The sequence below is a fragment of the Cervus canadensis genome, chromosome 1 (assembly GCF_019320065.1).
Source record: "Cervus canadensis isolate Bull #8, Minnesota chromosome 1, ASM1932006v1, whole genome shotgun sequence".
NCBI classification, from domain to species: domain Eukaryota; kingdom Metazoa; phylum Chordata; class Mammalia; order Artiodactyla; family Cervidae; genus Cervus; species Cervus canadensis.
Window position 1 is genome coordinate 87,951,032 of NC_057386.1, and position 72,089 is coordinate 88,023,120.

The following is a 72,089-nucleotide window of genomic DNA, read 5'->3' on the forward strand; positions in this document are numbered from 1 at the left end:
ATATTGTAAACATCACTGTTTTTCTCCATGAGTAAACAGCAGGTTTTATTATTGTTCCTCTTATCCAAATTATCTAGGCTATTTTTAATCTTCCACTTTAATCTTCTAGGGCGGACATGGTAGTATAGGAGGTATACATACACACTGCCAATTGAATATTCAAGCTTTATTCTCTTGCCAAGATGTGATTTGTAACAAACCTGCTGATATGATTTTACATTCTCTGCAGAAATCACTTTGTGGTAAACCAGGTTTTTTGGCCACAGCAGTATCCCCTGCTAAGAGCTAAACAAGCCATAGTATTGAGAAGCCAGGCTGGAATTCAGCTGTTTAATCATTTTCATGTGTTTGCATTAGAATGGGTATGAACCCTAACAAGTCAGCTGTATAGAGGTTGGAGTTGGAATCCAGGCCTTGTTCTCAAAGAGCTAAAGCTAAAACACTCCCTTAGTTAGCTTGTCTTAGCACTCTCTGTTTCTCAGGAAATAAATTCTATTTGGAGGGAAAGCAAAGTTATTTTAAGGAAAGATCCTCTCTCTAGTCCAGTTACACTTCCACTTCCTCTTTTCTGTTGGCATTTCTTAGAACCCTGCAATTATCTGAGTAAATAAAGCTAAACCTTTACTACCAAAAAATAACTTCCAGACTGCTCGTGGATCATGCACTGTATAGCCTTGTATAGATTCCTCAAATCTACTTTCTGAGGCAGGTATGTTATACCATCAACTGTTTTTAAGAACAGCATCATTGAGGTATAATTAATATACAAAGAACTGTACAAACTTAATGCATACAATTTGATGGATTTGGACATACCCAAACACCTGTGAAACTGTTAATACAATCAAAGTAGTAAAGGCTCAGAGAGAAGGAATCTGCTGAAGATTCCAGAGGTAATACATGAACTATTAATTGCAGGGATTTGAACACTGTCTTTCTGATTCCAAAATCAATGCTCTTCCCAAATCAAACCTTCCACATTTTATTTTCACTTGGATTAATGTTGGTGTGTTGGTATTGGACTGTCAAAAAAATCTGGAGTGTATTCAATTCCAGAGAAGTTCACTTAAGTCAGAAAGAAAGACAGAGGTATTCACACTGTCTGATTATATCTGTTCTTCAGTTGTAGAAGCAAATGGGATGTTGTGTGGATAGCTGAGGTGGATAGCTGCTTCCCCAAACTGCTACAGAATCACAAACTACACTTTGTGTGATGGATGGGTCCCTCTTTCTAGGGGATACAATATCATTTTATTAATACCTCTTTAAAGCAGGAGTGAGTTATGTACATGTGCATATATGGTATTAGATGTTTTAAAATGCTTATTAAATTTTATTTTCATATATTTATCTTTCTCTTAATTATGTGTCTATGGTATTATACACTGACATATGGAGGTGCTGGAATCACTGAAAACATAATCATTCTTAAGTTTACAGCATGTAATATACCATGCAAGGGGATGAAGTTAAATTGCAAGAGTTTTGACTCTTTTCCAGTAGTAAAAGTAAAAATTTGCACTGGATGATTTGGTCAATGTAAAAAACATTTAGAAAAAAATAAAAATAATTTTAATTCCCCTGTTGATCAGATATGATTCTTGTTGTTATTTGGTGAATTGATAAAGTTATTTAAAAGAAACAGTTATTATTATTATTTTTTAGGCTTATTTTCTTTTTTTTTTTTAAATTTTTATTTATTTATTTTTTTGTCATACATTGATATGAATCAGCCATAGATTTACACGTATTCCGCATCCCGATCCCCCCTCCCACCTCCCTCTCCACCCGATTCCTCTGGGTCTTCCCAGTGCACCAGGCCCGAGCATTTGTCTCATGCATCCCACCTGGCCTGGGGATCTGTTTCACCATAGATAGTATACATTCTGTTCTTTTGAAATATCCCACCCTCACCTTCTCCCACAGAGTCCAAAAGTCTGTTCTGTATTTGTGTCTCTTTTTCTGTTTTGCACATAGGGTTATCGTTACCTTCTTTCTAAATTCCATATATATGTGTTAGTATGCTGTAATGTTCTTTATCTTTCTGGCTTACTTCACTCTGTATAAGGGGCTCCAGTTTCATCCATCTCATTAGGACTGGTTCAAATGAATTCTTTTTAACGGCTGAGTAATATTCCATGGTGTATATGTACCACAGCTTCCTTATCCATTCATCTGCTGATGGGCATCTAGGTTGCTTCCATGTCCTGGCTATTATAAACAGTGCTGCGATGAACATTGGGGTGCACGTGTCTCTTTCAGATCTGGTTTCCTCAGTGTGTATGCCCAGAAGTGGGATTGCTGGGTCATATGGCAGTTCTATTTCCAGTTTTTTAAGAAATCTCCACACTGTTCTCCATAGCGGCTGTACTAGTTTGCATTCCCACCAACAGTGTAAGAGGGTTCCCTTTTCTCCACACCCTCTCCAGCATTTATTGCTTGTAGACTTTTGGATAGCAGCCATCCTGACTGGCGTGTAATGGTACCTCATTGTGGTTTTGATTTGCATTTCTCTAATAATGAGTGATGTTGAGCATCTTTTCATGTGTTTGTTAGCCATCTGTATGTCTTCTTTGGAGAAATGTCTGTTTAGTTCTTTGGCCCATTTTTTGATTGGGTCATTTATTTTTCTGGAATTGAGCTGCAGGAGTTGCTTGTATATTTTTGAGATTAATCCTTTGTCTGTTTCTTCATTTGCTATTATTTTCTCCCAATCTGAGGGCTGTCTTTTCACCTTACTTATAGTTTCCTTTGTAGTGCAAAAGCTTTTAAGTTTCATTAGGTCCCATTTGTTTAGTTTTGCTTTTATTTCCAATATTCTGGGAGGTGGGTCATAGAGGATCTTGCTGTGATTTATGTCGGAGAGTGTTTTGCCTATGTTCTCCTCTAGGAGTTTTATAGTTTCTGGTCTTACATTTAGATCTTTAATCCATTTTGAGTTTATTTTTGTGTATGGTGTTAGAAAGTGTTCTAGTTTCATTCTTTTACAAGTGGTTGACCAGTTTTCCCAGCACCACTTGTTAAAGAGGTTGTCTTTTTTCCATTGTATATCCTTGCCTCCTTTGTCAAAGATAAGGTGTCCATAGGTTCGTGGATTTATCTCTGGGCTTTCTATTCTGTTCCATTGATCTATATTTCTGTCTTTGTGCCAGTACCATACTGTCTTGATGACTGTGGCTTTGTAGTAGAGTCTGAAGTCAGGCAGGTTGATTCCTCCAGTTCCATTCTTCTTTCTCAAGATTACTTTGGCTATTCGAGGTTTTTTGTATTTCCATACAAATTGTGAAATTATTTGTTCTAGTTCTGTGAAAAATACCGTTGGTAGCTTGATAGGGATTGCATTGAATCTATAGATTGCTTTGGGTAGAATAGCCATTTTGACAATATTGATTCTTCCAATCCATGAACACGGTATGTTTCTCCATCTGTTTGTGTCCTCTTTGATTTCTTTCATCAGTGTTTTATAGTTTTCTATGTATAGGTCTTTTGTTTCTTTAGGTAGATATACTCCTAAGTATTTTATTCTTTTTGTTGCAATGGTGAATGGTATTGTTTCCTTAATTTCTCTTTCTGTTTTTTCATTGTTAGTATATAGGAATGCAAGGGATTTCTGTGTGTTAATTTTATATCCTGCAACTTTACTATATTCATTGATTAGCTCTAGTAATTTTCTGGTAGAGTCTTTAGGGTTTTCTATGTAGAGGATCATGTCATCTGCAAACAGTGAGAGTTTCACTTCTTCTTTTCCTATCTGGATTCCTTTTACTTCTTTTTCTGCTCTGATTGCTGTGGCCAAAACTTCCAACACTATGTTGAATAGTAGTGGTGAGAGTGGGCACCCTTGTCTTGTTCCTGATTTCAGGGGAAATGCTTTCAATTTTTCACCATTGAGGGTGATGCTTGCTGTGGGTTTGTCATATATAGCTTTTATTATGTTGAGGTATGTTCCTTCTATTCCTGCTTTTTGGAGAGTTTTAATCATAAATGAGTGTTGAATTTTGTCAAAGGCTTTCTCTGCATCTATTGAGATAATCATATGGTTTTTATCTTTCAATTTGTTAATGTGGTGTATTACATTGATTGATTTGCGGATATTAAAGAATCCTTGCATTCCTGGGATAAAGCCCACTTGGTCATGGTGTATGATTTTTTTAATATGTTGTTGGATTCTGTTTGCTAGAATTTTGTTAAGGATTTTTGCATCTATGTTCATCAGTGATATTGGCCTGTAGTTTTCTTTTTTTGTGGCATCTTTGTCTGGTTTTGGAATTAGGGTGATGGTGGCCTCATAGAATGAGTTTGGAAGCTTACCTTCATCTGCAATTTTCTGGAAGAGTTTGAGTAAGATAGGTGTTAGCTCTTCTCTAAATTTTTGGTAGAATTCAGCTGTGAAGCCATCTGGTCCTGGGCTTTTGTTTGCTGGAAGATTTTTGATTACAGTTTCGATTTCCTTGCTTGTGATGGGTCTGTTAAGATCTTCTATTTCTTCCTGGTTCAGTTTTGGAAAGTTATACTTTTCTAAGAATTTGTCCATTTCATCCAAGTTGTCCATTTTATTGGCATAGAGCTGCTGGTAGTAGTCTCTTATGATCCTTTGTATTTCAGTGTTGTCTGTTGTGATCTCTCCATTTTCATTTCTAATTTTGTTAATTTGGTTCTTCTCTCTTTGTTTCTTAATGAGTCTTGCTAATGGTTTGTCAATTTTGTTTATTTTTTCAAAAAACCAGCTTTTAGCTTTGTTGATTTTTGCTATGGTCTCTTTAGTTTCTTTTGCATTTATTTCTGCCCTGATTTTTAAGATTTCTTTCCTTCTGCTAACCCTGGGGTTCTTCATTTCTTCCTTCTCTAATTGCTTTAGGTGTAGAGTTAGGTTATTTATTTGGTTTTTTTCTTGTTTCTTGATGTAAGCCTGTAATGCTATGAACCTTCCCCTTAGCACTGCTTTTACAGTGTCCCATAGGTTTTGGGTTGTTGTGTTTTCATTTTCATTCATTTCTATACATATTTTGATTTCTTTTTTGATTTCTTCTATGATTTGTTGGTTATTCAGAAGCGTGTTATTTAGCCTCCATATGTTTGAATTTTTAACAATTTTTTTCCTGTAATTGAGATCTAATCTTACTGCACTGTGGTCAGAAAAGATGACTGGAATGATTTCAATTTTTTTGAATTTTCCAAGACCAGATTTATGGCCCAGGATGTGATCTATTCTGGAGAAGGTTCCGTGTGCACTTGAGAAAAAGGTGAAGTTGATTGTTTTGGGGTGAAATGTCCTATAGATATCAATTAGGTCTAGCTGGTCCATTGTGTCATTTAAGGTTTGTGTTTCCTTGTTAATTTTCTGTTTAGTTGATCTATCCATAGTTGTGAGTGGGGTATTAAAGTCTCCCACTATTATTGTGTTACTATTAATTTCCTCTTTCATACTCGTTAGTGTTTGCCGTACATATTGCGGTGCTCCTATGTTGGGTGCATATATATTTATAATTGTTATATCTTCTTCTTGGATTGATCCTTTGATCATTATATAGTGTCCTTCTTTGTCTCTTTTCACATCCTTTATTTGAAAGTCTATTTTATCTGATATGAGTATTGCGACTCCTGCTTTCTTTTGGTCTCCGTTTGCATGAAATATTTTTTTCCAGCCCTTCACTTTCAGTCTGTATGTGTCTCTTGTTTTGAGGTGGGTCTCTTGTAGACAGCATATATAGGGGTCTTGTTTTTGTATCCATTCAGCCAATCTTTGTCTTTTGCTTGGGGCATTCAACCCATTTACATTTAGGGTAATTATTGATAGGTGTGGTCCCGTTGCCATTTACTTTGTTGTTTTGGGTTCACGTTTATACAACCTTTCTGCATTTCCTGTCTAGAGGAGATCCTTTAGCATTTGTTGAAGAGCTGGTTTGGTGGTGCTGAATTCTCTCAGCTTTTGCTTATCTGTAAAGCTTTTGAATTCTCCTTCATATCTGAATGAGATTCTTGCTGGATACAGTAATCTAGGTTGTAGGTTATTCTCTTTCATTACTTTCAGTACGTCCTGCCATTCCCTTCTGGCCTGGAGGGTTTCTATTGATAGATCAGCTGTTATCCTTATTGGGATCCCTTTGTGTGTTATTTGTTGTTTCTTCCCTTGTTGCTTTTAATATTTGTTCTTTGTGTTTGATCTTTGTTAATTTGATTAATATGTGTCTTGGGGTGTTTCGCCTTGGGTTTATCCTGTTTGGGACTCTCTGGGATTCTTGGACTTGGGTGGCTATTTCCTTCCCCATTTTAGGGAAGTTTTCAGCTATTATCTCCTCGAGTATTTTCTCAAGGCCTTTCTTTTTGTCTTCTTCTTCTGGAACTCCTATGATTCGAATGTTGGGGCGTTTCACAGTGTCCCAGAGGTCCCTGAGGTTGTCCTCATTTCTTTTGATCCTTTTTTCTTTTTTCCTCTCTGCTTCATTTATTTCCACCATTTTATCTTCTACCTCACTTATCCTATCTTCTGCCTCCGTTATTCTACTCTTGGTTCCCTCCAAAGTGTTTTTGATCTCATTCATTGCATTATTCATTTTTAATTGACTCTTTTTTATTTCTTCTAGGTCTTTATTAAACATTTCTTGTATCTTTTCAATTTTTGTTTCCTCTATTTTGTTTTCAAGATTTTGGATCATTTTTATTATCATTATTCTAAATTCTTTTTCAGGTAGATTCCCTATCTCCTCCTCTTTTGTTTGACTTGGTGGGCATTTTTCATGTTCCTTTACCTGTTGGGTATTTCTCTGCCTTTTCATCTTGTTTAGATTGCTGTGTCTGGAGTGGGCTTTCTGTATTCTGGAGGTCTGTGGTTCCTTTTTATTGTGGAGGATTTACCCAGTGGGTGGGGTTAGACGATTGGCTTGTCAAGGTTTCCTGGTTAGGGAAGCTTGCGTCAGTGTTCTGGTGCGTGGAATTTGATTTCTTCTCTTTGGAGAGCAATGGAGTGCCCAGGAATGAGTTTTGAGATGGGTCTATGTGTTAGGTGTGACCTTGGGCAGCCTGTATGTTGACGTTCAGGGCTATGTTCCTGCGTTGCTGGAGAATTTGTGTGGTATGTCTTGCCCTAAAACTTATTGGCTCTTGGGTGGTGGTTGGTTTCAGTGTAGGTATGGAGGCTTTTGGACGGTCACTTATTACTTAAAGTTCCATGTAGTCAGGAGTTTTCTGGTGTTCTCAGGTTTTGGGCTTAAGTCTCCTGCCTCTGGATTTCAGTTTTATTCTTCCTGTAGTCTCAGGACTTCTCCAGCTATACAGCACTGATAAGAAAACTTCTAGGTTAATGGCGAAAAGATTCTCCCCTGTTAGGCATACCCAGAGAGGTTCACAGAGTTACATGAAGAAGAGGAGAGGGAGGAGGGAGATAGAGATGAGCAGGAGGAGAAAAAGGGGGACTCAAGAGGAGAGAGACAGATCTACGCAGCTGTCTGTTCCCAGAGTGTTCTCCGTAGCCCAGTCACCTACAAAGATTCACAGAATTGGATTGGGAAGAGAAGGGGAAAGGAGGAAATAGAGGTGTTCTGAGGTAGAAAACAGAGAGTCAAGATTGGGAGAGAATAATCTTCGGTTTAAAAATAGGGCTTCTCTTCTTTTTTTTTTTTTTGTAAGGTTATAGTGTGTTGAAAATGAAAATTAAGGAGTAGTAGAGGAGTACTAGAGGACTTTAAAAGAAATAAGAGGAAAAGAAAAATAGAAAATAGAAGAGAAAAAGGAAAGAAAAAGAAAAAAAAAGAAGAAAAAAGAAAAAAAAGAAAAAGAAAAAGAAAGAAAGAAAAAAAAAATTTTTTTTCCCCTAATTAAAAAAATCATAAAAATCTATGGAAATGAAAGTTAAGGAGTAATGGGGGAGTAATAGGGGATTTTAAAGGAAAATAAAAGAGAAAAAATAAAAAAGAAAAAAAAAAAAAAAAAGAGAAAAAAGTAAAATTATATCTAGGAGTTTCTCTAGAGCTGTTGCGGTCAGTGTGGGTTCGGCTCAGTTTCAGATAGCTCCTCGTTCCAGCTTACACTTCTCGGTATCTACAGGCCCCTTACGGTGTAGTCGGTGTTTTCTAGAGGGATTTTAATCTGTTGCACCAGTCCCTTCTGAAGCTGTTCCCTTTGTTTATTTGACTTCTGTTTGCCGGTCTCTTCAGAGCCTCATTTCCGCCCTGACACAGGCGGGCGGAGGTGGACTCTCATTCAGTTAGCTAGTTCCGTCGCTCTGCGGGGAGGGGCTGACGCTGGGGGGATGGGCTGGCGCTGCGGGGCGGGGCTGACGCTGCGGGGAGGGGCTGGCCCTGCGGGGGCGGGCTGGCGCCGACGGGAGGGGCTGACGCTGCTTTCTCCGTCTGCGCTGCTCAGGCTCCCGGCTGCTCTATATGGAGCGCGCCCCGCGCTGCGCTAGGTTCCAGCCCTCGGGTGTTACACAAAAACGCGGAAGGAAAAGCTGCGCCTGCTCTCTGTGCCTTCCCCGTCAGAGCGGTCCAGGCAGCGAGGGGCTTGATGGGCGCACTATCCCCAGGTGTGGCGCACTCACTCCCTTCCGCGGACCCAGTCTCAGTTTCCGCTTTCGCCAGTCGGGTGCGCGCGCCTTCCGCCCTCCGCGTCCCCAGCCCCAGTCCCCGCCCGTGCCGGTCGGGTACCTGCGCCCTGTGTCTCGCCGCGACCTTCCCTTCCCCCTGCCTCCTGCCTCCGGCGGGGCTGGGCCGGTCCGCAGCCTGCGAGCTCTTCTCTTGACTTTCTCGGTCTCTTTGTTCTGCGAACGGCCGGCAGTGTGTTCGGGCTGGTTAATGTACTCTCTCTCTTTTGGTCTCCCACAGTTCAAGTTGGCACCTCACAGAAGCTCCCTCCGATTGTCCTCAGGGCTCTCAGGCCCGGACCCTACCCCAAGCAATGCCGCCCAAGACTCCCTTCCCGGGACGAATCTCTGTCCTCAGCTCTTTTGTCTCACTTTTTATCTTTTATATTTTGTCCTACCTCCTTTCGAAGACAATGGGCTGCTTTTCTGGGCGCCTGATGACCTCAGCTAGCGATCAGAAGTTGTTCTGTGAAGTTTGCTCTGCGTTCAGTTATTCTTTCAATGAATTTGTAGGAGAGAAAGTGGTCTCCCCGTCCTACTCCTCCGCCATCTTGGCTCCTCCTCCCTCCATTGCATATTTTTAACTCCTTTGTTATAAATTAATTGACCCTAAATGTGAGGGTTTATTTCTGGGCTCTCTATTCTGTTCCATGTACTTTCCATGTACTTTCTATCTTCCAACATTTAGTTGACGTCTCTCTTTTCTATTTTATTCTCTTCCATTCTATTTGCTCTGAAGATTTGGAACTTAAAAAATATCCTTTCAATGTAATTTAAATAAATTCTTAGGGGCAACCAGAGATTAAGGAATGGTTGTTAAGGAATGGTTGAGATATGGTCTCTTTTGTTTTGTTTTTAACTGTGAAATGTAACAAATGTAGAGAAAAGTATACAAAAAAAATAGGTTCACTGATTTTCACAAAGTAACCAGTCAGGTTATGAAGTAAGCATTGCCAATCCATCAGAATCCTCTCCCATGCTTGAAAAATTCATGGTGCAAGAATCTTTATTCCATCACAATAAGTACAGTTTCAATGCACCTCAAATATTCTAAAACTTACTGTATGGTCTCCAGAGTGTGTCACTTGATAAATAATCTGAACTAAATCCATATTTTCTATATCTTCCTGCTGTCTATTTTTTTGAGAAAATGTTCCTTGTAACAGATAAATATTTAGTGCTGATGTAAAGCAAGATATAACAAATCTTGCTGAGTAAGCTTTATCTTAGCTAATAAGTTCCAATGTTTTAAGGAATATCTGTGTTCAGGTAAAATCTGATTTTGTATAAAAGAAACCTCATCTGACACAGTAAACTGTTCCTCCCTTGAGATATTCTTCTGTAAGACTAACCTAATTTTCCAAAGTGATTTTTTTTTTCTGTGATTTTAGAAGGTCTGGGAGAAACACTGAAGTTAGACTGTGATATAGAGCCAGTATAAAATAAGTTGAAAAGTAATACTTCTCTGTAATATCATTTATTCTCTATTTCCTAGAAGCCCAACACCCTTCCTGTACAAAGGCCATAGTTTTCTGTGAACCAGAAAAGCTATAAGTTTTACCAGCTGGTTTTAACTGAAAAGAAATATCAAAAAATTCCTCCTGTGGGCTCTATAAATGCTCAGATAGTAGACTGACACACATGAAATATAATAACTGCAGTTATTCATGCCTTTTCCCCCTCTCAGACATGTCTTAATGATTTGTTATTCTACTCCGTTTATAAATAGCCATGAAACAGAGTCTCACTAAGTGAGAGGCCTGCTGTCTTTTCTTAAGTGTCAGGTGAGTTGAATATTTTGGGGCACATAAATCTTTGTTTGGTACCTAAGCTGAGAACAAGTTAATGATTTAGCATATGGAAGGTAAATTGGTTATCAAATTTTGCCTACATTTAGTTTCTTTGTTTCTCCTTCAGGAATTAAGTTGAAATTGATACCCTTTTTTGAATTTTACTATCAGTAATCTAAAGAAAAAGGTAGGAAGATAAACACTACCCTCAATCTTCCTTCCCATGAATGTGCAACACCTGGAAATTTCTGTAATGCATGCTGCATTCCTCTCCATGAGAAACAGGATGCTGGATGCAATCTCTAAAACCTTCTAGCTCTAGTACTTGCATTGTCACATTTCATCTCCAGCAGTTTTGTGTTGCTTTTTTCCCCAGTAAGACTTTTAGATTAGCTATTGAAATGGAACACCCCAAATGTAACCTCAGGGAAAACAATTTGAGTACACATTATACTGGAGAATTTTAAAATTTGTTTAACATTAGAGTCCTGGACAGTTTGTTGAACAGATTCCTGGGTCCTGCTCCCAGAGAGTCTGACTTTTCAGCCATTTTTGTTAAAGCTTTTGGTTTCTACTTCTGTAACAGGGCAGTGCGGGCGTGCTCAGGTGTGTCCGACTCTTTGTGACCGCATGGACTAGAGCCCACCAGGCTCCTCTGTCCATGGGATTATTCCAGGCAAGAAAACTGGAGTGGGTTGTCATTTCCTTCTCTAGGGGATCTTCTTGACCCAGGGAATGAACCTGCGTCTCCTGCATTGGCGGGCAGAGCCTTTACCACTGAGCCACTTGGGAAGCCCACAGTGTAGTGAAGAGGCCCTTTCAATGCAGCTTCCCACATTCTGAAGTTTAAAGACCATTTCATTACATTGCTTCTTTGTTCCATAGAGTAGCAATTTTCAAGCATTCACATTCTCTCAAGTCCCAGGAATAGGGATAGCTAACATGGGGCCATGAGCGGGCAGGCTGGAGAACATGGAATCCTCTGATTTATTTATGATTTCTCAGCAGCCACAGGGAAGGTGGAGGGCACCTCTGAAAAAACTTTCTGCTTTCTAACCATTTCCTCACTAAGCGCACATGTATGTAGTCACCCATCCCTCATCACAGCCAGCTGTGTGAGTGATTCTGCTCAAACAGCTGGAAGCAACCCCAATACTCCATCAGTGTGGCGGCTCAGTATTCTCCTGAGGTCAGCTCTGTGGGACACAGGTTAACTCCAAATCCATGGAGTTAATTCATGACTCAAGGAAGCATTTGAAAATATGCTGCTGAGGAGAGCACACCTGAAATGGGAGTCAGGAGACAAAAGTTCTAGTCCTGTTGTTTATTACCAAAGCAACTTCCTTAATATCCCTGGACATTAGCTTTTTGTTTACTTGAGGAAGATTGCATTAGATGATTACTTGGGTCTCATTTAGCTCTCATTATTCTGAGAAGGCTGAGTCTGAGGCAGGTTTTTAATAAAGGTTCTGGTGCCTGCTGTTGTCAAGTAACTCTTGCTTAAACTGTTTTGATGAGCTTCCTTCTCTTTGGGAGAAATCAATATTTTTGCTGACTTTGGCAACACTGTTTATTTCTACTTATTGTTGCGTATTGGAACACCTTCTGTTTTTATGCACAGTAGATCAGTCTCTTTATGTTGCAGAATCTAAAATTAAAGAGGCAGGGACCTGGAAACCTGATAGGAGCTACCAACTAATCACTAAACTCTTTACTTATTTGAAAATTGGGCAGTTGAACAATTTTCTGAGGAAGTCTCAAGATTTTGTTTTAGTCCCTTTTAACAGTGTAGTTATTAATACTATTAGTATTCTAATTCATAGACTAATAAACAAAATCTTTTCTTTTCAGGAATAACTAATTGCTCAAACTCAACTTGCTCTAAATAAGCTGATCTTCCACTAAAATGTGCTTCATTTCCTATGCTCCCTAACATTTTTAAAAGAGGTATCTTTGTAATCATCTCTAATCCCTCCTTCTCCTGCACCCTCCACGTTTTAATCAACAATTTTACTTCCCCCCGCCCTTGGTTCCACCTCTGAAGTGTCATTAGTTATATTAACCTTGCTGCCATTGACTCATTACTCGTCCCTTTTACTGCCACAGTAACCTTCTCTCTATCCTTAGTTGTTCTCCACACCAATTTGTTTATTGTCACCAGGATAATCTTTCTAATGCACCATTCTGACCATTTCCCTCCTTTGTTTAAAAAACATAAATGCTTTGGAATTATATGTAGGATGGAATCTAGATTTTCTAGTGGAACTTGAAATTTCTTCTTGCTTGGACATGCCCAATATTCATACACAAATGTGATCCCCTACTTTTGTTTATGTTACTCCTGTACTATTAAATGTTGTCTCCCCAACCCCATCTCTGTCTGGCCAAGTCCTACTCATCCTTCAAGGACAAGCTGCAAAGTGACTTCCATCATGAATCCTTTTCTGAGCATTTTACACCTAAATAAATGCTCCTTGGTCTTAGCTCTTAAAGCAGTATTTATTGCTTTAATATTATGCTACTTTGTATTATCTTCATATCTATTTTCCTTCAACATTAAGGATTCTTAATAAGCATTAGGTAGTCTTCAACCCTTCAAATGGATGTAAATTTTATAGGTATATTTGTATTTCTGGTAAGAGCATCTGGATCTTTTATCAGATTTTCAAAAGATTCAATAACTCCAAATGATTGAGAAACAGAAGATAATATTGTAAACTCTTAGATAGAAGAAATGCATTTTGCCAATTTATCTTCAACATATCTTCAATAATAATCTCAATTATTATTTAGAAATAATTTCTCAATTGAATAATACATGAATATTGCATTTAAATACAGTTTAATTGAAGAATCCTCTAAATTTGTATTCAGAATTATGTATTGGATTGTTGTTAAAACTTGTTGGTGTTCCTAAATATCTAGGGTAAAGAAGTTTGATATAGGTAGTTTCTGTTTTATGAGGTTTTCCTTTTATCTTTTTTTTTGTTTGCGATGCTTTTGTTTTTGACTAAGATCCCATGGGATTTGAAGTTAACTAGGATTTATCAGGTTTATTGGAATATGATTAGAAATCCTTTCAGTTCCAGGGAAAATTTTTTTAGACCCTGAATTGGGAGATAATCCAGATTAATCTTCAGGTGGGGACCTAAGCAAATTTAAATCTGTCTGCCTGCTACATGACTTTGGGCTGAAACTAGTCTTGGCCCTCTACTTTGCCCCTGCACTCACTCAATACCATCCTGTGAATTAATGTTTAGATACACTTTCTTTTCTCACCATCAAACACATGAGAAGGCGCCCTCACCAGATGTGAGCATCCTTACTCTTGGCAGCAGCTTCTGGACTTTTCTCCAGCCCTCTTTGCAGGGGAATTTGGGAAATAACTAGGCCTGATGAACCTATGTGGAATCAAAACATGGCTGGCAGTTTACCTGTTGCTTTGGCTGCTTTTTCTTGTTTTTGAAATTAGGGAGCAGGAATTATTTACAGATTTAGGGAGGGTTTGCCAAGGACAGTGGGGAGTGATTACAGATGTGGGAGAAAGTGCTGGCAACCTGAGAGGGCTTCCACATACTCTGACTTAAAGTTTCTTTAAGTAGAGAGGGCTGCCTCTGGTGTACAGTAAGCATACGTGATTACAGAGACAATAACTTGAAAAATGCCTTTTCTTCTTTGTAGAATATTGCTTGATTTGAAATATTTACTTACAACAAAGTTAGACAATTCTAAAGATTTATAGTCTATTTAGAAATAAAATAGATATCTGAAGAGGAGGCCATTTATAATTTGTAGTTGTACATACTTTTTTATATATTATCTCTTTTAACCCTGACAATAATTCTGTGAGGTATGAAAGTCAAATATTATTCTCATTAAAAAAAAAAAACACACCAGAAACTCATCAGAATAAATAACTTATCCAGGAATCAGAACTCAAAATTCCCCAGTCCTATGATCTTTCCAGCACATCACGTGACAGTGATAATTACTCCTAACTCAGTTATAGCAGTTTGTAACCTCTGGGTAATTTGGGGCAAAGAAAAAAAATTCCTACAAAATAAATGGCACAGGCATTTTACACTCGCTGACCAGAAATATTTGTGTGTCAGTTGACAGTATGAAAATAAATATTACTATAAAGTGCATGTATTTGCGCTCAGTCGCTTCAGTTGTGTATCACTCTTTGAGGCCCTATGGAACTGTAGCCTGCCAGGCTCCTCTGTCCATGGGATTCTCCAGGCAAGATTACTGGAGTGGGTTTGCTATTTCCTTCTCCAGGGGATCTTCCCGATCCAGGGGTCGAACCTGTGTTTCTTGTATCTCCTGCATCGGCAAGTGGATTCTTTACGACAAGTGCTACCTGGGAAGCCCATTACTATAAAGCACTCCCATTTAAAATTAATAAAAAATTCCACATGTCTCTACACTAAAAGTCATTATTTGGAGTGAAGCAGGCAAGCAACAACTTACCCTCTAGGGATAGTTGTATGTAGTTTGGGGGTACCTCTCAAATTTTTGAGGTAGTACAACTAATGTTGAGAACCAGCGGCGGAAAGGCAAGGTTGGAAGCAATCAGGGCAGGATGCCAAAGACCTGGACCATGGCAGCGGCAGAGAAAATGAGAAGCATTTCTAAGAAATATCTAAAGGAATGTTGATCAGTTGAGTTATGGAAAGAAGGAGAGAGGTTGATGTTGACTCTATAGTTTCCAATCTGCTAACAAAAGTGGCTAATCTTGGCAGTAAATTAGTGTGATGGGATGGGAGTAGGATAGAAAGACAATGATAAGCCTCGTTTGGGGTATAAGATGGTAGTAGAGATATAGTTAACCATGTAAGAGTAGAATAAGTCTGAGTGATTTGTTCTAAATCTTCTGTTAGATCAACAATTACAATAATGACAGTTTTTAAAATAAATTAATATTTGACAGTTAGATATATACTTATAAATATTCACTGAAGTCCATTAAATATTCTAAATTGAGTAAATTGCCAACTACCCTCTTCCTTCTCCACCCAGGGTGGATTTAAACTAAGTAGAGCTGAGGGGAGCAGAGGTAACCTTGAATGGTTTCTAGCCTAGAACATATCACAGGGCACCTGTTCACCTTTCTACTCTGAAGGAACTGTTTCTTTGGCCATAATTATATTGGCTTTTGTGCACAGGTAGTGTAGATACTATTTTTATGTGTACAATGGCCTCATTATGGGATTTTTAAAACTTATTTTTGTTCTTTTTGGGGGGCACAGGGTTAAATTCAGGCTGGGTGGGACCCTATGCGTATATTTTGTGGCTACAGACAAAGCAGTATAAGGCGTTTCCTTCTGTTCAGTTTCCAGGGTATTTCTGGGAAATCAAACCATGAAGTTTGCCCTAGGAAACTGTTTCTTTGTGGCCAACACCAGTGTTTACACATTCTCATTGGGGGAATCTTTAATAAGCTGTTCCATTTGCACACAAATTGCCCAGAGAAGGTATTTTTACCCTCTTTTCTAAAACCTTGCCATTATAAGAATGTATTAAAACAGTGGTGCAATTGTGAGAGGTTATCCAGAACTAAAGGTTTGCAGTTCCTATTTAAGAATGCTGTACATTTAAGAATCTAAAATGACTTAATCCTGTAGACGTCATGTCTTCCCTTCATTGGAAGGATGATTTTTATCTTTATCCCTTTTTATCTCTGGAGGAAAAAAAGTAATAAAATGTTTTATAATTTTCCAGTGTTTTCTTTGGGTTCTAAAATACTTCTTGAATGAAGTATAGGAAGATAATTTAGCTTCCTTTTACCTACGAGAAAGCCATGGCCTTGATCTGGAAAGGTTAAAATACATTCTCAAGGCTCCACAGGAAGTTAGTTGTCCAGCTGAAATTAGGACCGTGAAGAATCTTTGGCTACTTTTATCCCTTTACATAAAGAATGCTAGACTTGTAGAAGTTTAACACCCATCTTGAAAAGGTCTACTAATATTTCAACAGATTTGGAATGGATGTGAAAAATAAGGAAGAAAAAAATCAAATCCCTCTTTGTGCCAGAAGCAGGAAAATTACCTTATCCACTCAAGGGAGAAGACTTGAATGTCCTGGCTACAGTGACTTTCTTTCTGTTTTGCCTTTGCTTCCACTAGTTGTTTCACTAATTGCTTTTCTCACATTTTTTCTTTTCTAAACTATTTTATGGCCCATTGTAGCATTTACTTAAGATCTTCCAAGTATATGGCTATATACCATAGGATGATAGGGATAAGATAAAGATGAGATAGACACAACATTTCTCACTAGAGGTTGTTACATGGCAAGAGAGTATGGCAATGGAGAAGACATTATGTTAGACCAAAGTACATCAGTAGTGTTGGGAAAAGTTTTCTCTTTCAAGTAAAGTTTGGACTGGGACATTTCCTCTCTCTCTCCTGAGTTGATGAGAACTACGTGGTCCATAAAAATCTAATTTTCTCCTCCTTGAAGTGTCTTCTGACTCCAAATGTCCATAGCTACTGGGGAGGTTGGGTCCTGTTATGAATAACATATACTGTTCATCATGGTGATAATTTTGTTGGCAACATTTCTTATTCCATTTTTTTGTTGTTGTCAAAAAGATTTTCAGGAGTTCAGTGATAACTTCGTCATCTACATAATGATCTCATTCTTTTTCACTGGCATCTACAGTAAGAAAGCCAGGAGAATGTCAGCTATTAAGTTAAGCTGTTTACCTGGGACCTCACTGAAAGGACTGATGTTGAAGCTGAAACTCCAATACTTTGGCCACCTCATGCGAAGAGTTGACTCATTGGAAAAGACCCTAATGCTGGGAAGGATTGCAGGCAGGAGGAGAAGGGGACGACAGAGGATGAGATGTCTGGATGGAATCACTGACTCGATGGACATGGATTTGGGTAGACTCCGGGAGTTGGTGATGGACAGGGAGGCCTGGTGTGCTGTGATTCATGGGGTTGCAAAGAGTCGGACACGACTGAGTGACTGAACTGAACTGAACTGAAGGATAGGATATGATATTCATATCTGCAACCAATGTTTCTGGGTTTCCTTATAGAAATGAATTTTTCCCAATATTTCTTTTCTTTACCATAGAATGAAAGATTAACAAGCTCTGTCTTTCTCCTAGACTGACATAAATAGATATCATAGTAGGATATTGGACATAAATGATGATTTTCATCCTCCTGGTTGTATGTTACTAATGAAATTTCTGCCTGTGCTGTGCTGTGACAAGGGCAGGTAGTTCACTGATGGTTCAGTGATTTTTATTCATTCTCATGTCTCCTTTCCTTCTTGTCTTCTTTTATCAACTGTTCATTGAACACAAACCATCATCTAGTCATCTGAAATGCTTGAGCATACAACCCAACACGCACACACTTTATTTGCATCATAAAGTATATATAGACAAATAGAACTTAAAATGGAGAATATAAAATTAAATATAAATAGATGTTCTAATGACTTCTTATATACATAAAGCACAAGAATACAAGAGTAATGAGGCTCAAAAAATAGTCCTTGGTATCCTACTGAAATCCAAAAAGAGCCTGGGTTATGTGCATACTTTTGCTAATGAAAATATTACCCATTGTAGGCCCCCCAACTTACTGATATAATTTCCATCAAGGCTCAAGGCAGTTTTATGTACACATTTATAAGGGGAGACTCTTAAATACTACTACTGTTCTATATCTAAGGGGCTAAAGTACTTTCAAGAAAGACTATTTAATCTTCTTGTGTTTGAAAAACATAAAATGAGGTGATGACTGGCAAATGAGAGCAAGCCTGTTTAATATTAAGATTATGATGTAAATTGACAAAAGCCTAGGCATTCCAAGTCCAAGTTGCTAGGCACCTTCTTCTTGCTTCCATCTGAGTATAATGATGTATTGTCAGCCTTAGCTGAAGTACAAAAGGGTTATTAGACCTTGGAGTCCATCTGTTACCCGTGCAAAGGAAACAATTGAACTAACACTGCTCTTTTCCTTGGTCTCTTGCCACCTTAATTATAGTTCATTTGGGCTCTGTGTGTACTTGCTGCCTTGAGTAGAACATTTTCCAGGACTGTAAGAAAGCAGAGAGAAGGCTCAGGTAAGGGAACTGAAACAGAGTTTGCAGTTACAACTTGGAGGAAGGTGTTATCTGATGAGTCACTAAAGCAGTCAAACCAACAGTACATGCTGCCCACAATTAATGCTGCCTCGATGCCCACTACTACTCAACAATTTTCATGAGGTTTTTTAATTCAACCTTTTTTTTTTTTTAAATGTTTTGTGAGTGTGCACATTTTTGTTTCAAGACTGTTCTATCGGGAGATATTTAGTTTTGAATTTTAGGAAGGTGAGATGAATCATCTTACCTTTCAGTCTTATTTACCTATCGTTTTAGGATCAGCGGGCTTCCCTGGTGGCTCAGAGAGTAAAGAGTCTGCCTGCAAGGCGAGAGACCTGGGTTTGATCCCTGGGTCAGGAAAAGCCCCTGGAGAAGAAAGTGGCTACCCACTCCACTATTCTTGCCTGGATAATCCCAAGGACAGAGGAGCCTGGCAGGCTACAGTCCATGGGGTCACAGAGCATGGACATGACTAACTGACTTTCACTCTTAAGATCAGTAGCCAGCTCCCTGTTTTCTGCTGGGGTACACCTCGGGTAGATGTCTTCATGTACAAAGTGACATGGGTATATCATGCAACTAGGTTTGTGGCTTGAATAAGACAGACTCAGGTGATGTGCATCTCCCTGAGAGTTAGTGTAACTTTATCTTCTTTCATACAGCCAATTTGGGACTCAGGTTACTATATCACAAATAAATTGCTGCCCCAAGAATATGCCAAGTAGCTTCAAAGAGGTGACAAATACTTAAATTCTGGAACTTTAAGAGAGATTTTGCAAATCTTAACTTCTCTCTGTATAAATGCTTTCACTGTGTCCAGAGTGTCTTTTCCTTACTCTGTGCAACTAGGACTACTGAGAACCTTTGGACAATCTTTTGCTTAAAACAAATTTTTTTTTTTTTTGCTGTGTTAACTGAAATGCCCCCACAGTAGCAAATATGCTTCTTTTCAGGGTGGGGGGAGGGAATCTGATTTTGGGTCTTGTGGGCACTAACGGATAAATCTTGGTTCCTTTAAGTAGGCATGTAGTTGAGAAATGAGGACAAGCTATTTGCAATGAATATAGGTAAGAATTCAGGGACTTCTCTGCTAGTCCAGTGGTTGAAAATCCACCTGCCAATGCAAGGGACACAGGTTTGATCCCTGGTCCAGGAGGATCCCACATGTGGTGAGGCACCTAAGCCTGTGAGCCGCAACTACTGAGCCAAAGCACCACAACTACTGAGGCCCGCGCACTTGAGAGTCCATGCTCCACAGCAAGAGAAGCCAGCACGAGAAGCCCATGCACTGAAACTAAAGAGTAGCCCTTACTCTCCGCAACTAGGAAAGTCGATATGCCTCAACAAAGACCCAGCGCAGCCAAAAGGAATAAATCTTTTTTTTTTAGCGTTTCTTTTTTTTTTTTTTATTTTTATTTTTATTTTTTTTTCCAGTGGGTTTTGTCATACATTGATATGAATCAGCCATGGATTTACATGTATTCCCAATCCCGATCCCCCCTCCCACCTCCCTCTCCACCCGATTCCTCTGGGTCTTCCCAGTGCACCAGGCCGGAGGACTTGTCTCATGCATGCCCACCTGGGCTGGTGATCTGATTCACCATAGATAGTTATACATGCTGTTCTTTTGAAATATCCCACCCTCACATTCTCCCACAAAGTTCAAAAGTCTGTTCTGTATTTCTGTGTCTCTTTTTCTTGTTTTGCTTATAGGGTGGGCTATCGTTATCCACCTTTCTAAATTCCATTATATATGTGTTAGTATGCTGTAATGTTCTTTATCTTTCTGGCTTACTTCACTCTGATATAATGGGCTCCAAGCTTACATCTCATAGGACTGGTTCAAATTGGATTCTTTTTAACGGCTGAGTAATATTCCATGGTGTATATGGTACCACAGCTTCCTTACCATTCAAATCTTGCTGAATGGGCATCTAGTTGCTTCATTCCTGGGCTATTATTAAACAGGCTGCGATGACATTGGGGTGCACGTGTTCTCTTCAGATCTGGTTCCTCAAGTGTGTATGCCCAAGAAGTGGGATTGCTCGGGGTCATATGGCAGTTCTATTTCCAGTTTTTTTAGAAATCTCCACACTGTTTTCCATAGTGGCTGTACTAGTTTGCATTCCCACCAACAGTGTAAGAGGGTTCCCTTTTCTCCATACCCTCTCCAGCATTTATTGCTTGTAGACTTTTGGATAGCAGCCATCCTGACTGGCGTGTAATGGTACCTCATTGTAGTTTTGATTTGCATTTCTCTGATACTGAGTGATGTTGAGCATCTTTTCATATGTGTTTGTTAGCCATCTGTATGTCTTCTTTGGAGAAATGTCTGTTTAGTTCTTTGGCCCATTTTTTGATTGGGTCATTTTATTTTCTGGAAATGAGCTGTAGGAGTTGCTTGTATATTTTTGAGATTAATCATGGTTGCTTCATTTGCTATTATTTTCTCCCATTCTGAGGCTGTCTTTTCACCTTGCTTATAGTTTCCTTTGTTAGTGCAAAAGCTTTTAAGTTTCATTAGGTCCCATTTTGTTTAGTTTTGCTTTTATTTCCAATATTCTGGGAGGTGGGTCATAGGAGGATCTGGCTGTGATTTATGTCGGAGAGTGTTTTGCCTATGTTCTCCTCTAGGAGTTTTATAGTTTCTGGTCTTACATTTAGATCTTTAATCCATTTTGAGTTTATTTTTGTGTATGGTGTTAGAAAGTGTTCTAGTTTCATTCTTTTACAAGTGGTTGACCAGTTTTCCCAGCACCACTTGTTAAAGAGGTTGTCTTTTTTCCATTGTATATCCTTGCCTCCTTTGTCAAAGATAAGGTGTCCATAGGTTCGTGGATTTATCTCTGGGCTTTCTATTCTGTTCCATTGATCTATATTTCTGTCTTTGTGCCAGTACCATACTGTCTTGATGACTGTGGCTTTGTAGTAGAGTCTGAAGTCAGGCAGGTTGATTCCTCCAGTTCCATTCTTCTTTCTCAAGATTACTTTGGCTATTCGAGGTTTTTTGTATTTCCATACAAATTGTGAAATTCTTTGGTCTAGTTCTGTGAAAAATACCGTTGGTAGCTTGATAGGGATTGCATTGAATCTATAGATTGCTTTGGGTATAATAGCCATTTTGACAATATTGATTCTTCCAATCCATGAACACGGTATGTTTCTCCATCTGTTTGTGTCCTCTTTGATTTCTTTCATCAGTGTTTTTATAGTTTCTATGTATAGGTCCTTTGTTCTTTTAGGTAGATATCTTATAGGACATTTCACCCCAAAACAATCAACTTCACCTTTTTCTCAAGTGCACACGGAACCTTCTCCAGAATAGATCACATCCTGGGCCATAAATCTAGTCTTGGAAAATTCAAAAAAATTGAAATCATTCCAGTCATCTTTTCTGACCACAGTGCAGTAAGATTAGATCTCAATTACAGGAAAAAAAATTGTTAAAAATTCAAACATATGGAGGCTAAATAACACGCTTCTGAATAACCAACAAATCATAGAAGAAATCAAAAAAGAAATCAAAATATGCATAGAAATGAATGAAAATGAAAACACAACAACCCAAAACCTATGGGACACTGTAAAAGCAGTGCTAAGGGGAAGGTTCATAGCATTACAGGCTTACTCAAGAAACAAGAAAAAAACAAATAAATAACCTAACTCTACACCTAAAAGCAATTAGAGAAGGAAGAAATGAAGAACCCCAGGGTTAGTAGAAGGAAAGAAATCTTAAAAATTAGGGCAGAAATAAATGCAAAAGAAACTAAAGAGACCATAGCAAAAATCAACAAAGCTAAAAGCTGGTTTTTTGAAAAAATAAACAAAATTGACAAACCATTAGCAAGACTCATTAAGAAACAAAGAGAGAAGAACCAAATTAACAAAATTAGAAATGAAAATGGAGAGATCACAACAGACAACACTGAAATACAAAGGATCATAAGAGACTACTACCAGCAGCTCTATGCCAATAAAATGGACAACTTGGATGAAATGGACAAATTCTTAGAAAAGTATAACTTTCCAAAACTGAACCAGGAAGAAATAGAAGATCTTAACAGACCCATCACAAGCAAGGAAATCGAAACTGTCATCAAAAATCTTCCAGCAAACAAAAGCCCAGGACCAGATGGCTTCACAGCTGAATTCTACCAAAAATTTAGAGAGGAGCTAACACCTATCTTACTCAAACTCTTCCAGAAAATTGCAGATGAAGGTAAGCTTCCAAACTCATTCTATGAGGCCACCATCACCCTTATTCCAAAACCAGACAAAGATGCCACAAAAAAAGAAAACTACAGGCCAATATCACTGATGAACATAGATGCAAAAATCCTTAACAAAATTCTAGCAAACAGAATCCAACAACATATTAAAAAAATCATACACCATGACCAAGTGGGCTTTATCCCAGGAATGCAAGGATTCTTTAATATCCGCAAATCAATCAATGTAATACACCACATTAACAAATTGAAAGATAAAAACCATATGATTATCTCAATAGATGCAGAGAAAGCCTTTGACAAAATTCAACACTCATTTATGATTAAAACTCTCCAAAAAGCAGGAATAGAAGGAACATACCTCAACATAATAAAAGCTATATATGACAAACCCACAGCAAGCATCACCCTCAATGGTGAAAAATTGAAGGCATTTCCCCTGAAATCAGGAACAAGACAAGGGTGCCCACTCTCACCACTACTATTCAACATAGTGTTGGAAGTTCTGGCCACAGCAATCAGAGCAGAAAAAGAAGTAAAAGGAATCCAGATAGGAAAAGAAGAAGTAAAACTCTCACTGTTTGCAGATGACATGATCCTCTATATAGAAAACCCTAAAGACTCTACCAGAAAATTACTAGAGCTAATCAACGAATATAGTTAAGTTGCAGGATATAAAATTAACACACAGAAATCCCTTGCATTCCTATATACTAACAATGGAAAAACAGAAAGAGAAATTAAGGAAACAATACCATTCACCATTGCAACAAAAAGTATAAAAAAGGAATAAATCTTAAAAAAAAAAATGCATTCTCTCTGCTCAGTGTTGGTAGGTATAACTTTCACTATTCTTATGGCTAAAATTTTTTCATTAGTAAATTTGATTTTTATAGTAAGATGCACTTTTTCCTTAACAAAATTAAGGAATTGAAACTAAAGTTAAAGTTTGTCAATATCAATATCAATTGATAATAGTATATGATAGCTTATAATAGTATATGATAGCTTATAATAGTACATGATGACTCTAGTCTGTGTTTGGTTTAGAAGAATCCTGTTTTACAACTTGTGAGAGGATGGAAATGATGCAATGGGGGTAAATTCGTACTTCCCAAAGTGTCAGATCAGAAGGAACCCCTGAGCTTCATGCACAGGTGATTTGGATCAGGGAAAGAGGGTGGCAGGGAGTCTGTATTTTGATCAGCTCAGGTGATTCTGAGGATGAAACAGATTTGGAAACTGCTGGAGAGAATGTAACCTTTTTTCTCTCCTAGTTCTAAAATTCCATGACTATCCTCTATTTGTCACATTCAAAATAATAAAAATTTAGAGTCAGAAAGTATCTGAGAGCACATTTGGCCTGAACCCTTCATTGAAATAATGTATTTTTAGAATTAATTTGGAAAATGGGCATAAAAAAGAAAATAAAAATCATTACCCCGTAAACTCACCAATTAGACATAATTATTATTTATACTTGGATAATTTTCCTTTGTTTTTCTTGAACATATATTTCTTTACAAAATAGGAGCACACTGTACATAAACATATATATGTATGTATGTATGCTTCTAACATTTCAGTTACTATATTTGGGGACATTTTCCATGTCATTAGATGCTCTTTAAGGGTACAGAGTCAATTGTTTGGTTTTAACACAATCATTTTAATGGTAATTTAGGTTATTTTCCTTTCTTCCCCTTTATTATAAATGATGCTGAAATTAACACTGATTGAACAGTGTTTGTGTATGTATCCTTATGGCTGATCCACATGGTTGTACAGCAGAAACCAACACAACATTGTAGAACAATTATCCTTCAGTTAAAAATAAATTTAAAAAAAAAGTATTCATGCATATTCTTGATTATTTCCTTAGGATAAATTCCCAGAAGAGGGAGTTCTGGAAGAAGAGCAGGTGGTCAGCAGTGTGGACCCTGAACCATACAGTCTGGGTTTGGATCCAGGCTTTAGCAATTATTGGTAAGTTTATACCACTTGGGCACCTTTTCATGTCTCAGTTTCCTGACATGTAAATAGGGTTAATTATGGTTCTAGATCATAAGATTTTTTGAGAATTAAATGAAAAAATATACTTAAAGCACTTAGTGGATGAGACAGAGTAAGAATTAAATATTGACACTTATTCTGGCACTAAGGCAATGTACATTTGGAAAATCCTGGTTTTGGAGAGTTTTTGGCAATAAACTTAAGAAACGCCTGTTAGTTTGAGAGTTAGTGCCAATTTTCCCTCCAGAAAGGCTGTAGCATTAACGCTCTTACTAAAAATGTTTAGAGTTCGTTTTCCTGCATCCTCACCAATGCAGCCAACCTTTATTCATTTACACGTGAAGAAAAGTGAGGTGCAGCGTGATCACGTTCCTTTCCACAGGTCTCACCGTCAGACATTGGCAGATTTGAGACTTAACTACAGATCCAAAACTCCATAAAATTTTCCTTGCCACAATTCTAGATTAAAAATTTACATTTGTACATTTTAATGGCCCTTGTTTTGCAGGCTTGATTGGAGTTAAGCCTTTTTTGCCATCTAGATACAGCTTAACTGTAGGAGCAATGGACAAAAAAAGGAGTCATTATCCACTGTGCTATGTGCTAACTGACCGTAAATATTTTTGCCTCTCAGAAACAGAAATTGGCATTTATTAATATTTATGGGAAAAACTATTTGAAAACATACAAGATTCACTGAAACTTTTTGTTTTCTGAGATTGAAGTAAAAGTGGGTTTTATCAGTTGACCACTAGAGGGCACTGTGACTCTTCAAGTTGTATTGTTTGAAAAAGAAATTCTGCTCTGGAGGGTATTTTCCGTTTCAGTGAAGATTTTGCGGGCATCCAGAAAAGTATAATCAATATGAAGAGTTTGAGAGTTGCAATGGAAACAGATATAACACTGTGTATGAGCTCATCAGGAGGTTACCTTTTTTGCTTACAGGAAAATCCAAGTTTTAGGAGATTTTAAAATACAAAAATGATGTGTATCCACTGTCCTTTCAGTTTAAGACAGTGTTCTGGTTTTTAGGCTTCTCATTGTTTTTTTCCCTCTGGAATATTTTATGTTATGGTTGTAGTTGTGAGTGTTACCTGAGTCACCACATGACATAAACCAATATTTGTGAAACAGACATTTACATTTGTAGTGATTTTAAAGAATTGTTAGCCATTACACGGTTTTTTTCCCCCCCACCCACAAAGTGACCTGGGCATTTACTAGATATTTAGAACTTATCTGATATAGCTTCAATGACATCCTTATTTTTATTTCTTTAGTGTGCTGCAGAAAAAGCTCTTTTTCCACACACACACACACAATGGTTATTTCTCTTACCATCGGTTAAGTCTGGGATCAAGTTAACACAATTGGTTAGCAGCATCTTTTTGTCCTTCAAAATAACCTTCCTGAAGGACCAGATGCTGAAAAGTGCATCAAGTAGAAACTTTGTTAACAGTTTATAAACTATGATTTCCATTCATACAACATAAAAATCCAAGAACATTTGAAATGGTAGTTGCTGGTTTTAATCTGATAAACTTGCAAATAATTTACCATTTTTTTTTTCCTTTATATGTTTGTCATCTTGTAGTATGCTGTTTATTAAAAAAAATCCACAAATCATTAAGTTTGAATTTGTTCTGACCTTATTAAGTGGACTTGGCTTAAATGAGGAATGGTCTTGTAAAGTCTTCAACAACCAGATGTTAGGTTTTTCCTTAAAAAAAAAAGAGAAAATTTCTTAATATATTATTTTTAAAATGGAAAATATTAATATTATATTCAAATTATACTTAAAAGTGAAAAGAAAGGCCCTAATACTGCTTCTATCTGGAAGGTAATCTATCACAATCATTTCAAACTGATTTCCTTAGGTTTCCTAACCAAATATCTTCCTCAACAATTTACCTGCACCATCCTCTCCACAGGCCCCTCACCTCCTCAAATCAGAGTTTATGTTGGCAAAACTATTTCTTTTCCTCCATTTCTCTCCCCTTTTCCTCCTCTCCATAATCCATGTAACAGGCTGCAGGATTCTATATCTCCAACTGTTTATGCTTAATGTTTCTAGAGTGACATTTTCTGAAAATAGTGAAAGCTTGTAATACAGCATCTTACTATATATACCTTGGGTTCAAATCATGTTTCTGTATATGGTTCATTCCTTTCATCACAACTCAGAACATTTTATATAACGGTGGCAAGTCTTCCCCCCAGGATCAGTAATATAGTTTCTTTTATGGAAAGTGAGATAAAAAATGAGAATACTTGTTTCCTGGACTAGGGTAGCATTTGAAATTGAGGGTGAAATTAGTGATCAGTTTAGCTTTTTATGGGTCCATGTGGGTGTGGGACTCACTAACTTACACATGTTCTTTTCCTACTGTGGCACTCTGCTCAAATCTATTTCTCTGGTTCTCCTTTTCTGCAGTATGGTAATCATAGCTAACACTATAGAATACCAATATATATGGATGGCTAAGCACTTCATATACATTATAGGGTTCATCCATGTCTCATCCTGCTCTCTTGTCCCAGGCAGGATTAGCAACATATCCTTGGAGAATTCAAAATGGAATGTATTTTCAGAAAATTTATCTTGTGGGCAGAGAATGAGAACTACTCTGTTGTCTGTGACTTTCAGAATAACCGTAGGATTCGCTTCATTATACTTTAAAACTAATATTTTGGGGAGGGGATTACAGAAGTAGGAAATATATGTGATGGAGTATCTTGTAGCATTAAACTATCGTTTTTTAAACCCTCTGAAATTAAGAGTTTCTCTGCATCCATTCCATTCGATCTCCGGGTCGGGAAGATCCCCTGGCGGAGGGCATGCCAACCCACTCAGTACTTTCGCCTGGAGTACTCCCACTGGCAGAGGAGCCTGAAGGGCTAAGTCCATGGAGTCGCAAAGAGTCAGACAGGACTGAAGTGACTTGGCATGCAGTCACGCATCCATTCCACCATTATGGTTCCTAAGAAGTGAAGAACTGCTGCCGTGGGCAAGGGAATAGGAATATAAAGGAAGTCTAAGTCAGGTCAAGTGCACACAAAGTCAGGCAGAGCCTGAGGAAGCGAATGGTCAGACATGCGTGTCGCGATTTACTTTGTGGTGTGGAAGGGGTGATTAAAAGCACCAAGGTCGCACTACCAGGAAAACGTATGGTCGGGATGGGAAGCAAAGAAGCACCTCATTGTGCCTTCAAGGGAATGACGGCTGCGTCCGAGAGCCTCAGACATCACGACGGAGCTGTGCAAGTTGCAGTCACAGAAGCTTCAAACGAGAGACTGAGACAACACTACAGTCGAGCCGCGGTACTACGGGCCTGCCTCAGAGGCGGAGCTTTTTGGCCTGCGGTGCGTGGCCGTGCGTGACGGTGCGTGGTGTGCGCGATGGTGCGTGGCGCAGGGCAGCCTGGGAGGTGCAGAGTCAGTTCTGGGTAATCCTGAGCGGCAAGGAGACGCTGTGGTAGTTTACTCTTCTGCCTTCGTGTAGCTCCGGGCTTCCAAAAGCTGGCCGAGCCCAGCGCGTATTCAGTAGGTTTCATAGAACAGAGACTAGGCCTGGAAATGGCATGCGAGGTGCTGCCCTCAGAGAGAAGCGTTTCACGAGCTGCCATTACTCTAAAGAGGCCTTGCTTAGCCGGAAGTTATTCTGCTTAGCCGGAAGTTATTCTTCTACCCTCAAATTGTATCTTACAGCCAGAAGAAAAGGACTAACCTTAATGGACCGGTTTACTTCCCAACTCTACTGACAGCCCGAACTTTAGCGACGCGTTATGTCAATTAAAAGGACAAGAAAGGAGCTGAATTTTCACGAAATGCGTGAGTGTGTCTTTTTTCAATCTCACAAGCACAATTTGTGGTAAGAAATACAAAGAGTGGAATGAAAAAGTTAAAAAAAAAACAAACCCAACTAATTTAGGGGAAAACCCCCTCAATATTTTCTTCAAGAAAATACACAGTTGTATCACAAACTTGGCGTCATGCTGTATATACAATTTCCTGTCCCAATTTTTATGCTTTATTTTGAGAGTTTTCCCAATTCTTCAAATATTCAATGTCATTAACTTGATTGCACTCTTCACCTTTCTCCTCCCTTGTCTGAAATGTTTCTTCTGGCCTCTTCACTGCCACAATTGTCTCCTTTATACCTCTCCTGGGTGCGTCAGGCTTTCTCTTTTTCAGTTATGCTTGTGAAGCTTTTTGAATAATGTAGCCATCATTAAGTACTCAGAGACTCTGTTTTCTTGGACATATTTTCCATTTATGATTAAATTGAATTGGAATTAGGAAGCAGTGGCTACACTGGTCTGTATTTTTATATATTGAGAGTATATTTGAAGGCTAATTAACATGAGCAGTCTTATTAGAAAAAAAAAGTCCAGAAGCTTCATATACTGTATTCCCCAGTCTTCGAACCAATCATAAATAAATGTTCTTGATAGAAAGGAGAGGGAGGGTGGCTTAGTTGGGATTAAAATAGCATGACTGGAAAATACTCATGGCTGTAGGAAAAGGTGCACCCCTGAGAATTGCTTTTTCTTCACCTATATGCAGGAGGAAGTTCCCGTTGCAAGTGGAAAGTTGTTTATTTTTATATTTTTGGAAAGATTGGGTTTGTTTTTATTTCCTGTCTTGAAGACACCTGCAACTTTGCTCTTTTTAGCTGTGACTGGCATGTATAGCTGTGGTTGGAATCGTCTACTCTTGGGGTGATTTTTTACAGAGGTAGCTTTATTTTCTGCCTTGACCTTAATCTGTGTAAGTAAATGGGTTTAAGATGAATGAATGACTAGTCAGTTTTAGTGGTAATTATTCAGGAAGAGCTTCAGTTACTTATTTCACATTTTAAAACCTAAAAATATTAGGTTTTAGGTTTGATATGATTAGTCAGAGGCTTTCCAGGTGGTGCTAGGGGTAAAGAACCAACCTGCCAATGCAGGAGACATAAGGGACGCAGGTTTGCTCCCTGAGTCAGGAAGATCCCCTGGAGGAGGGCATGGCAACTCATTCCAGTATTCTTGCCTGGAGAATGTCATGGACGGAGGAGTCTTGGGTTCTATAGCTCATAGAGTTGCAAAGAGTTGGACAGGACTGAAGTGACTTAGCAGGCACTCACGCATGATTATTTAAATAATTGAAGATTTTATGGGAAGATTTTGAAATTACTTTTTGAAAAATGGAACAATGTTTGAAAAGGGAAACATATCCTTCACCTTACCCAGTATCAAAGTGTACCCTTCCCATAAAAAACACAGCAGAATCCAAATTTGGTCACTTCAGTAAAATTAAAGGAAAACAATTTTGAATTTGAAATCTGATTATTTGCTTGGGATATATGAAGATGGAAGGATAACTTTAACGAGAAGGAAAGAGTTCATTTTAGGAACATTATTTTAAGCTTAGGTGTATTATTATTGCCTTTTTTTTTTTAAACTTCCTGGCAAAGGTAGAGATGCTATTGTGATTTTTTTTATTATGTTCATTTAAACTACATAAAATTATTCTCAGACCTGGCCTTACATGTTACAAATTTCATTCTGGAGGTCATCTGTTAGAGGCATATTACCAGGCTTAGCTCAAGGGAAGAAAATTACTTTATAGTAATTAGGAATTTGGAGCCATGGTACACAGGCTGAGAGTACTGGATAAAAAGAACTGTAAGAGAATTAATTCAGCTTAGGCTGAGAAGACTCTTAGGATAAACTGCCTCTGGCTATGCCAATTTAAGTTTTATGTGTTAGGGAATAAGCACATGTATTTCACCTGTGCTCACTGCTAAACATGATTGCAAAGTAGATACACTGCCACATCTGTCAAATGTGAAATAGAAGTATGTTTTGTCTAGGGGCTCCTGCATACAAAGCTATGACCTTCACTTTATGGTGCTAGCTGGGTTATGAGAAGAAGCTGGAAAAAAGAAGAGGCTGTTCTATAAATGATATTGAACACAGGATTCAGTGGGAAAAAAATTCTGCAATGTGTTGTAAATACAAAGAACCATATGTAAAGAAAATGTCACAAAAATTTTCATAATGTGAGAAGGGGGATATAAAGTTAAATGGGGAAGTTAAGGTTAATAGTAACTTTGACTGTGAGGCCAGCACAGTCCCTCTCCTTCTATACCATTGCATTTCTCTCCATGCATTTTAAGAGAGGTGTTTGGATCTGAGTTACAGAATTGTTTGTTGCTCCAGAAGAACGTTGTGGTGCATCTTCGGAGATTTCCTGTCAGCTTCTCAGTAAAAAGAATTGTTCTTAAAAACTCTGCCATCTGGAACCAGGTTTCAACTAGTGCAGTTTTTCCAGGCTGACCATGCTGTAGGCAGAACCTCCATTAAACATAAGTTTGATGCAATTATGAAGAAAAGGAAATAATAATGAGGTTTATTCAGTCCTGTATAAGTTTTTCCTGAGGAAAAAATTTGCAAGTTTTTATTATTTTTTAAATTCTTTAGGGTAGCTTTAATTTTGTTCAAGTCGTTTACCTCATTAGCAGACTGAAAGTCTGTTTGCCAGACCAAGGGCTAGCCAATACACATTTTCTCCTTATTATTTATACTGTTAAGATTGAAAAAATAAGTGAGAGGAGTTGTATTTGTGAAATATATTATTTAAGATCATATAGCTACTAGAGATTAGCCATGAAAGTAGAAAGTATCCTGAAGTCCTTGAAACTTCTGTTTGGTACTCAGCATTTGCATTAGCTATCCTCTCTTTCAGTTTGCTTTTACTAACACTTCTGAGTAACTTTTTCCTCCACCCAACAACCAGTTCTCCAGTTCTCTGACATCAACTAGGTTTCCTACAGTTTAATTCAGTTCTGACACTACCCAGAGTTAGCACAGACCCTATAGGTTAAGGTCTCAGTTCTGTATGACTGCACCCACTTCAGATGCCAGTAGCAAGTCCTAGGTGGCTATCTATACTTCTGAACAGCCATCTATATAGCAGGGTTCCCTGAGACTCCCTCCTAAAGTGGGATAGTTTGGTAAACTCTCTTGCAGAAATCAGGAAACCCTTGCTATCACTGGTATAGTATTAAAGGATACAACAAGGAACAGCCAAGTAGAACATGTGCACAGGGCAAAATATGGAGAGGGGTGCATGAGGTTTCCATGCCCTCTGTGGGCATATCACCTTCCCAGCACCTTGATGCATTCACCCACCCAAAAGTTCTCTGAACCCCATCATTTGGAGTTTTTAATGGAGGTTTCATTGATTGAGTAAGTCATTCACCATTGGTTATCACCAATCGCAATTGGTGATCGCAATCTCCAGTGCCTGCCACCTCCCCAGAGGTGAAGGGGAGGGCTGAAAATTCCAACCCTTTGATCATGCCTTGGTCTTTCTGGTGACCAGCTATGTAAGGACTCACCAGAAGTGGCATCATTAGGACAAAAGATGCTTCTAGTACCCAGGAAAATTTGAGACATGGTAGCTCTGTGTGAGGAACCAAAGATAAAGACCAACTATTAGAATAAATGCTCCTATGACTCCTGTTATCCAGGAAATTACAAGGGTTTTAGGAGTTCTGTTTAAGGAACTATAAGCAGAGACCAAGTATTTGTAGTTTTTAAAAAATCATATAAGTTTTGGGTGCAGTGTTATATATAGTTCAACATATATACTGTATACTCTGCCTTTTAATTATAGGAAAAATACTGTCCTTCCTGCTTCAACTGTCAATTATATTTAAGTTTCTTGTGTGTATTCTGTCAGAGCTTCTTCAGTAGGAATTATTTTCATGAAAATTCTAATAAAGGGATGAGAAAAGAGACTTCCTCATATTTTATAGGTTATATTGTCTTTTCCCCCTATATAATCTCAGTACATACTGTTATGTGAAGGGTATGATTATGTTCACAAAAGTCTTGTGATTTGAGATAGTATCATAAATTACAAACAAATTTCCTTTGCCACATGTGGCAAGTGGTAAATATCTTCTCAGAATGCTTTTTTGTCTACTTCTCTGCTTGGTCTGAAAAATGTTGGTATTTCTTGTTCTGTGTTTGCCCTTCGTCTGTCTTTTGTAGTATAGGGGTTGCTTGATTGAAATCAGTCATGCATGGATTTAAAGAATACTTGTACACTAACAGCTCCCAGATCTATATTTGTAATATAGGGCTGCATTATAAATATCTGATACATACAATAGAAATCTTCCAGTTCTCCCATAGACATTTCAAGCATTCATTTATTCACTAACTCAGTGCATTTTTACTGAGGTCCTACTTTATGTTAGGGGCTTCCCTGGTGGCTCAGAGGTTAAAGCATCTGCCCGCAATGCGGGAGACCTGGGTTCAATCTCTGGGTCAGCAAGATCCCCTGGGGAAGGAAATGGCAACCCACTCCAGTATTCTTGCCCATGGACGGAGGAGCCTGGTAGGCTACAGTCCACGGGGTCGCAAAGAGTCGGACACAACTGAGTGACTTCACTTACTTACTTACTTTATGTTAGACACTTAACATGTCCAAAATTTGTCATTTATATTTTCTCTCCATAAGTAAATTCTCATCTCCACTTAACAAATATATAAACCTGGGGACTAATTTTCCATTCATTCCTTTGATGATGATGATAAAAACAACCAATCTAATACTATGATAGGCATTTAAGATATTTCAGTAACTCACTGAATTCTCACAACCATTCTCTGTGAGTTAGGAATGATTATTATTTTTATTTTCACGTCAAGGGGAAATTTGATTGGAAAATTATGTAAATTATTTAAGGTTGTACAGCTAGTAGGTGACAGGACTAGGTCTGAACTAAAGTCATATATAGTAACAAAATTCATCTGATTCTCCGCTGTTAACATCACTGACGTAAAGCTAGTTCTTTTCCATTCTCACTGCTTCAAAGTGTAGTTCAACGCATCATCACTTGGCCTGGACTACTTTAGTTTTCTTTTATCTTGGTTCATATTTGTTCATTTCATCTTCAATACTGATAGATAAATATCTCTAAGATCTGATTATGTTGCTTGTCAGTTAAAAGCACTTCTGTGGCTTCTCTAGCTATATGATACGGTACAATTTTTCAGTGTGGTCCTCAATGAGCTTGCATCTTGCTCTCTCATGTCATCTCTTACCATACTGTTCCTTGCATTCTATGCTTTAGTCATATGGGATTACTTGAAGATCTTGTAAAGTATCATACTTCTTTGCTTTTTATTTAGTCTCTTTATTTGGAATGCCAGTTTTCCCTGGCCCATGTCCTCCATTTAAGACTCATTTCATTTATGAAACTGTTTCTTGGTCTCTTGGTATACTTGATCCTTTGTATACTTCTAGTATTTCAAGTATAAAAGTTTATTTACTTAATTGTTTACATGTTGGTCCTCTCCTTTAGAGTCTGAATTCCTTGAGGCAGAAAACCATTTTCAGGTAATTGTATTTAGGACAGTATCTGGCATACCACAAATGATGGCTGAAAATCCCTTATGTATAGCCGAGGTAAACTGCAGAATTTGTAGTAGTTTACTAAGGGTCACAAATAACTATGGGTTATTTTATTATTTATAATTTCAACATTAAGGATATGTGAGAAGATCACGACTGGCCTAGAATTAGTCTTTGTTGACTAGGTAATGGTATTTGAATAGCATATCCCCATCCCTCATTTCAGAAAATATAAACTTCATTTTTATACTTGGTTCTCACTTGTCTCTAACCATGCATCTTCTTTACCTCCATTCATACATATCATTTCATTTGTGATTCCCCAATAAGAATACTTTCCTCCACTTCCTCCACTCTTTTTTTTTTTCTTTTTATAGTTCAGATGTATAGATGGGAATATCAGGATTCTGTGACATTGGGGGTCTTAAAAAATGCAAAAATGAATATATTTTTAAAGAAGCAACCTAACATATACTAACTGCTGAAATAAAGCAAAACAAAAACACCAACAGATACAGATTGATTTGTTTTGATGTGTCTCTGAACATTCCATCAGTTCTAATGACAGTTATTTAAGGGGCCAGTTTCATTCTTGGTATTATTTTAGGAATGCACATTAATTATAAATTAGTAGATTTTCTTCAATGAACTGTTATTTAATAATACAAAGGCACTCTTTTCTGCATGGCAGTAGAGAAATTTCAAGCTAGAATTAGGAGAAATTTCAAAAATTTTAAACATGGGTACCAATTCTTATCTTTTATATGAATGGAACACTCCAGTAAGATATGCTTTTTCACAGATTATGAACTATATGTATTAGCATGCTCCCATTTTTGGTAAACATTTAAAGAGTGTATATCTGCATGAAAAAAATAAATGAAATGCTCATGTGGCTCATTACTGGTGTCTCTTACCTCTAAGGCACTAGGTGCCAATCAGTAATAGGCCTCCTTGTCATCACCATGATAATCAAGATGCCCTGATGCATAATAAAACGTTCTCTAGGGGTTGGAGGAAAACCACTGAAAGCTACTGGTCAGAGCTAAGCATGGCATTCCTGCCCTCAGCTTCCCAGACTTTTGCATAGTTAATGGTGGCCTTGGGATCCCCTTAGGGTCACAGTATGCTTCAGTGCACTTTATTTCCTATATGATCTATTATATGTTATATATATATATATATATATATATTTATTTATTATTTGTGTGATAAAAATAATAAAGGGAAAACTCAGGTATACTTTAAAAAAGATCCTCTAACACATATTCTAAAACATCCTGTAACACATTATTTTAACATGGTAGTATCCTTCTGAGAAGACTATTTTAAAGCAGGACTCAGCACTTCAAGACTTCCCCCAAATATATTCAATTTTTCAGTGCATTAGTAAAAAATAGAAATTTTTCTGAACATTGTATGGAGAGAGAACAATGTACATTACATACTGTATGCAAAACTTAATATATAACTCCTTGTTAATTTTCCAGAATTCTTTTTCTGGTGCAACCCATATCACATTTCTTCTCTACTCTCCAACTTCGTCCCAACAGCTTCTCAGCTATACTGAGTCTTAGCTGCTTCTTTCTCATAGATTTTTCTCTCCAACCTTTTCTGAGAGGATTATAATGATAGTTTTTAAAAATTTTCTGTATTTTACCTTTTCTCTCAACAATCTAATCAGCCAACAAAGGACTCCCTTATTCTTAGAAATCAGGAGCATTGCGAATAATAAAGGCATTTTCCCTTTCATATACAATTGGATTCATCAGATATTTCACTTGAATTCTGTATACCTCTAACTAAAGTGATTCCTTTAATCAAATTTGTTTTGCTAGTAGTAGAGCATGTAAAAGCAGTTAGATTTAACTTAGATATATAGTGACACTATTTGTCCTGGTTATCTAGTCAAGCTTTCTTTTATATTTTAGTTTACTTAGAAATCTGGCCCAGTCAGAAACTAAAATAAAAAAATTAGGAAAGATGAAACAAATAGCAAAATGTTTATAACTGTTGAAGCTGGATGGTGGGTACATGGAAATTCATTACACTGTTCTTTTTACTTTGTGTGTGTTTGAAATTTTGCTTAATGAAAAAGAAAAATAATTGTGAACACCAGAAGGCTCAGATAAGATGTTGCAAATACTGTCAGTTCTACCCAATATTCACCTCACTCTCCTCACTCCTCTTCTTCCTCACATTTTCTGCTAACAGAACACAGATTTTGTAGTTGTAATGTGTCAACTCCAGTGCAGGAGCAGTGACACTACTACCATTTTCTTATGTAGAGCTTGCCCTAAAAGGCATGTGTGGATTGAGTGCTGGTTCTCAAAAAAGAATTACCTGGTGTGAATCCTTACTTCTCGCTTACTGTCTGGGCAACATTGACTATTTCCCAACCTTTCTGAGTTTTAATTTCCTCATCTGTGAAAGGATCATAATAACTTTACTACTTACCTCTTGGGTTATCCAGGGGATCAAATGAGATTTACATATGTACAGCTAGTTTGCGTGTGGAAGACTGTTATTCTTTGTAGGCACCATGGTATTCTTTGTAGTGTCTGATATTTTTCATTGTGTTTTCAGTCTTATGTTTCTGCTTGGCTTCCTGCTTGAATACACTTGGGGTGCAAAAAAATTTATGATATTATAATGGTAATTTGCATAACATGATGTAATATAACTATTTAGAGGTAGAAACACTACAGATAGATGAATGTTTTAAGCCTCCTCCCCACTTAAAAAATACATGCCAATAGACTAGGACACAAAAACTGTCTTACCAGTTTGTTCTTCCTGGAGTCACCCAAACTCTTCATAGAACTGATTGGTGTTCGTAGTTCCCACACAGCTGCGGTTGAACCTGTAGTTACCTCCAGAGAACTGTCTTGGCTCCAGTCTGCTGGATAACTGCCTGTTTGGACAACTTTGCCTTGGATAATTTCCCTTTGTCTAACCATGGGACTCATAAATCCATGTATGGGGGACAGATTTCAGAAAATAATATTTGGCCATAGATGGTTGCAATTTCAAGACCTTTTCAAAGGGTGATAATGAGAGATTTTTACTGGACAATATAAGTTTTCAAACTTTGAAGATATATATCCTGGGATCCAGATCATTTATTCATCAATATAGAATATGCATTGCTTATCCATCAGCCTATTCTAAGATGTTAAGGTCATGAATAAGAATGTTCCACAGCCCATAAAATACCTTTCCTGGAGTATAACTTAACTGGGAGGGAATATTATTAAATATGTAGGAGTTCTACTTGGTTGTCAACTGAGATATAAAATGAGAAAGAAAAATCCATATCCTACACAGTGTGTTTTCCTTACAATATTAAATGTTTAGAAAGGAATATGCCAACAAGGATTTTTTGCTTTTTTTTCTCTCTCTTCTTTATCCCTGAATTTTATTTTTTGTTTCAATCATTGAGATCTGACTGAATCACCTGAGTGGTTATCTCTTCTGTAAAATATGTGAGATACATTTATGGCTTCCCAAACAGTTACTATGCTTGAGTGTAGGTCCAGAGCCTTTACAAAGGAGGACATAGCTGTATACTATTCCAAGGGAAAAAGAAACAATGTCAAGAGTCATCAGAGAGATTTAGAGATGATTTCTGAAGGATTTCCAGATGTCAGCAAATTTGTTTTACCCTGGATAATGGTAGAATTCATCTTAGCCAAAATGCAACTGGTCAATCTGTTACTTCCTGTATGGAAAGCAAATGTTCAAGTAAATTATATAATTGTACATTACAACTTTGCTTCTGCTGTTATAAATTCAGTTATATCCCAGACTGAGGCTATTACATGACTGAGCCAAGTTTAATGTTGCTCAGCCAGTCTGTCTTGTAGTTACAGCCAACGAAAAAGTGAGCTCTCTCGTGTGTTTTTCTTATCTGGCTTATTGGAAACAGGAATTTTGTTTTGACTCGCTAGTGGATGTCACTTTATCCTGATTTGGAGAATCAATCAGGAAGACTTTCTAGAGCAGGCTATTATGAAATCAAGAGTCTAATAGGAAAGTGTAACTGTTCCTTTGCATTAATTTTTATTTTCTTCTGAATGAAATTCTTGGGCTTCCCAGGTGCCTTGGTGGTAAAGAATCTGCCTGCCAATGCGGGAGATGTGAGTTCAATCCCTTGATCGGGAAGATTCCTTTGAAAAGGGAATGGCAGCCCACTCCAGTGTTCTTGTGGGGAAATCCCATGGACAGAGGAGCCTGGTGAGCTGCAGTCCATGGGGTCGTAAAAGAGTTGGACAAGACTTAGAGACTAAGTCTCAACAACAAATGAGATTCTTAGTATTAAAATTTGTAGAGAATATGTAAAACTAAAAATTATTACATGGACCTTTTAATTTTATCACAGTAGTATTGTACCATGAGAGAGCTGAACTCATGGTCTCATGGGGCTGGTGCTTGTGAAACGGTGTAGAATGTTCCCTATCTTATCATGTTGGCAAAGGAAATTACACCAGTGCCTTGATTGTCAGAATGATACAGCACCTCTGAGGAAAGGGATTGCTGCCTATTAAAGATAGGTTGGAGTGAGCTATGCCAAATGTTGAGTGAGATTTATTGAATACAAACAGTGCAAGATTTCTGTGCATTTTGGTTATGAGAAAACAAAACAAAAATACAGATAGAAAAATAATAATCATTTCTTGCGTCCATCCATGAAGCAAACGGATAAAGTCTAAAAGGAGTGGAAAATTCCTAAAAATGAAATAGAATTTACTGTCAGGGAAATGTTAATCTAACTGAGGCAGGTAGGTAATATTATTCATGCTTTACAGTAAACAGTAGCTGAGACATGATACTTATGATCTATCTGGCTGTTTACCAGTGGTTTTGTTTCCTTTTACTTGGCTTGTGAGAATGTGTTATGAATGTACAATTATATTTATCTTCTCTAAAATTTCAGTGTTTAAAGCATTGCCTTCTAAGATTAAAATGATACCTTTTAAATGTGGGCCATGATGTTAAAATATTAACCTTAAGATTTATTTTTCATTGTATGAGTGATGTCTAAAATAGTTCAGTTTTTTGTGATTTATTTTTTTCATGATATATATTGACCCTTGTTTGGAATTGTCAAATTTTGTTCCTTGTAGCACATTCACAAAGAAAACTTTTTAAAATAGTGTGCCAACCTTTATGTAAGCCTCATGTAAAAGAAGAAAAATCTTAGTTTTTTTTTTAACTGAAAAATGTATTACCTTTCTACAGATGTCAGCATTGAGCTGTGCAGATCGCGTCATAAGCACTTGTGCTGTGCTTAGTTGCTGGGTCATGTCTGACTCTTGTGTGACCCCATGGACTATAGCCCACCAGGCTCTTCTGTCCATGGGGATTCTCCAGGCAAGAATACTGGAGTGGGTTGCCATGCCCTCCTCCAGGGGATCTTCCCAACCCAGGGATTGAATCCAGGTCTCTTGCATTGTAGACGGATTCTTCACTGTCTGAGCCACTAGGGAAGCCCAGTAAATACTTGAGGAACCCTGAAAATGGTTACTTTTTGCTATTATTAGTCAATAATTGTCTTATATCTTGTGTTGTTTATAGTTAGGATCATGGAGTCTTGGGTAGAGAAATAAAGAGAAAAACAACAAAGGATCAATTTAAAAGCACAGCTGTAGCAATGAATAAGGGTAACTTTGTACTAATTAAAAATTTAATTAATAGTGAGTTATGAAAGTTGCAAAGTAAAGCTACTGTAGAATTTTCAATTAGGCATGTGTATACATCTTATAGCAAGGTCTGATGCTGTAAAGAGCAATATTGCATAGGAACCTGGAATGTTATGTCCATGAATCAAGGCAAATTGGCCGAAAAATTGATGCTTTTGAACTGTGGTGTTGGAGAAGACTCTTGAGAGTCCCTTGGACTGCAAGGAGATCCAACCAGTCCACCCTAAAGGAGATCAGTCCTGGGTGTTCATTGGAAGGACTGATGCTGAAGCTGAAACTCCAGTACTTTGGCCACCTCATGCAAAGAGTTGACTCACTGGAAAAGACCCTGATGCTGGGAGGAATTGGGGGCAGGAGGAGAAGGGGACGACAGAGGATGAGTTGGCTGGATGGCATCACCGACTTGATGGGCATGAGTTTGAGTAAACTCCAGGAGTTTGTGATGGACAGGGAGGCCTGGCATGCTGCGATTCATGGGGTCACAAAGAGTAGGACACGACTGAGCAACTGAACTGATACATCTTTTATTTTTGTAACCACTACTGGCCATAATTCATTAAGATACATTATAAATAAACCTCCAGTGTATAATTGACATACAAATTATCATTTTGTAAGTAATTTTTTACAGGTTGGCAGTGTAATGTGTTAATTTAGTGTACTGTTAAGTTACTACAGTGTGATAGAAAATTGTAGTATTTTAGATTGCAGTCTAATAGACTTTTGGACTATTAATTCCTCAGGAAGTAAATAGATAGGGATCCATTAAAAGTCATTTAATATTACTTAAGGACATTTTGACATCATGTTTTAAATTGAGAACCTAGAACTAGGATTGTTAAATGCTAATCAGTGTGGAAAACCAGATGTGTTCTTGAATGCTTCTTTTTTATTCATCAAAAACCAGCCTTCTGAAAACTGACAATGTCCCTTAGTCAAACTGTATAGGAAATAGTTTTGGTATCTTTGAAAACTGTTGCTTTCATTTCTCTGATCTTCACAGTTCATAGAAATATATATATTTCCAGATTGACTGCTTTGAAGAAGGTAGGCAAATGTGAGTTATATATATTTTTAAACAATAAAGTCAGTAATAAATAAGTTGGTTTTACTCTTCTAACTAGGAAGACTGAGAAACTTCTGCTGAAAGGAAGTTAAACTTCTTTTTTATTTTTTCTAACCAAGAAGCAAAGAAGAAAATTTTTTTTCCAAGAGTTTCTTTCACCTTCGTCAATGTTACATGGTAGTTTGGTGCTTTTTTTTCTTTGAAAGTAGGTGCTGCTTCTAGTTTATGATGCAACAACAAAAGCATTCAAAAATCTCCTACCACTGGTAATGGTACTTTTGAGGAAATAAGAGATTGTTTTTTTGCTAGTAGATGGTAGGAGGTAAGATGACCTCAAATAATGGTGCTACTTAAAGGGGACATATTCTCTTCAAATTGAAGGGATTTTTCTTAGATTTGAAGGATGAAAAGAGTAAACATTAAAAAAAAGAAGTTAATTCATTTCATCATTTTATGAATTAAACATTAGTTGAAGCATTTTCCCTCTTAAACATTATAGAGGACAAATCACACATGATTAGGACAAACATAAGACTGTTAAGGGCATAAATTAGAATTTCCAGAAGCTCTGGCTGATTAATGAATGCAGGATTTCTTTTGAAGACCTTCTGGTAACCTCAGCTGTAGTGTTTGCTTCCAGAAGGCTCAAGTTAGGGAAGGAGTCCACATGGTCCCTTTAGGTCATAGCCGGCATTTAAAACTGATTTTCAACTTGGGGCTCACACTTTTATTCCAACCCTGAACCTTTTGGCATCAGAGCTCATATTCTTATGGCCAATTTGGATTTTTAAGAAAAGAAGCTAGCTTAAAAAAATCTCTTGGACAGCAAATAACTTTTAAGAAACAACATTTTAATGATTTAAATGGAAGCAAACCAGAAGAAGCTGGATTAAATTTCTCTTTAAGTATATGTGTTTAGTGATTAAGAGGAAAAAGTGGCTGAAAAAATGCTGTCTGTTATTTTCCTTCAAAACCCCAAATAGTTGAACAGTAGAGTAGCTCAAAAGATTTGAATTGGGATATCTTTGTGGAAAATATTTCTGGCAATTAAAGTACTGTTAATAAAAGAATGAGAGATAATAAACTCTTTAACAGTGAATTTTGAATCTCTGTGTTTTCTAAAGATTCATCTTAGTGATAAAATTATTTTATTGAAGATTCTTCAGAGAAAGGCTGATCTGACTTAAGAATAGAGAGAAAAGAAAATATTTGGGGAAAATCGTTGTGAATTAGGGTTTTCCTGGATGGCACTTGCTGTTTATGTTTCCAAAAGCTTTTTAAAGCCAAGCTATTTCTAAGTGTCTGTATTTTCTTAGCCACCGTAGACTTTGCCTATGAATGGGAGAGGTTGAGAAGACTTCTTTCGAAGAGAAAAAGTTTTCGAAAATGTGGACTTGATTTAGATGGTGAAAAGTATTGTTAAAGAAAGACGGGGAAAGAAATCTAGATTAATAGAAACTTTGTTCGTAGAGAGGCAGAAGTTTGGATTTGAGGAGGGTCAGTAAATACTGTTCCTGTTTTAATGTTTTGCGTGAACTGAGAAATGAAATAGAGGTGATGGGAGATCAAAATACCATCTTTATGTTTCATACAGTTAATGTTGAAAATTGTAGTTTAACTGTAGGGGCAGTGGGCTTCCTCTAAAGAGAGCCAGGCAGCTTTCCCCACCGAGTCCCAAACGGCACAGGATTGGGCAGGCACTGCCTGGCAGGGTCAGAGCTGCCCCATGCAACCTTCAGTGTGGGGAAGGAGCAGTGTTTTCTTTTCTGCAGTCATCTTGTTTCCAAGGGAAAGGGAAGAGGAAATGAGTTGAACATGCCATTTTCTTTTTCTTAACATTTTCAATCAGTAAGTCTGTGTGCCTCCCTTGGTGAAGAGGGAGTAAAGTTTTGGCAAAAGCCCAAGAATGTTATTTTCATGGGGTTCCCTTCACATTGGAAGGAAACATCAAGAGCAGGAGAGAAGTGATTTTTGAGATTTTTGTTTTTAACCCAGAGGTTCTAAAGCAGGATTGTTATCTTCCCCTAGGGAAGTTTTTTTGTTGTAACAATGATCACAAAATACTAAGGGTGTATACTAGGTGGGTGGGGGGGAGGGGGTCAAGGATGCAAGATAACCCTGCATTGCGCAGAACATCACAATAACGCTCCCTAGAGGCTCCCTGAAGTGATCCTCTGTGGGGTGAGGGTGAGAACAGCACTCTGTCAAGAGTATTCTTGCTACATTTTCCTGAGCGGCCCCTTCATTGCAACTCATTTCTTCTTTGTGGATCCTCTTTGAGCAGCTGATGGCAATATAGATTTTTCTCCTAGCAGGCCCTGAAATGGGTCAGAACCACACATTGTTTAAATAGATTTGAAAGCTTCCTTGTACACAGGTGTAAATATCACCCTAGTCTAGTTCCTATAAAAAATGATCTGCGGTGTTGTCCAACATAGTTTAGAAACTGTAAAATGAAATCATGTTGTAAAATAAAGTGGAACTATGTTAAGATGTTCCTAGAACAAAATGTCAAAAACTATGCTTAAATTTGAAGATAAGCACCCTCCCATTATAAATATTTTGGGGAGAAAATGGATGTTCAGAGATTCACCCTCTGTAAAGAATAAGAGGAATTAAGATAAAATATCAAAAAGATTTTTGCCCTTGTGAATTATAGTTAAATAAATTGAAGTTTTGTATTTACGTTAAATTCTCATGCTCAGTCTCAACCAGAAGGTGCTTGATGTAGAATTTTTTTTGTGTGTGTGGGTGTGGCTTATACTGTTTCTCACTGGAATTGGTGAAGTTTCTTCAAAGTCTCAGGAGTTTTATTGATTGAGTCAAATTTCTGATAAACCTTATTTTTAAGGAATATTCTAAAGGACCAATAGGCCATCTAACATTATGACAGCACTCAGGTAGGTCCCAAGTACTGAGAACAGCTGTCCCAGGAGAAGTTATGTTCCTTAAAATCTTATATTTAGCGGTTTCTGAAGGTCCATCCTAGAAACTCAGTGGCATCTTTATCAGCCAAGGACCCTGTAGGGAATAGATAGCACACTTCTAGTTGGGATAATCTGAGGGGAATTTAATAAGATTGTGGGTGGTCAGAATCCACAGGGAATACTGTACATCCTGTGGCTACTTATTAGGAGGCTGTTAGCACTCCTAAGCCTGAAGAGGGAGGGGAGAGAGTCATTGGGACCCTGAAAGTGAAAGGATTGTGGGAGAGGACATCCCAGTAGTGGCAGAGAGTGAGCTTGGGGAGTATATTTGCCAACCTTACTGTCTTCTCTTCCTCCAGTCTGCAGCTGTTGGCATCCACGTGACTGAACCAGTCAGAAGCCAGAGGGTACAGGAGCCCTTCAGTGGAAGCACAAACTGAAGATATCTGGCATAGTAACTGCAAAATGAAGGGAAAAAGAAAATCTTGTTTCACTTTCACCTGGATGCCAGTGGAGCCAGACATCCAGTATCTGTGACCAGTGAATTTAAACTTGATTGGGAGAAACCCCTTAAGAACAGAATAATTTTGACAACATGGATTTACTATATCTGGAGAAAAAAAAAAAACCTATGCATACTTTCTCACCTTCAGAAAGTGGCTGTAGAGACTTTGTTTTCTTGCTCATTTTAAAAATTGCAGTGCTGGCAGCCCTGACCACCAAGTCTCGCCTGAGATAGTTTTCCCCCCAACTCATCAAAACCCCATAATGTACTGTCAGAACCTCTGAAATTCCATGTCCCCTTTGAGCTCCATGTTCTGACATCTTCTGTAGGCTCTGTTGAATGACAGAGCTTCCATGGTGCCTAAAGGAGGCATTTTCAGTTTGGTGCCAGTCTTGTGTTTAGGGCTGTGAAATCTGACTGTTAGGGGTGGTCTGCTGGTCAGGTTCATGTTGGTGTTGGTTACATACCTAGTTTAGATATTTGCTTTTATAGTAACAGCTAGACCTTCACTAGTGGTCTATAATAGAACTCTTGTGGTTAAAAGCAGCATATACTGTTTCATATCCTAATTTTTCAGTTTTTATCCCACTCCAGCATATTCAAACTATGCCTGTGTAGTTTGGGATCAAACTGAGATGCTTAGATTCTCAGAGTCCCTGCCACTGGTGTGTAACCTGTCTGTTCAGAGTCACTTAACCACATGGTGCTGGTTTGATGAACAGCTAGCCACTAAGTATGGACAAGATTCCATGTACTGAAGTGGGAATCCATGTAGCAGCTCCTGAGGCCTCAGCTGATCTGCTTCTGTAACAGCAGTCACAGTGCTTAAAAACTAACTCTGTAACTGATAGAAACAAAGACGCTCAAGTTGGTAGCCTGAAATGTATGCTGCTATATGCTGCCAGGTTTTAAATGCTCTGCCTTGTTCTTACCAAAAGCCATCTAATTGTTATTTTTATTTCTTTTAATTAATAGACTTTTTAAAGAGCAGTTTTATATTTACAGAAAAACTGAGCAGAAAATACACAGAGTTCCTATATACCCTCACATGTTAGTCCCTCATCCAGTTTCCCCTGTTGTAAACATCTTGCAGTAGTGTGGTTCATTTGTTACAATTGATGAACCAGTATTGATAAATTATTCTTAACTAAAGTCCTATAGTTTGTGTTAGGGTTCACTTTTTGCCTTGTATGGGTTTTGACAAATGTATAATGATATACACCTTTGTTGTTGTTCAGTTGCTAAATTGTGTCTGATGCTTCACAACCCCATGGACTGCATGCAGCACACCAGGCTCCTCTGTCCTCCAGTATCTCCAGGAATTTGCTCACTCATGTCCATTGAGTCAGTGATGCCATCCAACCATCTCATTCTCTGTCATCTCCTTCCTCTTGCTTTCAGTCTTTCCCAGCATCAGGGTCTTTTCTAATGAGGAGGCTCTTCACATCAGGTGGACAAAATATTGGAGCTTCAGCTTTAGCATAAGTTCTCCAATGAATATTCAGGACTGATTTCCTTTAGGATTGACTGGTTTGATGTCCTTGCAGTCCAAGGGACTCTCAAGAGTCTCCTCCAGCACCACAGTTCAAAAGCATCAATTCTTTGGCACTCAGCCTTCTTTATGGTCTAAGTCTGGGAAAAACTATAGCTTTGACTATACAGACCTTTGTTGGCAAAGTAATGTCTCTGCTTTTTAAGAACTATGTTTGTCATAGCTTTTCTTCCAAAGAACAAGTGTCTTTTAATTTCATGGCTGCAGTCACCATCTGAAGTGATTTTCGAGCTCAAGAAAATAGTCTGTCACTGTTTCCATTGTTTCCTCATCTGTTTGCCTCGAAGTGATGGGACTGGATACCATTTTCTTAGTTTTTTGAATGTTGAGTTTTAAACCAGCTTTTTCACTCTCTCTTTCACTTCCATCAAGAGGCTCTTTAGTTCCTCTTTGCTTTCTGCCATAAGGGTGGTGTCATCTGTATATCTGAGCTTATTGATATTTCTCCCGGCCATCTTGATTCCAGCTTGTGCTTCATCCAGCCCAGCATTTCATGTGATGTGCTCTGCATTTAAATTAAACAAACATAAATAAAAGCCATAGCTTTGACTTTATAGACCTTTGTTGGCAAAGTGATGTCTCTGCTTTTTAGTATGCTGTCTATATTTGTAAGAACTTTTTGTCCAAGGAGCATGCATATTTTAATTTCATGGCTGCAGTCACTGTCTGCAGTGATTTTGGAGACCAAGAAAATAAAATTTGTCAATGCCTCTACTTTTCCCCCTTCTATTTGCCATGAAGTGATGAGACCGGATGACATGATCTTGGTTTTTTATTTATTTATTTTTTTCCATTTATTTTTATTTATTGGAGGCTAATTACTTTACAATATTGTAGTGATTTTTGCCATACATTGACATGAATCAGCCATGGATTTACATGTGTTCCCCATCCCGATCCCCCCTCCTGCCTCCCTCTCCATCCCATCCCTCTGGGTCTTCCCAGTGCACCAGCCCTGATCACCCGTCTCATGCATCCAACCTGGGCTGGTGATCTGTTTCACCCTTGATAGTATACTTGTTTCAATGCTGTTCTCTCTGAACATCCCACCCTCACCTTCTCCCACAGAGTCTAAAAGTCTGTTCTGTACATCTGTGTCTCTTTCTGTTTTGCATATAGGGTTATCATTACCATCTTTCTAAATTCCATATATATGTGTTAGTATACTGTATTGGTGTTTATCTTTCTGGCTTACTTCATTTTGTATAATGGGCTCCAGTTTCATCCATCTCATGAGAACTGATTCAAATGAATTCTTTTTAATGGCTGAGTAATATTCCATAGTGTATATGTACCACAGCTTTCTTATCCATTCGTCTGCTGATGGGCATCTAGGTTGCTTCCATGTCCTGGCTATTATAAACAGTGCCGCGTTGAACATTGGGGTACACGTGTCTCTTTCAGATCTGGTTTCCTCGGTGTGTATGCCCAGGAGTGGGATTGCTGGGTCATATGGCAGTTCTAGTTCCAGTTTTTTAAGAAATCTCCACACTGTTCTCCATAGTGGCTGTACTAGTTTGCATTCCCACCAACAGTGTAAGAGGGTTCCCTTTTCTCCACACACTCTCCAGCATTTATTGCTTGTAGACTTTTGGATAGCAGCCATTCTGACTGGCGTGTAATGGTACCTCATTGAGGTTTTGATTTGCATTTCTCTGATAATGAGTGATATTGAGCATCTTTTCATGTGTTTGATAGCCATCTGTATGTCTTTGGAGAAATGTATGTTTAGTTTTTTGGCCCATTTTTTGATTGGGTCATTTATTTTTCTGGAATTGAGCTTCAGGAGTTGCTTGTATATTTTTGAGATTAATCCTTTGTTTCTTCATTTGCTATTATTTTCTCCCATTCTGAAGGCTGTCTTTTCACCTTGCTTATAGTTTCCTTTGTAGTGCAAAAGCTTTTAAGTTTCATTAGGTCCCATTTGTTTATTTTTGCTTTTATTCCCAATATTCTGGGAGATGGGTCATAGAGGATCCTGCTGTGATTTATGTTGGAGAGTGTTTTGCCTATGTTTTCCTGTAGGAGTTTTATAGTTTCTGGTCTTACATATAGATCTTTTTTTTTTTTTCATTTATTTTTATTAGTTGGAGACTAATTACTTCACAACATTGCAGTGGGTTTTGTCATACATTGACATGAATCAGCCATGGAGTTACATGTATTCCCCATCCTGATCCCCCCTCCCACCTCTCACTCCACCCGATTCCTCTGGGTCTTCCCAGTGCACCAATCCATTTTGAGTTTATTTTTGTGTATGGTGTTAGAAAGTGTTCTAGTTTCATTCTTTTACAAGTGGCTGACCAGTTTTCCTAGCACTACTTGTTAAAGAGGTTGTCTTTTTTCCATTGTATATTCTTGCCTCCTTTGTTGAAGGAGTAGTTTTCTTTTTTTGTGGCATCGTTGTCTGGTTTTGGAATTAGGGTGATGGAGGCCTCATAGAATGAGTTTGGAAGTTTACCTTCTTTTGCAATATTCTGGAAGAGTTTGAGTAAGATAGGTGTTAGCTCTTCTCTGAATTTTTGGTAGAATTCAGCTGTGAAGCCATCTGGTCCTGGGCTTTTGTTTGCTGGAAGATCTGATTCGAGTTTCGATTTCCCTGCTTGTGATTGGTCTGTTAAGATCTTCTGTTTCTTCCTGGTTCAGTTTTGGAAAGTTATACTTATCTAGGAATTTGTCCATTTCTTCCAAGTTGTCCATTTTATTGGCATAGAGCTGCTGGTAGTAATCTCTTATTGATCTTGGTTTTTTAATGTTGAGTTTGAAGTCAGCTTTTGCACCCCTCTCTTTCACCTTCATCAAGAGGTTCTTTAGTTTCTCTTCACTTTCCTCCGTTTGAATGGTATCATCTGCATATCTGAGGTTGTAGCTATTTCTCCTGGCAATCTTGATTTCATTTTTGGCTTCCAAGGTGGCTCAATGATAAAGAATCCACCTGCCAAAGCAGGAGATGATACGGGAGATATGAGTTTGATCCCTGAGTGGGGGAAATCCCATAGAGGAGGAAATGGCAACCCACTCCTTTTCCATATTCTTGCCTGGAAAATCCAATGGACAGAGGAGCCTGGTGGGCTACAGTCCATAGCGTTGCAAAGAGTCAGACATGACTGAGCATTTGAGAATGCTCATACTTTGAGTGTTGTGAGTACACACATACTTCCCAAGGTTGGTTATACTGGAGAGTGTAGAAAGAGGTTATATTCTGGATAATGATATGGGTCTACCAATATAATATTTTACAGACTAGTTTTACTGCCCTCATAGTCCATTGTGTTCCATCCGTTCATCCCTTTCTACCTCTCCCTGAACCCTTGGCATCCAGTGAACTTTTTACCGTCTCCATAGTTTTGCCTTCTTCAAAGTATAATATTGTTGGAATCATACAGTACATGGTTTTTTCATGTTGGCTTTTTCAACTGTTACTTCAGTCTGTAAATTTCATGTCTTGCTTGTTTCTCAAGTACACTCCAACTCCACTTAACAAAGATGATGTCCTAGTTTGGTAGTATAACATTAATTTTATGTTTTAAATATGATTTATGAATGAATCTTCCTCTTTGTTGGATAAAAATGAAATATTTATTCTCCTTCCTCCCTTGGTACAGAACAGGGTCTTCTTGTTCATGTTAATATTGAAATATTATTATATATAAATCTAGTGTTGTGATGGCACTAGTAGTCTTCACTATCTTTGTATAATGGTATACATTTATTATGTAGGGACTCTTAAGGTTTGGACACCCACCATTCTCCAAGCACCTGAACACCGTTAAAATGAACTAAATATCAGATCTTTCATAGATTAGTTGCTTATCTTATTGGGGGCTATATTAAGATTTCCAGAGAAATGGTACCAATACGATATATATACTTGACATTTGAACAACATGGGTTTGAACTGCAAGAGTACACTTACACTCAGATTGTTTTCAATAAGTGCGTATTACAGTACAGCATGATTGGCAGTTAATTGAATCTTTTGATATGGAACCTTGGATATGGAGAACAAGTTGCATGTTGATTTTTGATTGTGTGGAAGGAGGGGTGTACTGGCACCCCCAGGCCCCACATTGTTCAAGGATCAGGTGTGTGTATGTGTGTGTGTATTGTTGTTCAGTTGCTCATTAGTGTCAGACTCTTTGCAACCCCATGGACTGTAGTACACCAGTCTTCCCTGTCCTTCACTGTCTCCCGGAGTTTGTTCAAACTCATGTCCATTGAGTCAGTGATGCTATCCAACTATTTCCTTTATTGCCCCCTTCGCCTCCTGCCCTCAATCTTTCCCAGAATCAGGGTCTTTTCTAATGAGTCAGCTCTTCACCTCAGGTGACCACGGGATTAGAGCTTCAGTATCAGTCCTTCAATGAATATTCAGAGTTGATTTCCTTTAGGATTGACTCGTTTGATCTCCTTGCTTTCCAAGGGACTCTCAAGAGTCTTCTCCAGCACCACAGTTCAAAAGCATCAGTTCTTCAGTGCTCTGCCTTCTTTATGGTCCAACTGTCACATCTGCACGTGACTCCTGGAAAAACCATAGCTTTGACTATATGGACATCTGTTGCTAAAGTAATACACTGTTTAGGTTTGTCATAGCTTTTCTTCCAAGGGACACGTGTCTTTTAATTTCATGGCTGTAGTCACCATCTGCAGTGATTTTGGAGCCCAAGAAAATAAAGTCTATTACTGTTTCCATTGTTTCCCCTTCTATTTGCCATGAAGTGATGGGACCAGATGCCATGATCTTAGTTTGTTGAATGTTGAGTTTTAAGCCAGCTTTTTTACTCTCCCTTTTCACCTTCATCAAGAGTCTCTTCAGTTCATTTTGCTTTCTGCCCTTAGGGTGGTGTCATCCACATATCTGAAGTTATTGATATTTTTCTCCACAGTCCTGATTCCAGCTTGTGCTTTATCCAGCCTGGCATTTTGCATTAGTACTCTGCATATAAGTTAAATAAGCAAGGTGACAATATGTAACTTTGATGTACTCCTTTCCCAGTTTTGAACCAGTTTGTTGTTCCATGTCCAATTCTAGCTGTTACTTTTTGACTTGCACACAGGTTTCTTAGGAGGCAGGTAAGGAGGTCTGGTATTCCCATCTCTTTAAGAATTTTCCACAGTTTGCTGTGATCCACACAGTCAAAGACTTTAGTGTATTCAATGAAACAGAAGTAGATATTTTTTCTGGAATTCCCTTTCTTCTTCTGTGATCCAGTGGATGTTGGCAGTTTGATTTGTGGTTCTCCTGCCTTTTCTAAATTCAGCTTGTATATCTGGAAGTTCTCGGTTAACATACTGTTAAAGCTTAGCTTAAAGGATTTTGAACATTACTGTGCTAGCATGTGAAATGAGTGCAATTGTGTAGTAGTTTGAACATTGTTCAGCATTGCTCTTCTTTGGGATTGAAACGAACGCTGACTTTTTTCAGTCCTGTGGCCACTGCTGAGTTTTCCAAATTTGCTGGCATGTTGAATGCAGCACTTTAACAGCATCATATTTTAGAATTTGAAATAGCTCACCTGGAGTTCCATCATCTCTACTGGCTTTTTCTTAGTAATGCTTCCTAAGGCACGTTTGACTTCACACTCCAGGATGTCTGACTTTAGGTGAGTGATCAAACCATTGTGGTTATCTGGGTCATTAAGACCTTTTTTTTTATAGTTCTTCTGTGTTTTCTTGCCACCTCTTCTTAATATCTTCTGCTTCTGTTAGGTCCATACTATTTCTGTCCTTTATTGAGCCCCATCTTTGCATGAAATGTTCCCTTGATATTTCTAATTTTGTTGAAGATATCTCTCGTCTTTCCCATTCTGTTGTTTTCCTGTACTTCTTTGCATTGTTTATGTAAGAGGACTTTCTTATCTCTCCTTGCTATTCTTTGGAACTCTACATTCATATGTGTATATCTTTCCTTTTCTCTTTGCCTTTCAGTTCTCTTCTTTTCTCAGATATTTGTAAGGCCTCCTTAAGACAACCATTTTTCCTTTTTGCATTTCTTTTTCTTGAGGATGGGTTTGATCACCACCTCCAGTACAGTGTATGTATGTCTGTGTATGAGAATTGACTGACATGACCGTTGAGGCTGACAAAATCCAAGATCAGTAGTTGGCAATCTGGACATCCAGGAGAGTCTGTGTTACCTCTAGTCCCAGATGGAAAACCTGAGAACTGGGAGAGTCATTGTGTTCTACTCTTGAGTGCTCAAGACCTAAGAAGAGCTGATTTTTTTGTTTTTTTTTTTTTAAGTTTTTTTAAGCTCTATAGGATTCAAGTTTTAATTTTTAAAGAAAATTTAGCTGAAAACTCGATGGATGTTTGTTACACTGTCCTCTTTACTTTTTTTGATTTTTAGTTTTTACGAATTAAATTTTGACATCCCACAGTGTTCCTTATTTATGCTTTTTATTTATTATGATTTTTATATAATGTATATTATTTTAAAAATTAATTTTATTAGAGTATAGTTGCTTTACAATGTTGTGTTAATTTCTGCTGTGTAGTAAAATGAATCAGTTGTATGTATATACATATACACTCTTTTTAAGATTTCCTTCCCACTTAGGTCACCATAGAGCATTGAGTAGAGTTCCTTGTGCTATACAGTAGGTTCTCATTAGTTACCTCTTTTATACATAGTAGTGTATATATATCAGTTCCAGTCTCCCATTCATCCCACTCCCCTGCTTCCCACCTTGATAATGATGTTTGTTCTCTAAATCTGTGATTATTTCTACTTTTCCAGTAAGTTCATCGGTACCATTTTTCTAGATTCCACATATAAACAATATTATATTTTTTCTTTCTGACTTACTTTACTCTGACAGTCTCTGGGTCCACCCAAGTCTGTGCAGATGGCGCTGTTTTGTTCTTTGTTATGGCTGGGTAATATTCCACCGCATATCTGTTGCACACCTTTACCTATTCCTTTGTTGATGAGCATTTAGGTTGCTTCCATTTCTTGGCTGCTGCACATAGTGCTGCTTTGAACGTCATTGTGCATGTATCTTTTCAAGTTAGAGTTTTCTCTGGGTGTATGCCCAGGAGTGGGATTGCTGAACCGTACAGTAGCTCTGTTTTTGGTTTTTTAAGGAGCCTCGCTACTGTTTTTCATTAAATGGCTGTGTCAGTTTACATTCCCATCAACAGTATAGGAGAGTTCATTTTTCTTTCCATCCTCTCCAGCATTTACTGTTTGTAGATTTTTCTCATGATGACTATTCTGACCAACGTGAGGTGATAACCTCACTGTAGTTTTTATTTGTGTTCCTCTAATCATTAGTGATGTTGAACATCTTTTTGTGTGTTTCTTGGCCACTTGTATGTCTTCTTTGCAGAAATGTGTACACCTCCCCCCATTTTTTGATTGAGTTATTTGGGTATTTTTTTTCTGATATTGAGCTACATGAGCTGTTCATATATTTTAGAAATTAATCCCTTGTCATTTGTTTCATTTGAAAATATTTTTTCCCATCTGAGGGTTGTCTTTTTGTTTATGGATTTGTTTGTTGTGCAAAAGCTTTAGGTTTAATTAGGTCCCATTTGTTTATTTTTGTTTTTATTTTCATTACTCTCAGAGGTGGATCAAAGAGTTCTCACTGCAAATTATATCAGAGAGTGTTCTGCCTATGTTTTCCTCCCAAGAGTTTCATATACCTGGCCTTATATTTTGGTCTTTAATTTATTTTCAGTTTATTTTTGTGTATGGTGTTCGAGAATGTTCTAATTTCATTCTTTTACATGTAGCTGTTCCGTTTTCCCAACACCACTTATTGAAGAGATTGTCTCTTCTCTATTGTATATTCTTGTCTCCTTTGTCACAGATCTGGTGACCATAGGTGTAGGATCTTCCTGTTTATCTACACCTTCTTAAATTTCTTTCAACCACATTTCATAGTTTTCAGATTATAGACTTTGTACTTTTTTGGTTCAATTTGTTCCCAACTATTTTACTCATTTTGGTGCTATGTAAATTGAATTTTGTTAACTTCATATTTAGATTGTTCATTGCTAGTATATAGAAATGTAGTTGATTTTTGTATATTTATCTTGTACCCTGTAATATTGTTGAGCTTGTTTGTTAGTTCTAATTAGTTTTCAGTGGATTCTTTCTTACAGAGTTTTCTCTATGAAAGGAAACATCTGCAAATAGCAATAGATTTACTTCCTTCATTCTTTTCTGGATGCCTTTAGTTCATCTTGCCTATGTGCCCCAGACAGACCCTCCCATACAATTTTTAATAGAAATGGTGAGAGCAGATATCCTTGTCTTGTTCCTGGTTTTAAGAGAAAAGTGTTACCTTTCACCATTACATATGAAACTGTCTGTTTTGTGTTGAAGCGACTTAGCAGCAGCAGTATCAGCAAGATGACATTTATCAGGTTGAGGTAGTTCTCCTTAATTCCTAGTTTACTGAGTATTTTTATCATGAAGAGATGCTGAATTTTGTGAAATATCTTTTCTACATTTATTGGGACAGTTATATGATTTTTGTCCTTTATCTACTGAAATAGTTTATTGCATCAATTGGTCATTGTGTGTAACCTTTCTTATATGTTAACGAATTTGGTTTGCTAGTATTTTTTTTTTTGAAGATTTTTGCATGTATACTACAAGAGATGTTCATCTTTAGATTTCTTGTTGTGTCTTTCTGGTTTTAGTATCACAGAAATACTGGCCTCATAGATTGAATTGGGAGCTGTTCCTTCCTCTTCTGTTTTTTGAAAATATATAAAGTATTAATTCTTTATTAAGTATTAATGTTAATAATTTATATTAATGTTTTTATTAGAGTAGGTTGACATATGTTATTATGTTAACCTTAGGTGTACAGCATAGTGGTTCAGCATTTGTATACATCAAGAATACAAAACCCACAATAAGTCTAGTAACTATCTATCACCATACAAAGTTATTACATTGTTGTTGGCTGTATTCCCTATATTGTGCATTATGCCCCCATAATTTATTATATGATTGCAAGTTTGCACCTCTTAATTTTCTTCACTTATTTTGTCCATTTCTGTACCCTCTTCCCCTGTGGGAACTATCCCATTTGTTCCCTGTATCTGTGAGTCTACTTCTGTTTTGTTTTGCTTTTTAGATTCCACATATAAATGAAATAATGTAGTATTTGTCTTTCTCAGACAAATAGAAAGTCAAAGTTATTTCACTTAGCATAATACCCTCTAGATTAATCTTCTGTATCCATCTATGTTATTGCAAGGAGCGAGATTTCATTCTTTTTTATGGCTGAGTAATATTCCATTATACACCCATGTGTATATATGTATGTATGTATGTATATACACGTAGACACACACACACATATACATACACATGAACATACACCACATCTTTATACATTCATCTGTTTGTGACCACTTAGATTTCTTGCATGTATTGGCTCCTGCAATTTTTTTTAATACCTAGAAGTGAAATTATTGGATCATATGGCAGTTTTATTTTTAATTTTTTAAAAGAAACTGAATACTGTTTCCTATAGTGGCTGCACTATTTTACTTTCTCATCAATAGTGTAGAAGAGCTTCTTTTTCTCCACAGCCTTACCAGCTCTTGTTATTTGATGCCTTTTTGATAATAGCCATTCTGACAGGTATGAATGATACTTCATTGTGGTTTTGATTTTCATTTCCCTGATAATTAGTGATCCTGAGTATCATTTCATTTATCTGTTGGCATTTTGTATGTATTCCTTTTAAAAATATCTCTGTAGATTCTCTGCCCATTTTTAGTTGGATTTCTTGGTTTTTTTTTTTTGATACTAAGTTGCATGAGTTCTTTGTATAGTTTGGGTATTAACCCCTTATTGGATACATCATTTACAAGTATTTTCTCCCATTCAGAAGGTCACCTTTTCTTTTTACTGTTGGTTTTCTTTGTTGTCCAAAAGCCTTTTAGTTTGATGCAGTTCCATTTGTTTACTTTTGCTCTTGTTTCCCTTTCCTGAAGACACAGATCCAAAAAGATATTTCTAAGGCTGATTTTAGAAAGTTTACTGTGTATGTTTTCTTCTAGGAGTTACATGACTTCAAGTCTTACGTTTAATTCTTTATCTTGTGTTTATTTTTGGAAGTGGTATAAGGGTGTTGGTCCAGTTTCTTTCTTTGTATGTATCTGTTCAGTTTTCCCATGGTCATTTATTGAAGATAATATCTTTTGCCCATTATATATTGTTGTCCACTTTGTCATAGATTAATTGGCCATATCAACATGGGTTTATTACGTGGATTTATATTATTATTTATAAATATTTATTATTCATCAAGGATATTGGCCTATAGTTCTATTTTTTTAGAGTCTTTGTATGAGTTTGGTGTTAAGAATAATGCTTATGGAAGGAGTTTGGGGCTGATTCTTCCTCTTTAATTGTTTGGAACACACTCAGAAGGATAGATATTAACTCTGCAGATGTTTTTAGAATTCACCTATATGCTCCTGATTTACATGATCTGTGTGTCTGTTTTTTTTTTGGTGTCAGTACCATACTGTTTTGATTACTGAAACTTTGTAATATAGTTTGAAACCAGGAAGCAGGGGGATGGGAGGCAAGTGGAGGGGACGGCCCAGACGCACATCATCCACGGCCCCTCTGGACTGGAGGGACTCGTGAGAGCTGAAGCCCAGAAATCCGGGGGTGGATAAGACACCGCATCCCCTCCAATTCCCGTAAGCACCCCTTGCTCCATCCTGAGCCCAAATACCTCAGCTAGCCCGTGTCCCCCTACTCTTCACACTCCAAACTCAGCCAGGACAGACCTCTGCCACCGCCGCTTCCCACGTGAGTCCTGGACTCGCCGAGCCGGCTGGAAAAGCTCAGAGGTCTTGTCCCCCTTTCCTCTGAAGGACTCTATTTGGTGACCACAAGAGGATTCAGTCACTCAGGAGAAAGCTTCCAGAGCTTTGGCCACAACTAGATTCCTAGACTACAAATTCTTAGGGAAAATGCTGAAACCCACATTCCATGTGTAGCCAGGGAGTGGGGACAGATGGGGTACCTTCCTCTGACTGGTGCCCTGCTCCTGCAAAGTCCCAGTCTCTTTCTTGAGAAGCTGTTGATTTTCCTTGCTGTCCTGGGATGGTCTGGGGAGAGTCGCCTTGACAAAGTCAGAGGGGTACCTAGTGTCATCTCACTCTCACCACCAGAGGGCAGCAGCCAGCCAGACCTTTGCTCCTTCCCCTGTCTAGTCTGGCTCGCAGTAGTGGTCCAGATGTGTCCCAGCTGCATCTAGTTTCTCATTTAAACCCAGAGTGAAGGGGAGCAACTGGGAGTTGTAGGTTTGAAGCAGCATTGGTGAATCCCCCTTGAAGCCAAATCCTGTCCCCAAAGTCACATAGCAACATCTGGCAGAAATATCAACTTGACTCTTGGCGGACTGCCAGTCTCTAGAAGCACCATTGAGTGAGACAGTCCTAGATCGCCTGTGGTACCCAGGGGTCCTAGCCCTCCAGCTGCAGTGGATGCCCAGCCCTGGGCATCTGCCTCTTCCCTTTTGAGGACAGAGGGCAGGCAAGGCTGTGGCCAAGTGTTCATCAATCAGGCTTTGCCCCATGGAAACATGGTAGCCTTGGGCAAGTTATTTAATCTCTGAGTCCTTTTCATCTGCTGAATCCATGGAATTGTGTTGAGCAAGGACAGAATATGAGTGAAGCTGATTTGTAAACTGTGAAGTACCATACACAAGAAAGGGGCAATGAACATATAGAGGGGAAAAAAAAAAAAAGAAACCAGGAAGCACAATACCTTCAGTTTTGTTCTTCTTTCTCAAGATTGCTTTGACTATTCAGGATCTTTTGTGGATCCATACAAATTTTATGGTGTATGTTAGGTCTGTAAAATTCCATTGGTATTTTGATAGAGATTGTACTGAATCTGTAGATCAGGTAGTATGGATATTTTTAACAATATTAATTTTTTTAATCCATAAGAGTGGTATATATATCTTTGTATTTATTTGAGTCACTTTCAGTTTATTAGTGTTTTATAGTCTTTATAGGTCTTTTATCTTTTGTTAAAAATTTTTCTATGTCTTTTATTTTTTTGATGCAATTATAAATGGGAATATAGTCTTAATTTCCCTTTCTTATAGTTCATTATTATCAAGTAGAAAAGTAACATGTTTCTGTATATTAGTTTTATATTCTGTAACTTTAATAAATTCATTTATTATGTTCCAGTATTTTTTGATGGAGCGTATAGGGTTTTCTGGGCTTCCTTTGGGGCTCAAGTGGTAAAGAATCTGCCTGCAATGTGGGAGACCTAAGTTTGATCCCTGGGTTGGGAGATCCCCTGGAGAAGGGAAAGGCTACCCACTCCAGTATTCTGGCCTGGAGAATTCCCTGGACTGTGTAGTCCATGGGGTCGTAAAGAGTCAGACACAACTGAGTGACTTTCACTTTTAGGGCTTTCTATACTTGATTATACAGTGGAAGTGAGAAATAGATTTAAGGGACTAAATCTGATAGAGTGCCTGATGAACTATGGACGGAGGTTCGTGACATTGTACAGGAGACAGGGATCAAGACCATCCCCATGGAGAAAAAATGCAAAAAGGCAAAATGGTTGTCTGAGGAGGCCTTACAAATAGCTGTGGAAAGAAGAGAAGCGAAAAGCAAAGGAGAAAAGGAAAGATATTCCCATTTGAATGCAGAGTTCCAGAGAATAGCCAGGAGAGATAAGAAAGCCTTCCTCAGTGATCAATGCAAAGAAATAGAGGAAAACAACAAAATGGGAAAGACTACAGATCTCCTCAAGAAAATTAGAGATACCAAGGGAACATTTCATGCAGAGATGGGTTTGATAAAGGACAGAACTGGTATGGACCTAACAGAAGCAGAAGATATTAAGAAGAGGTGGCAGGAATACACAGAAAAACTGTACCAAAAAGATCTTTACGACCCAGATAATCACCATGCTGTGATCACTCACCTAGAACCAGACATCCTGGAATGTGAACTCAAGTGGGCCTTAGAAAGCATCACTACGAACAAAGCTAGTGGATGTGATGGAATTCCAGTTGAGCTATTTTAAATCCTGAAAGATGATGCTGTGAAAGTGCTACACTCAATATGCCCCCAAATTTGGAAAACTCAGCAGTGGCCACAGGACTGAAAAAGGTCAGTTTTCATGCCAATCCCTAAGAAAGGCAATCCCAAAGAATGCTCAAACTACCGCACAATTGCATTCATCTCACATGCTAGTAAAGTAATGCTCAAAATTCTCCAAGCCAGGCTTCACCAATACATAAGCCGTGAACTTCCTGATGTTCAAGCTGGTTTTAGAAAAGGCAGAGGAACCAGAGATCAAATTGCCAACATCCGCTGGATCATCGAAAAAGCAAGAGAATTCCAGAAAGACATTTATTTCTGCTTTATTGACTATGCCAAAGCCTTTGACTGTGTGGATCACAATAAACTGGAAAATTCTGAAAGAGATGGGGATACCAGACCATCTGACCTGCCTCTTGAGAAACCTATATGCAGGTCAGGAAGCAACAGTTAGAACTGGACATGGAACAACACACTGGTTCCAAATAGGAAAAGGAGTACGTCAAGGCTGTATATTGTCACTGTGTTTATTTAACTTATATGCAGAGTACATCATGAGAAACACTGGGCTCGAAGAAGCACAAGCTGGAATCGTGATTGCTGGGAGAAATACCAATAACCTCAAATATACAGATGACACCACCCTTATGGCAGAGAGTGAAGAGGAACTAAAAAGCCTCTTGATGAAAGTGAAAGAGGAGAGTGAAAAAGTTGGCTTAAAGCTCAACATTCAGAAAACTAACATGGCATCTCGTCCCATCACTTCATGGCAAATAGATGGGGAAACAGTAGAAACCGTGTCAGACTTTATTTTTTGGGGGCTTCAAAATCACTGCAGATGGTGACTGCAGCCATGAAATTAAAAGACACTTACTCCTTGGAAGGAAAGTTATGACCAACCTGGATAGCATGTTTAAAAGCAGAGACATTACTTTGCCAACAAAGGTCCATCTGGTCAAGGCTATGGTTTTTCCAGTAGTCATGTGTGGATGTGAGAGTTTGACTGTGAAGAAAGCTGAGCACCAAAGAATTGATGCTTTTGAACTGTGGTGTTGGAGAAGACTCTTGAGAGTCCCGTGGACTGCAAGGAGATCCAACTGATCTCCATCTTAAAGGAGATCAGTCCTTGGTGTTCATTGGAAGGACTGATGCTGAAGCTGAAACTCCAGTACTTTGGCCACCTCATGCGAAGAGCTGAGTCATTGGAAAGGACCCTGATGCTGGGAGGGATTGTGGGCAGGAGGAGAAGGGGACAACAGAGGATGAGATGGTTGAGTGGCATCACTGACTCAATTGACAGGGAGGCCTGGCATGCTGCAATTCTTGGGGTCGTAAAGAGTTGAACATGACTGAGCAACTGAACTGAATTGAACTGACTTAGTATCATGTCATCTGCAAATGATGGCAATTTTTCTTCTTCTTTTCTTGTTTGGATGACTTTGTCTTTTTCTTCTGTTACTGCTGTGGCTAGGACTTCTAATACTGTGTTGAATAAAGGTAGTGTGAGTATGCATTCTTGTTTTGTTCCTGGTCTTAGAGGAAAAGCTTTCTGGTTTTCACTCTTCAGTATGATGTTTGTTGTGGGTTTGTCATATAAGGTTTTTACAATGTTTAACTATGTTCCTTCAATACCCACTTTATTGAGAATTTTCTTCATGAAAGGATATTGGATTTTATCAAGTATTTTTTTTTTTACATCTAATAGGATGATAATATTTTTATATTCAGTCTTACTAATGTGGTATATCTCACAGACTTATTTGTGATATTGACTCATCCTTGTATTTCTATGGTAAATCTTATTTGATTATGGTGTATGATCCTCTCAATGTATTGTCGAATTCACTTTTTATTTTATTGAGGATTTTTACATCTCTATTCATCAAGGGTATTGGCCTGTTGTTTTTCTTTTTGGTAGAGTCTTTGTATGAGTTTGGTATTAGAGTAATACTGGTATAAGGAATTTGGGGCCGATTCTTCGTCTTTACATTTTTGGGATACTTTCAGAAAGATACATATTAACTCTTCTTCAAGATGTTTTTTTATGAAACCATGAAACCATATGGTCCTGGATTTTGTTGTTGTTGTTGGGAAGTTTTTGATCACTGATTCAGTTTCACTAATCCTAAGTAGTCTGTTCAGATTTTCTGTTTTGTCCTGATTCAGTCTTGTTGTTCTTCAGTTGCTAAGTTGTGTATGACCCTTTGTGACCCTATGGATTCCCTGTCCTACATGATCTCCTGGAGTTTGCCCAAATTCATGTCTATGAAATTAGTGATGCTGTCTTGGAAGATTGTACATTTGTAGGATTTTGTCCGTTTTTTTTTTTTTTTTTGGTTGTCAAGTTTGTTGGAGTATATTGTTTATAGTAATCCCTGATGATTTGTTATCTTTCTCTGGTGTCAGTTGTACCTTCTCCTTTTACATTTCAGATTTAATTTTTTGCTGTCTCTCTTTTTCTTTATGACCCTCCCTGAAGGTTTATCAATTTTTGTTTTGTTTATCTTTTTAAAGAACCAGCTTTTAGTTTCATTGATGTTTTCTGTTGCTTTATCTATTTATTTATGCTCTGATCTTATTTCCTTTTTTTCCTACAAACTTTGATCTTATTCCTCTTTCTATAGGTCCTTTAACTGTAGTGTTAGATTGTCTATGTGAATTATTTCTTTTTTCTTGAGGGAGTCCTGTACCACTACAGACTCTCCTTTTAGAATTGATTTTACTTTATCGCATGGATTTTGTTATGGTGTATTTCCATTTTCATTGGTCTCATGTATTTTTCAGTTTCTTCTTTGATTTCTTTGTTAACCCATTGGTTTAGTAGCATATTATTTATCTCCCATATGTCTGTGTTTTTCTGGTTTTCTTCTCGCATTTATTTGTAGTTTCATACAGTTGTGTTTGGGAAAGATGTTTGATATACTTTCAGTCTTCTTAAATTTATTGATACTTGCTTTGTGGTCTAGAATGTGATCTGTCTTGGAGAAGGTTTTGTGCGCATTTGAAAAGAGTGTGTATATTCTGCCACTTTTAGATGGAGTATTATGTCTGTCTTTAAGTCTGTTTGGTCTAATATTTCATTTAGGGCCATTGTTTCCTTATTGGTAGTAATTTTGGATGATCTAACAATAAATTTAAGTTGGGTATTAAAGTCCCCTACCATATTGTATTACTGTCTGTTTCTTCCTTCATAGCTACTGATACTTGCTTTATGTATTTAGGTGTTGTGTGCATAGGTATATAACAAGTATTATCTTATTACATTAATCTCTTTATTATTATATAATGTCCTTCTTTGTGTCTTGTTGAAGTCTTTAAAATCTCTTTTGTCTGATATAAGCACTTCTTCCCCACTTTTCCTTTTGTTCTCATTTGCCTGAACAATCTTTACCCACCCCTTCACTTTCAGCCTGTGAGTGTCTTTAGATCTGACATGAGTCTTTGTAGGCAGCATGTATATGGGTCTTATTTTTTTTTTAATCCAATCAACCATCCTGTGTCTTTTGTTTGGGAAATTTAGTCCATTTGCATTTGATTATAAATAGGCAAGTACTTGGGCTTCCCAGCTGGTGCAGTGGTAAAGAATCCACCTGCCATTGCAGGAGATGCAAGGGATGTAGGTTCAATCCCTGGGCTAGGGAGACATCCCAGGGTAGGAAATGGCACCCTGCTCCAGGATTCTTGCCTGGAAAATTCCACGGACAGAGGAGCCTGGAAGGCTGCAGTACGTGGGGTTGCAGAGAGTCAGATGGCTGAGTGACTTGAGCACTGGCAGACACACAGGCATGTGCTTATTGCCCTTTTAACATTTGTTTTCTAATTATTTTTGTAGTTCTTTTTTATTCTTCTTCTGTTTCTCACTTGCGATTTGATTTGATTACTATCTTTAGTACATTTGGATTTCTTTAAAAAATTTTTTGATATCTATTATGGAATTTCAGTTTGTGGTTACCATGAGGTTTGTATATAGCAATTTGTGTATATAGCTGCCTACTTTAAATTAATAATCTGTAAATTTGAATGAATTCAGAAAGCCCTACATTTTTACTCCTCTAGCCACATTTAATGCTTTTGATGTCATATTTTCATCTTTTTATTTTGTGTATTTCTTAACTATTTGCTGTAGTTATACATGATTTTATTCTTTCATGTTTTAACTTTTAGCTTTTTAGATGTTTGATCCACTACCTTTAATAGATGTTTTGCTTTACTTGTGAAATTTTTTTCTTTCATGTTTTTTTTTTTTTTTTTTTAAATCTGATTATGACCTTTTCTCTTTAGAGAAATCTCTCTAACCTTTCTTGTAAATTTTAGTATTTTACTAGTTTATGGGCAGCGAACACTTTTTGTTTTTGCTTGTCATAATATTATTTCTCTTTTCTTCACCTCTGAATGATAATGTTACCAGGTAGAGTATTGCTGGTTGTAGGATTTGTCTGCAAACTTTCTGCCAAAAAATCAGCTTATAGTCTTATGGTAATTCCCTTGTATGTAACTACTTGCTTTTCTCTTACTGCTTTTAATTTAAGTCTTTAGTTTTTGACATTTTAAGTATAATGTTTCTCTCTTTGAATCTGAGTTCATCTTGTTTGAGGCTGGGCTTCCTGGATCTGAATGTCTGTGTTCTTTGTCAGGTTAGGGAAGTTTTTCTTTATTAGTATTATTTATTCAAATAAGTTCTCTGCCCCTTTCTCTCTCTCTTATCTTTATGGGACCCCCGTGGGACTTCAAAATGTTAGTACGTTTTATGTTGTCCAGAGGTCTCTTTTATTAGCCTTGTTTTTTAAAATTCTTTTTTCTGTTTAATTTCAGTGATTTCTACTATTCTGTTCTCCAGATTGCAGATCCATTTTTCTGCATCATCTAATCTATCATGAATTCTCTCTAGTGCATTTTTTATTTTAGCTATTGTATTTTTCAAGTCAAATTGTTTTTTTTTTTCTTTATGTTTTCTAACTCTTTGTTGAAATTCTCACAGTATTCATTTTTCTTTCAGGTATGGTATCTTTATAAAAATTATGTTGAACTCTTTTTCAGGTAGATTGCTTATCTGTCTAACTTAGTTACTTTTTTTAGGTTTTTGTTTTTTCCTTTTGTTTGGACAGTATTCCTTTAGGCCTCACTTTGTCTAATTCTCTATGTTAACTTCTACGGATGCCACCAACATCTCAGTCTCCAGGGGGGTATTCCATCTGCTTCCGGTCTCTCTGAGAGGCTTTCTAAGCTAAGAAAGTGGATTTGACCTATGTGCCTTTCTGATGCTGCATTTGCTGGGATTGGAGTGAGTTTTTCATATGTCTTTTAAAGGTGGAGTCTCAGTTTTCTAAAACCTTCTGACTCTTCTAAATGTAAACCCAGCTGGTTTTCAAATATTTTGGGAGCTTATCTTCCTAGCGCAGGACTGATGGGCTGGGAAGGCTGATGTGGGGCTTAGACCCTTTACTACTAAGTGAGCACCTGAGCAGTTGTGATTTCACTCCAGCTTGTGTTTTTCCTTGCCAAGAGTATGCATCCTGATTGGACCATGTCTCTGCCCCTCTTACTCATCTTGTCTCCTTTATTATATCTTTTGTTGTGGAAAATTTTCTCTTCTATTTTTTTTAGGTCATTGTCAGAGATAGTTGCTCTCTAAGTATTTGTATTTTTCGTATGCTTCCGAAAGGAAGTGAGCTCAGGTCTTCCTACTTTGCCATCTTGTTCTCAACCCTTTATTAATTCCTCTTAAATTTTTGGTGGAACTCATCAGTGAAGCCAATTATCCATGGTCTTTTATTTGTGGGAATTTTAAAAATTAATAATTGAGTCTCTAATTTTTATAGGTTTACTCTGGCTTTCTATTTTTTCTTGATTCAGTTTTAGTAGTTTTTGTCTTTCTAGGAATTTGCCCATTTCATTTGTTTATTTGTTGGTATAAAGTTGCTTGTAATATGCTATTATAATTCTTTTTTATTTTTGTAAGGTCAGTAGTGATTTCTCCTAAGACGGCTTGATTTAGAAGAGAGACAGCCAGCCAATAAAATTTTAAATAAGAAAAGGACAAGTAATGATCAGTTACAGTGATACTAAGGCTGGGTAAAATGAAGAAAGTTGGATAGGTGGCTATTTTAGATTGAGTGATAGCTAAATGGCCTGGCTAAGAAGTATCATTTTAATTGAAACCTGCATGGCAGTAATGAGCCAGCCACAGAAGTACTCAGAGCATTTTAGGCAGAGAGAAATCACTAGTACAAAAGTGTAAGAGGTAAAAAGCTGGTAAAATTGAGAAATGCAAAGAAAATCAGTATGGCTGAAGTGTACTATGTGAGAGGGAGATCAGGAGATTAGGCCAGAGATACAGATAGGTCCAGAACATGTGGAACCTGGAAGGCAGCCATGGTAAAGAATTTGGAGTCTATTCCAAGTGAAACCATTAGAAAGGTTTAAGCAAGGGACTGACATGATCTGTTTTATGTTTTAAGAGATTACTCTCTCTCTTGTGTGGAAAACAGATCACAAGGAGTCAAGAGGGGAAGACCATTTATGGGAGACAAAGTATGTTTTATACTCGCAATCCAGGTGAGAGAAGTTAGTTCTGAACCGGAGTAATAGTGGAAATGGAGAGAAAGGATGCAATCATGATTTGTTTGGTGATAGAGTCACTTTGCCAGTGGCCTAGATGTCAGTGGAGAAAAGAGAGGATCATAAGAGACATCTGAGGTTTTTGACTTGAGTAGCTTGGTGGATGGTACTGTTGGGGCTCAGAGCAGGTCACCCCAAGATACATCACAGTGGCATAGTGATTATTTTGAATTTCAGTGACTTGACAAATGCCTGGTGGGGAAAATCATAATAAAAAACAGTTTCTCTCAGAAAGTAGGAAGTAAATCTTCCATGTGAATGTATTCTCCCTATACCAGGAGCATAGAAAGCATTCTTATCACCAACGTAGGTATTTCAAGACAAAGAAAGCTATATAAGCAGACTTTGTTACTTCATCAGTTTGCTACCCCATGCACAAGACTGTTTGTTTTGTTAAATCTTCACAAGTAATTTTCTTTGTCTAAAAATGGTGTATAAATAGCCTGGTTTATAGGACTCTGGGTGTCCTATTTTTATGAGACCTCTTACATACAGATTAAGGTTTTTTTTTTTCTCCACTTAATTTGTTTTGTGTCAATTTAATTATTAGACCAGTCTAAAAACGGATGATTTGTTGGAGGGGGAGGGGTGAATTTCCCCCTCCCTGACGGCATACATAGTTATTTCTTTGCATGAGTGTTTCCGGTACCAAACTAGGGACTTGATATGGCAAGTATCTTATTTATTCTTGTATCTCAAGCACCTAGCAAATGCTGGATCAGTTTGGATTGGAAAAATTATATACCATGATAATAAAATATTATTATCTTTAAAAGTGAAAGTGTTAGTTGCTCAGTCATGTCTGATTCTTTGTGACCCCATGGACTGTAGCCCAACAGGATCCTCGGTCCATGGAATTCTCATGGCACGAATACTGAAGTGGGTTGCCATGCTCTTCTCCAGGGGATCTTCTTGACCCAGGAATCAAACCCAGGTCTCCCGCCTTGCAGGCAGATTCTTTATCATTTGAGCTACCCAGGAAGCCCATTATTTTCTTTATCCTAACTAAATTTAGAGAGATGAGAAAATGCTCCTAGGAAAGAATGTTTGAACTGACCCATGATGAAAAGCAGGGACTGTTGGGAAAAGGGAAATTTGCAATATAGCACAGGATACTTTGTTATAGTGTCTAAAATAGTGTTATAAGCAGAAATGAGCTTCTTTCCCTCACAAAATTAAGTCCCTCCTTAATGGCCATCTGATTTCTTTCTTTCTTTTTTTAAAGATTTGTTTTTTTTGAAATGGACCAATTTTAAAGTTTTTACTGAATTAGTTACAATATTGGTTCTGTTTTATGTTTTGTTTTGTTTTGTTTTGTTTTTTTTTTTGGCTGTGAAACATGTGGGATCTTAGCTTCCCAACCAGGGATCTAACACACACCCCCTACCTTAGAAGGTGAAGTCATAACCACTGGACTACCAGGGAAGTCTCCAGTCTGATTTCTTGAATGAAAAAGTGATACTGGTTAAACTTTATATATCCTGTGAGCCAGTTGAAGTGGTAGAACATATATAGAGTTATAAAGGTTGGAATGAGCTTTGCCAAATTTGAGCATTTTTTTTTTTTGGTGTTGCTAGAAAAGTGGTGAGCCACATGGCTCAGATGGTAAAGAATCTGCCTGTAATGCAGGAGACCTGGGTTCACCCTCTGGGTCAGGAAGATACCCTGGAGAAGGGAATGGCTACCTACTCCAGTATTCTTGTGTGGAGAATTCCATGGACAGAGGAGGTAGGGACTTTCCTGTAGCTCACTTGATAAAGAATCTGCCAGCATTGCAGGAGACCCAGATTTGATCCTTGGGTTGGGAAAATCCTCTGGAGAAGGAAATGGCCACCCACTCCAGTATTATTGCCTGGAGAATCCCAAGGACGGAGGAACCTGGCAGGCTACAGTCTGTGGGGTTGCAAGAGTTGGACATGACTTAGCGACTAAACCACTACCATAAAAGTAGTGATGATTAGGACATATACTTACTTTATTGTTTGAATTTGTATAGCTGTTCCTTTTTGGTTTCAGTGTTGTTTATGTTTATCATCAGTGTTAGTCTTAGATTATATGTTCTTAAAAACTATACAGCATGTTAGTTTTTTATTAGAATACCTAGTACAGTATGCCATGGGTATTTACATGGTAAAATTTATTTTTGTGGTGATAGTTTCCTATCTAGTTCTGCTTTGTGTTTCTCTAGAGATTCTATTTTTGGATCACAACAAACTGTGGAAAATTCTTAAAGAGACAGGAATAACAGACCACCTTACCTGCCTCTAGAGAAGCCTGTATGCAGGTCAAGAAGCAACAGTTAGAATTGGACATAGAACAACAGACTGGTTCAAAATTGGGAAAGCAGTACATCAAGGCTATGTATTGTCACCCTGCTTATTTAACTTATATATGCAGAGTACATCATGCAAAATGCTGGGCTGGATGAAGCACAAGCTGCAATTAAGATTGCCAGGAGAAATATCAATAACTTCAGATAAGCAGATAACACCAGCCTAATGGCAGAAAGCGAAGAGGAACTAAAGAGCCTCTTGTTGAAGGTGAAAGAGGAGAGTGAAAAAGCTAGCTTGAAACTCAACATTCAGAAAACTAAGATCATGGCATCCGGTCCTATCAATTCATGGCAAAGTAAAGGGAAAGCAATGGAAACAGTGACAGACTTTATATTCTTGGGCTCTAAAATCATTGCAAACGGTGACTGCAGCGATGAAATTGAAAGACACTTATTCCTTGGAAGAAAAGCTATGACAAACCTAGACAGTGTATTAAAAAACAAATACATCACTTTGCTGACAAAGGTCCATCTCGTCAAAGGTATGGTTTTTCCAGTAGTCATGTACAGATGTAAGAGTTGGACCCTAAAGAAGGCTGAGTGCTAAAGAATTGATACTTTTGAACTGTGGTGTTGGAGAAGACTCTTACGAGTCTCTTGGAAAGCAAACCAGTAAATCCTAAAGGAAATCAACCTTGAATATTAATTGGAAAGGCTGATGCTGAAGCTCCAATACTTTGTCCACCTGATGTGAAGAGCTGACTCATTGGGAAAGACTGTGATGCTGGGAAAGATTGAAGGCAGGAGGAGAAGGGGGCAACAGAAGTTAAGATGGTTGGCTGGCATCATCAACTCCATGGACTTCAGTTTGAGCAAAGTCCAAGAGAGAGTGAAGGACAGGAAAGCCTGCTGTGTTGCAGTCCATGAGGTCACACAGAGTTGGACGTGATTGAGGAACTGAAAAACAACAACAATGTTGGGTTGAGATATCTTGATTTCCTTCCCACCTTTTCATTTATCAAATTAAAAACCTAGGAGATTGGTTCAGGATGGCAGAGTAGAAGGACATGTACTCATTTCCTCCTGCAAGAGCATCAAAACTGCAACTAGCTGTTTAACAACCACCCATTAGCAGACAATCAGATTAAAATTTTACTGAGCATGACCCTGCCCACCAGAACAAGACCCAGTTTTTCACACTGCCAGTCCCTCCCATTAGCATGCTTACACAACCCTCTTAGCCTCATCCACTAGAGGGCAGACAGAAGAAGCAAGAAGAAATACAATCCAACAGCTGCCAGAATGAAGTCACATCACAAACAGTTAATCAAAATGAAAATACAGAGGATTATGTCCTAGATGAAAGGACAAGATAAAACCCCAAATAAAAACTAAATAAAGTGGATATAGGCAACCTTCCAGATAAAGAATTCAGAATAGATAGTGAAGATGATCCAGGATCTTGGAAAAAGAATGGAGAAGATGCAAGAAATGTTTACCAAAGACCTAGAAGAAATAAAGAACAAACAGAAATGATCAGTACAGTGGAAGGACTCAATAGCAGAGTAACTGATGCAAAAGAGCACGTAAATTATCAGGAAAATAGAATGGTGGAAATCACTGTTGCAGAACAGAATGTAGAAAAAAGAATGAAAAAATTAAGACAGTCTGTCTAAAGGGCCTCTGGGACAACATTAAATGCACCAAGATTCACATTATAGGAGTCCCAAAATGAGAAGAGAAAGAGAAAGGACCTGAGAAAATATTTGAAGATAATTTAACTGAAAACTTCCTTAACATGGCAAAGGAAATCGCCAACCAAGTCTAGGAAGCTGAGAAAGTCCCAGATAGGGTAAACCCAATAGGAACACACCAAGGGACATACATAGTAATCAAGCTAATGAAAATTAAAGACAAAGATGTAGTATTAAAAGCAACAAGGGAAAAATGATAAATAATGTACAAGGGAACTCCCATAAGGTTATCAGCTGATTTCTCAACAGAAATTCTACAAGCCAGAAGGGAATGGCACAGTATATTTACAGTGATGAAAGGGAAGAATGCATAACCAAAAATATTCTATCCAGCATGACTCTTGTTCAGATTTGATGGAGAAATCAAAAGCTTTCCAAACAAGCAAGAGTTAGGAAAATTCAGCACTACCAAAACTAGCTTTATGAGAAATGCTAAAGTAACTTCTCTAGGTAGGAAACACAAGAGAAAGAAAAAGCTTACACAAAACAAACTTGGAACAATTAAGAAAATGATAATAGGATCTTGCATATTGATAATTACTTTATGTGTAAATGGATTAAATGCATTAACCAAAAGACATAGACTGGCTGGGTGGATGAAAAACGTGTCTGTATGCACTTTTGTGGAGAGCTGACTCATTTGAAAAGACCCTGATGCTGGGAAAGATTGAGGGCAGGAAGAGAAGGGGATGACAGAGGATGAGATGGCTGGACGGCATCACCGACTCATGGACATGGGTTTGGGTGGACTCTGGGAGTTGGTGATGGACAGGGAGGCCTGGCGTGCTGCAGTTCATGGGGTCACAAAGAGCTGGACACGACTGAGCGACTGAACTGAACTGAACTGAATGCACTTCCACCTACCATGTCACTCTACTTAACCCCTCAAATTGTATGTAATTATTTTATATTGTTAGGTTAATCATGTTTCCATTATGGCTTGAAATTGTAATTATCTTTTATTTTTTGTCTGATTATTGATTGTTAAAACTGATAAACATGTTTTACTATTGCAATTCAGTTCAGTTCAGTTTGGTCCCTCAGTCATGTCCGACTCTTTACGACCCCATGAATCACAGCACACCAGGCCTCCCTGTCCATCACCAACTCCCGGAGCTTACTCAAACTCATGTCCATCGAGTTGGTGATGCCATCCAGCCATCTCATCCTCTGTCATCCCCTTCTCCTCCTGCCGCCAATCCTTCCCAGCATTAGGGTCTTTTCCAATGAGTCAGCTCTTCGCATGAGGTGGCCAAAGTATTGGAGTTCCAGCTTCAACATCAATCCTTCCAGTGAATACCCAGGACTGATCTCCTATAGGATGGACTGGTTGGATCTCCTTGAAGTCCAAGGGACTCTCAAGAGTCTTCTCCAACACCACAGTTCAAAAGCATCAATTCTTCGGCGCTCTACTTTCTTCACAGTCTAACTCTCACATCCATACATGACTACTGGAAAAACCATAGCCTTGACTAGATGGGCCTTTGTTGGCAAAGTAATGTCTCTGCTTTTAAACATGCTATCCAGGTTGGTCATAACTTTCCTTCCAAGGAGTAAGCATCTTTTAATTTCATGGCTGCAATCACCATCTACAGTGATTTTGGAGCCCAAAAAATGATTATGTAACTATTACTCTTTGTAATTCCATTGTATGATGACTGGTCAACAGAAAATAATAGAATTCTTTATCCCTAAAATGGACATTTAATAGAAAAATCCTAGAGTCACTTTTTAAAATCCAGATGCATATAAGAATTATCTTGGGATTTTTTTGAAGAATACAGATGCCCATGTATTGCTTGTTTTTCCTCCAAAGCTCCAGATGTCTTTCTAATGAGCATCTGTGTTTAAAAATGACTGGACTATAGTGTGATTTTTTTTAACTTTTGCTTAGTTTGTTTCACTTTTTCTATTGCATATTCAGTGCTCCCATTTCATTTAGTTTATGTTTTCCAATTTCTCCATTTCTTTTGTTTTGTTTTTCTTTATCAAGTAAAAAATCTTACATATAATATATGTATTTTTAGAAAAACCATGAATTTTTCTCAAGTGCACACGGAACCTTCTCCAGAATAGATCACATCCTGGGCCATAAATCTGGTCTTGGAAAATTCAAAAAAATTGAAATCATTCCAGTCATCTTTTCCGACCACAGTGCAGTAAGATTAGATCTCAATTACAGGAAAAAAATTGTTAAAAATTCAAACATATGGAGGCTAAATAACACGCTTCTGAATAACCAACAAATCATAGAAGAAATCAAAAAAGAAATCAAAATATGCATAGAAATGAATGAAAATGAAAACACAACAACCCAAAACCTATGGGACACTGTAAAAGCAGTGCTAAGGGGAAGGTTCATAGCATTACAGGCTTACATCAAGAAACAAGAAAAAAGCCAAATAAATAACCTAACTCTACACCTAAAGCAATTAGAGAAGGAAGAAATGAAGAACCCCAGGTTAGTAGAAGGAAAGAAATCTTAAAAATTAGGG

General features: G+C 37.8%; 2 long non-coding RNA genes across 2 annotated transcripts; one reads left to right on the forward strand and one right to left on the reverse strand.

The window, feature by feature from the left end:
* Positions 1 to 18,139: 18,139 nt before the first annotated feature.
* On the reverse strand, positions 18,140 to 28,043 carry LOC122452953. Its single transcript, XR_006272885.1, has 3 exons — positions 27,919 to 28,043; positions 26,371 to 26,442; positions 18,140 to 18,432 (listed from the first exon to the last, which is right to left on the reverse strand). It is a non-coding gene; the product is annotated as an uncharacterized LOC122452953 (long non-coding RNA).
* LOC122452960 lies at positions 24,604 to 44,917 on the forward strand. Its single transcript, XR_006272886.1, has 3 exons — positions 24,604 to 24,695; positions 28,431 to 28,553; positions 44,191 to 44,917. It is a non-coding gene; the product is annotated as an uncharacterized LOC122452960 (long non-coding RNA).
* The last annotated feature ends 27,172 nt before the right edge of the window (positions 44,918 to 72,089 follow it).